A 72,089-nucleotide genomic window follows, 5' to 3' on the forward strand; every position below is an offset into this window, starting at 1 on the left:
GGGGGTGGGGGTGGTGTGAGACATGGGTGAGGGCCTGGTGGAGGCTGCCCCTGCACTGCTGGGGGTGGGGGTGGTGGGAGACATGGGTGGGGGCCTGGTGGTGGCTGCCCTTGCACTGCTGGGGGGTGGGGGTGGTGGGAGACATGGGTGGGGGCCTGGTGGAGGCTGCCCCTGCACTGCTGGGGGGTGGGGGTGGTGGGAGACATGGGTGGGGGCCTGGTGGAGGCTGCCCCTGGTGACTGGGGGGGTGGGGGTGGTGGGAGACATGGGTGGGGGCCTGGTGGAGGCTGCACCTGGTGACTGGGGGGGTGGGGGTGGTGGGAGACATGGGTGGGGGCCTGGTGGAGGCTGCCCCTGGTGGCTGGGGGCCGGGGGTGGTGTGAGACATGGGTGGGGGCCTGCTGGCAGGTGCCCCTGGTGACTGGGGGGGGGGTGGGGGTGGTGGGAGACATGGGTGGGGGCCTGGTGGAGGCTGCCCCTGCTGACTGGGGGGGTGGGGGTGGTGGGAGAGATGGGTGGGGGCCTGGTGGAGGCTGCCCCTGGTGACTGGCGGGGTGGGGGTGGTGGGAGACATGGGTGGGGGCATGGTGGAGGCTTCCCCTGGTGGCTGGGGGGTGGGGGTGGTGTGAGACATGGGTGGGGGCCTGGTGGAGGCTGCCCCTGCACTGCTGGGGGGTGGGGGTGGTGTGAGGCATGGGTGGGGGCCTGGTGGAGGCTGCCCCTGGTGGCTGGGGGGTGGGGGTGGTGGGGAACATGAGTTGGACATGGGTGGGGGCCTGGTAGAGGCTGCCCATGGTGGCTGGGGGGTGGAGGTGGTGGTGAACATGAGTTGGACATGGGTGGGGGCCTGCTGGCAGGTGCCCCACAGTGCTGGGGGGTGGGGGTGGTGGGGAACATGAGTTGGACATGGGTGGGGGCCTGGTGGAGGCTGCCCCTGGTGACTGGGGGGGTGGGGGTGGTGGGAGACATGGGTGGGGGCCTGGTGGAGGCTGCCCCTGGTGACTGGGGGGTGGGGGTGGTGGGAGATATGGGTGGGGGCCTGGTGGAGGCTGCCCCTGGTGGCTGGGGGGTGGGGGTGGTATGAGTCATGGGTGGGGGCCTGGTGGAGGCTGCCCCTGCACTGCTGGGGGGTGGGGGTGGTGGGAGACATGGGTGGGGGCCTGGTGGTGGCTGCCCCTGCACTGCTGGGGGGTGGAGTTGGTGTGAGACATGGGTGGGGGCCTGGTGGAGGCTGCCCCTGCACTGCTGGGGGGTGGGGGTGGTGGGAGACATGGGTGGGGGCCTGGTGGTGGCTGCCCCTGCACTGCTGGGGGGTGGGGGTGGTGGGAGACATGGGTGGGGGCCTGGTGGAGGCTGCCCCTGGTGGCTGGGGGGTGGGGGTGGTGGGGAACATGAGTTGGACATGGGTGGGGGCCTGCTGGCAGGTGCCCCACAGTGCTGGGGGGTGGGGGTGGTGGGGAACATGAGTTGGACATGGGTGGGGGCCTGCTGGCAGGTGCCCCTGGTGACTGGGGGTTGGGGGTGGTGGGAGACATGGGTGGGGGCCTGGTGGAGGCAACCCCTGGTGACTGGGGGGGTGGGGGTGGTGGGAGACATGGGTGAGGGCCTGGTGGAGGCTGCCCCTGGTGACTGGGGGGGTGGGGGTGGTGGGAGACATGGGTGGGGTCCTGATGGAGGCTGCCCCTGGTGGCTGGGGGGTGGGGGTGGAGTGAGACATGGGTGGGGGCCTGGTGGAGGCTGCCCCTGCACTGCTGGGGGGTGGGGGTGGTGTGAGACATGGGTGGGGGCCTGGTGGACGCTGCCCCTGCACTGCTGGGGGGTGGGGGTGGTGGGAGACATGGGTGGGGGCCTGGTGGTGGCTGCCCCTGCACTGCTGGGGGGGTGGGGGTGGTGGTAGACATGGGTGGGGGCCTGGTGGAGGCTGCCCCTGGTGGCTGGGGGGTGGGGGTGGTGGGGAACATGAGTTGGACATGGGTGGGGGCCTGCTGGCAGGTGCCCCACAGTGCTGGGGGGTGGGGGTGGTGGGGAACATGAGTTGGACATGGGTGGGGGCCTGCTGGCAGGTGCCCCTGGTGACTGGGGGGTGGGGGTGGTGGGAGACATGAGTGGGGGCCTGGTGGAGGCTGCCCCTGGTGGCTGGGGGATGGGGGTGGTGGTAGACATGGGTGGGGGCCTGGTGGAGGCTGCCCCTGCACTGCTGGGGGGTGGGGTTGGTGGGAGACATGGGTGGGGGCCTGGTGGAGGCTGCCCCTGGTGGCTGGGGGGTGGGGGTGGTGGGAGACATGGGTGGGGGCCTGGTGGTGGGTGCCCCTGCACTGCTGGGGGGTGGGGGTGGTGGGAGACATGGGTGGGGCCTGGTGGTGGGTGCCCCTGCACTGCTGGGGGGTGGGGGTGGTGGGAGACATGGGTGGGGGCCTGGTGGAGGCTGCCCCTGTTGACTGGGGGGTTGGGGGTGGTGGGAGACATGGGTGGGGGCCTGGTGGAGGCTGCCCCTGGTGACTGGGGGGGTGGGGGTGGTGGAAGACATGGGTGGGGGCCTGGTGGAGGCTGCCCCGTACTGCTGGGGGGTGGGGGTGGTGTGAGACATGGGTGGGGGCCTGGTGGAGGCTGCCCCTGCACTGCTGGGTAGTGGGGGTGGTGTGAGACATGGGTGGGGGCCTGGTGGAGGCTGCCCCTGCACTGCTGGGGGGTGGGGGTGGTGGGAGACATGGGTGGGGGCCTGGTGGTGGGTGCCCCTGCACTGCTGGGGGGTGGGGGTGGTGGGAGACATGGGTGGGGGCCTGGTGGAGGCTGCCCCTGTTGACTGGGGGGTTGGGGGTGGTGGGAGACATGGGTGGGGGCCTGGTGGAGGCTGCCCCTGGTGACTGGGGGGGTGGGGGTGGTGGAAGACATGGGTGGGGGCCTGGTGGAGGCTGCCCCGTACTGCTGGGGGGTGGGGGTGGTGTGAGACATGGGTGGGGGCCTGGTGGAGGCTTCCCCTGCACTGCTGGGTAGTGGGGGTGGTGTGAGACATGGGTGGGGGCCTGGTGGAGGCTGCCCCTGCACTGCTGGGGGGTGGGGGTGGTGGGAGACATGGGTGGGGGCCTGGTGGAGGCTGCCCCTGCACTGCTGGGGGTTGGGGGTGGTGGGAGACATGGGTGGGGGCCTGGTGGAGGCTGCCCCTGGTGACTGGGGGGGTGGGGGTGGTGGGAGACATGGGTGGGGGCCTGGTGGAGGGTGCCCCTGGTGGCTGGGGGTGCAGGGGGACATGCGTTGGTGGGCAGTAGTGCAAGTTGACATGTGAGTTGGCTGGTGGGCATGGCCATGGTGGATGGGGTGCCTGCATGACATGTGCTGGGTAGGCCCCTGTGGTGTGAGCCACCTGCAGGGGCCGTGGAGGGTGTAGAGGGAACACCTGGGAGGACCCACACGTGCAATTCACGTGTGCTGCTCCCCGCACACCCCTGTAATACACGTACCCTGATGATATCGCGTGTGGAACTTCCCGCGCACCCCTGGAATACACGTACCCTGCTGATGTTGCGTGGGATACTTCCCCCGCACCTCGAAATACACGTACCCTGATGAGATCGCGTGTGTGACTTCCCGCGCACCCCAGAAATACACGTACCCCGCTCAATCGCGTGTGTAACTTCCCGCGCACCCCCGAAATACACGTACCCCGCTCAATCGCGTGTGTAACTACCCGCGCACCCCCGAAATACACGTACCCCGCTCAATCGCATGTGTAACTTCCCGCGCACCCCCGAAATACACGTACCCCGCTCAATCGCGTGTGTAACTTCCCGCGCACCCCCGAAATACACGTACCTCTCTCAATCGCGTGTGTAACTTCCCGCGCACCTCCGAAATACACGTACCCCGCTCAATCGCGTATTTAACTTCCCGCGCACCCCCGATATACACGTACCCCGCTCAATCGCGTGTGTAACTCCCCGCGCACCCCCGAAATACACGTACCCCACTCAATCGCGTGTGTCACTTCCCGGGAGCCCCCGAAATACACGTACCCCGCTCGATTGCGTGTGTTGCTTCCCGTGCACCCCCGCAATACACGTGCCCCACTCGCACAGGCCCAATTGCTGTATGTTGCCACTTTTGTGATGCGCTGGGACTCTACCGCCTGCCTTCGTGTGGCGGACGTGTTTCAGCTTGTGCGTGTCTTTGGCTGTGCGTGGCTTTGCCCTATTCGATTCCATGAATACGTGTGGTTCGAGTGCGTGTGGGCGTTCCGTCTGCTTCCCTGCAGTACATCCCCAGTTACGCCCTTATTTTCGCGCGTTGTTCCCCATTCCGCGCGTTACGCCCCATGTCCCGCCCACTTTCTGGTGTATGCGCCGAGGTTGTGCGCTTTCACTGTGCGCGTCGCGCACGCCTTTCGGGATGTTGCAGTGACTTGTGCGCCATGCACGGGTTTGGCGCACATCCCGAGGTGAACACGCGCAGGGACTTCCATGAATCGCACGCTTGCAGATTTTCGGCGCACGTTTGTTCCTTGAATCGGCCCCTTAGTGTTGCAGTTAATAATATAGGGGAACTGTATATACGGATAGGGAGAGCAGTCTAGGAGTAACTGGTCACAGGTATTGGGCCGATGCATGTTGATCGCTCGTGGCCCTAGTAATGTTAGATGTGCTTGTTTGCAGATCTTCAGTTCTATAACTTTAGTGTTCTTGTGGGCAATGCTTTGCGCAATGTCTGCAGGGCTTTGGACAAGGTGGGAAATTGAGGCTCATTTGGTTAAAGCACTCGTGGCTCAGTTATGTGTCACAATGCCAGTTTATGTGAAGGTTTTACTGTGTTAGGTCGGGAGGTATGGGATGTATGCACAGATAAACTCATATTAGGGGTCCATCTGCAACAATTGTAGTTGAGCATAGCGCTGTTAATTCAGAATATATTTAGGTGGGTTGTTTCCTAAGCAGCATTGGTTGGGAAGTATATCCTTTCCACTTGGGCACAAAAGTGATCTTTGCTAGAAGTTGTTGAACATATTAGAGTTGCGGATCACTGAGTGACTAGAAATTCGTGCGGGGCCCTTCTTAGTGTACATATGGGTTCCGCTTTATCAGTGAATGACATTAGATTACATAGCAATGTAGTATGTTCCATCTGACTAGGATACACCAGTCTGTATTTGCTTGAAAGTTTTATAGATGGGGTCTCAGGTTTGGTATTAGAAGCATTGTGATGTCACATCCTATGCTGCGGAGAAGTTCTCATTATTTGTTGTTGATTATACTTGGTCCATCCAGACATGTCTTTGAGATGTTGGGCGGACAGGATAATGGGGTTATGTCCAGTCAAGTATGCCTCTTTCTAGGTTGCACCAATTTTTGTTCTGCAATCGCAGCTGACTTGGCCTTTGTGCTCAATATTGCTGATGCTCTATGTGGTTGTTTCCGAATTGTGGGCTCAGCCTATTTTGTCTATTATTGTACAATTACCGTGTATTGGGCCAGGTCTTACTTTCCCACGATTGAATGTAGGTCCACTCCTATACAGTGCAAATTTGCGACATCTTGTCAAAACCGAATGGGGTATTGTTTTCGCTCTTTGGCTGTGATGGCGAAGTATTTGCTATTTGATTCTCTATATTAGACTTTATTTGTGGGTCTTTGTTGCTCTTGCGATTGATTGGTTAGGGGTGTTGTACATATTTAGCCGTTTGCTTGTGACGGCAGGTGAAAATACTTTTGGTTTTATGCGCTTCATTTGTCATCAAGGATATATTCTTACAGGGTGGTGGGGGATTTAAGATCTTTTGCATTTTTACTCTCTGAGAGTTACCTTGGGATTTCTTTTTGAAAGTGCTGACTTGTTGCTGTCTCTTTACAGTGTGTTGTCTATTTGTGGCCTATATCTACCTTTTCTGGTTGCCTTTTGTCCTATTGGGACATGGGTTACTGCCTTTTTCTTTTACTCTTTCTTTTATTTTCACTTGCTTTGCTGCTTTTGCCAAACCAAGAAAAATATTTCAGAGTGTATAATAGATTTGCTAATATGAATACTAAAATTGTGGATCATCTCAACATCGTCTCGTGGAACGTTAATGGACTTAAGGCCGTCACAAAGAGGACTAAAGTGTTTTCCTATTTACGAGCAAATTCTTGTGATATTGCCCTCCTTCAAGAGACACACCTTACTGACCTTGAGCCTGAGAAAACTGAAGCGAGGTTGGGTTGGTGAAACCTTTTTTTCAACTTACACGTCCAGCAAAAGAGGAGTTTCTCTACTGATCAAAAATAAATCTGCCAATATCTATCCTCTCTTGCAAATTGGATGTAGAGGGGAGAGTCATCTGTGTCTTGCTCAAAGTCCAAGATTCAAAATTGCTTAGATGTAATGTGTATGCACCAAACCTGGATGAGCCAGTTTCCTTTCATGAGCTTGCGGCGCTGCTTCAAAGTTTTGATGTGGATTCAATTGTACTGGCTGGTGATTTCAACTTGGTGCTAGATCCTGCTCTGGATCGCTCAAATGGGGACTGCTCAAGAAACCCTAAAAAAAGCAAGAGATCCTTGGATGATCTGATAAAGGAGTTTAACCTGGCTGATATTTGGAGACTGGAGCACCCGTGTGAAAGGGACTATACGTTTCATTCTCAATGTCATGACACATACTCCCGCATTGACTTTATCTTAACCTCAGGATGGGTAACTTCCAGTTGTTGTGATTCTAAAATTGGGCTTATTGCACTGTCAGATCACGCTCCTGGGTCTCTGAACCTCTCTTTACAACACACTTTGTTGAAGTCACCACGATGGAGGATGAACTCTAACATTATTAAAAATGATCTTATCAGAGAAGAAATCAGGGATGAACTCGACAACTTTAACCGGATTAACAGGACTGATGATGTCAAAATCTCCTCAGTATGGGAGGCGCTGAACTGCTTTGCCCGTGGTCTTCTGATTGACAGGACTGGTAGGCAAGGAAAATAAGGGCAAAGGAAATCCAGAGACTCTCCAATGAGGCAAAAAGACTGGATAAATTGTTTGCGAGCAGCAGGAATGATGGTGTTAAGGATGAGCTGACGAGAGCCAAGTTTGAACTAAATAAGTTAATTTCAAGTCAAGTGGACAATGCCCTATTTAGACAAAAAATACATTATTTTGAAAATGGTGAAAAGGCTGGAAAATTATTGGCATACAGACTGAATGTAGCAGAGGGTGATCGTTTCATTTCAGCAGTTGCAAATCAAAACGGCGGAATGGAGACTAAACAGAGAGAAATAAACAATTTGTTTCGTGACTTTTATACAAAGCTTTATGAATCAGACCTGAGCTGTGGTGAGACTGGTATTGTTGATTTTATTAACTCCTATGACATATCCCAACTCTCAGACGATCAATCAACAAATCTTGAAGAGGAGTTTACGGTGGAAGATATAAAATTGGCTATTTCAAAACTATCAGGGGGTAAGTCACCGGGTATGGATGGCCTTCCAGGCGAGTTTTACAAAATCCTACCAGCATCTGCCATACAACTCTTGTGTGATGTCTACAAGGAGGCCTTTCATTCAGGTTTGATGCCTGAAATGATGCGGCATGCAATAATAACTGTTCTAAAGAAAAAAGACAAGTGTCCTACAAGGTGTGAAAACTACAGGCCGATCAGCCTGATTAATTGTGATTGTAAGATACTTGCGAAAATGCTGGCAATGTGACTGGAGCCAGTGATTACATCTCTAATTCACGAAAACCAAGTTGGATTTGTTACAGGTAGGGCTGTGGCTGATAATATGCGCCGTTTGCTGCTGTCTATTGAAAGTGGACATAGAGGGTAGCCACTGCTGCCATTCTTTGGACGCTGAGAAGGGTGGAGTGGGCCTTCTTGTTCTCTTGCCTGAAGAGGATGCACTTTGGTGATAGCTATCAGCAGTGGGTGCAGCTTCTGTCCAGGTGCCCTTCAGCTAGTGTGCTTACCAATGGTCTCATTTCTGATGCATTTCCACTCCACAGGGGCACGAGGCAGTGTTGTCCTCTCTCTCCACTGTTGTTTATCCTGTCTATGGAACCATTGGCGATCTGTCTGAGAGCGGATGTGAACCTTAAGCCAATAATTGGTAGCGACCGTGACAATTTGCTCTGGTTGTACACTGACGATCTATTGTTCGCACTCCAGGATCCAGTTACTGGCATACCACATTTGATGCATGACATTCAAGAATTCTCAGTTGTATCTGGCTACAAAATCAATTGGGGCAAGTCTGAAATTTTACCTCTCAATGATCTGTGTCTGCGTGGTGCTTGTGCACATTTCCAATTCAGTTGGTGTAGTGATCAAATCAAATATTTGGGCATCTGGATTGGTGCAGATGTGGTGAAATTGCCAGCGTTGAATTTTGGGCTGCTCATCCAAAAATTACAGTCTGACATAGGCAGGTGGGAGCTCTTACATCTGTCCATGTGGGGGAAAATTAATTGCATACAAATGAACCTGGCTCCTCGGGTGAACTATCTTCTTTCTGTGTTGCCTATTAAGGTTCCTAGTCATATTATCAGAGCTATAGACAAACTTATGCAAAAGTTTATTTGGAATGGGAAGCCACCAAGATTAGCTATATGGAAATTGCAGCTGGCATTGAAAAAAGGTGGGATGAATTTACCCAACTTCAGTGAATACCATCTTTCATTTTCGACCCGACATCTCTGTAAATTCCTTGTTCCGAATGACGAATGTTCACAGTGTGCAATGTGGGAATGTGGTGCTATATCGCAGTTGGAACCAAGAGCTCTGCTGACTTCAAAGAAAAATGTCTCGAAGGCAGCTAATCCTTTGACCGGTTTTCTACAAGACTGCTGGTGTGGCATATCAAGGCGCATGAGGGTAGACCCCTACCTGCATGTGGATGCATCCATTTGGCTGAATCCGGTCCTGAAATGTCAAGGGAAGGTTTTTTTCTGGCCAGAGTGGTTCCTGGTGGGTATAAAGTACCTCTGTGATCTAATTGATGGAGGGAATTGGATCCCGTATGCACAGCTGTGTCAAACTCACAATATGGCTGGTTGTTCACTTTCGGAGTACAGAAAATTGAAATGAATTGTCAATGCTTGCCTTGGTGGTAATGATTTGTTGGAACCGAATGTTGCCTGGTCTATGTTGCAGTTGTGTGGAAGTGCTGCTCACCCTGTTGCTACGATGTACAGATTTCTGAAGACATACAGGAAGGAAGATTTGAGGCTGCCAGTGCTCTGGGCAGAGCAGTTAGGAGAAGAAATTGATGATGCCTGTTGGCAGCGCTGCTGTGAGAATACACGATTCGTAAGTCTGGATTTGGGTCACAGAGCGTCGCAAACGAAACTGCTCTTTAGGTCCTACTGGACAAGGGAGGACTCATGGACAATTAACTCTGTTGGAAGTGCAAGGGTGCCAGAGGCTCCCTCAGTCATCTGATATGGTTTTGTCCTAAAATGAAGAACTTCTGGGAGTGCATCTGTGAGAGATTGGGTCTGGTTTTGAGTTGTACGATCCCCCTCTCTGCCACCTTGCTGATTCTAGGGGACGTGTCAATGATTGATGATCTCTCTTTTGGGGAGGCGACTTGGATACTCCAGTATGATAGCCAAGAGGATGATACTAAGATCATGGAAGTCAAACTGCTCCTTTAACATCGATGAATGGCTGGATGATCTTTTTACTGTTTCAACTTATGAGAAGGCAATTTACAAGAATGCAGATGATATTGAGAAATGCTGGAACATTTGGAACAGGTTCCTGGAGGTCTGTGGTTGAATTTCATTTTATGTACACGATGGGATGTGATGTCTCTGTAGCTAAGAAATGTGCTTTGTGTTCAATATTTCATTGATTTTGCATTGATGATTCCTTTGGCCAATCATTTGCTTTCTGGTTCTCTGTCCTTTCTTGGTTTCTGTCTTTCTTTATTTTACCCTTTTGTTTCCTTTCTTGTCGATTTCTTTCATTTGCAGAATTGGTTTTTATATGTGTTGTTGATTGTTTGCTTAGATAGTTTAATTTTTTGCTAATTTGTGTTGGCTGTATATTGTAATTTTGGAATAAAAATGTGAACTAGAAAAAAAAATGTCAAAAAGCAACTCACAGATACATTTCACTTTGCACAGCTTGCATAATCTTCTATGTGCAAGACAGAATATATGAAATCAGTACTTTTTAAGTAAACCTGTACAAGGAAACCTGGAAATCTATTTGAAATGTTTTCTCAGTTTTACTAAATATTAAAAGTCATCTGCATTACCGAATTGTGTACTATTATTGCTAACATATTTCTTGCTCATGCAATATCATACTAGTACGTAATAGATTAGTATGAAAAATATAGAGATCATTGCATATGCAAAGATACAAATGCATTATTACTGTCCAATCAAATCTTCATGATAAGCCCCTTGGTTCATTTAAAAAGAATGTGTAGTATGTACATCACAGAGGAGCAAATATGAATGGTTATCCATCACAAGTTATTTGGAAATACATCTTTTGAATTATTGTACATCCCCAGTTGGGCCACCTACACACACATTGATAAATCATTCCAATTTGATAACTTAAATTTCTTCAAAATATTCTTAAGACATTTACAAAGTGGATCTTTCAACAGAAAAAAAGCATATTCATTTTAGAAATACTCATTTATATATTTGCTGGATTTTTTCAATATATTTCCTTTTCCTACAGAAACATTATTTGTAAGTAACACTTCCTATCGTAATACATAATGTACATAACACCTATCAAAACAACTCACCACTACTCGGAAACATGAATACATATTGGAATATATACCTATTGTTTTGCTTTAGCCAGTATATAGGCTTCAAACACATGTATGGCAACTTATTTAGCGAAGATGGTCTACAAAGCACTGCAAAAGTATGTGTACTCACCTAATACTTGATATTGGAATGTCAAACATTAGCTACTACCCGGCATCTAAATATTCTGGAGCCCCCAGATTTCTTGGAAATGAGTCACCCTGCATCTTTTAAATGTAATATTTCCAAACTAACTAGTAAAGGAATGTTAGTAATAGTAATTAATGTTGGATAATATTGAATGAAGATTGATGTGTCTGGAAGTGTGGTTTAGATGGACTATGTTTAACCTGTTCATATAGTGCTTATTGGTTTATTACTTTTTTATACTGTCCAGATTTTACTTCTTGTGAAAGGTTCACATGTTGAGCCAATGCACACAAATACTTATGTGTACTCAATTAAGCCACATACATACTTTTAATGCTTCCCTTCCATATTTTAATACACTATTCTATGTTTTCAAAGTTAGCTATCACACTTTAGAATTGAGTGAATACAAAGAATACATAGTTACTTTCATTACTATACTCTTTTTGAAGTATACATTGTTTTGTTTTATATCTTATCTAGTAAAAAACAAAATTAAAACTCTGGTTCCATTAGTAATCAGAAAGGAGTCTTTCAATTCCCTGGGAATCTAGACGTGTATGAAACATAAAGGATGATTACATACAAACCAATCTATTTACTTTTGCAGCCCTGCGGTATAGTGTGCACTATTAATTAAAACACTCTCAATGAATATTATTCTAATGGTTCTAAACGTTTTTGGGTATCTGGATGCCTACTCTTGGACAAAGGTTAAAATATCTGCATTTATCATGTTCCCATCGGCTAATGTGTTTTCAGCATAATCATCAAATATTTTATGCACTCTATAATGTAATAGAAGCTTGAAGGTAAGAACCACAATCAGTACAAATAATGTCCTTGTGTGCATTTGTCAAAAGATCAGAAAGCTGAACAGTTCGTTGATATGGTGCTGGACAATAAAGAAATCCTTATGAAAGACTCTCTAGAAACAAGTTGATGGCTTCGAGCTGAGCAATCATTTTTCCATTCAACAGACAATTGTATTAAAGAATCCACAAGCACATTCTCTTTTTCTAGCACTTTCAGGATACTGAGAAGGAATTCATGTGCATCCTATTAGGTGTTTTTGGAAAAATATGTGCATTGAGATTCTACAGTGACAACATTATTAATGCTTGATACACACAATATATTTGACATGATTTGTCATCTGTTAACTTTTGTTCAAAGATGTTTACCAATAACTGCATCAAGCTTGTCATTTGAAATGGCAAACATAACCCTTGTTTCATTACTAAACGCATTTCAAGAATGTTTCTCAGCACTTTCCGCAGTTTTTGCTGCATCAACTTCCACTGGTTTAGTAGCAAGTAACAACAACTTTTATTTCTTCATTTCACTCAAAGTTTGTTTATTTTTCTAACCAAGACCTCTTGCAGATCTAGAAAACAAACCAAAATGAGAAGCATGCAGCATTCAAAGCCAATTGTATTATTGAACACATGTGATGTTCACTTCCATGTTTGAGTCATGAAAGTTTCGCCAATACAATCCTGCCATAATGTCACGTTTGGCATACCTTCTTTAATGCCAATGTGGCCTATATCAATTAGTGCAGCTTCTCAATTCAATTTTGAGCTGTGTACCCAGTGAAGGCAGAGCACAAAATTCATTTTGCTCAATTCACAAACATATCTTTAAACATAATAAACCATGGTCAAGTTCTACCTACCTGATGACCTACTGGCCACTTTCACTTGAGGATATTGCATAGGGTACTCCCCTTTCTACCATGTCATCTTAGACTTCTATTTATTTATTTATTCATTTATTTATTGTATTTGTTGATATCGCCCAAACCCGGAGGTATCACGGCGCTAAGAAGGCAGTATATAGTGAGTTACAGTATGGTAAGAACAGTAAGGTTACATACATAGTTAGACATGATCATGATCATACGTTGACAGTGGGCTATGCGAGTTACATGTATTCGTTAAATAGTGATGATGTTATCTTTATCAGAAGAGTGTATCACTGTCTACATTTCTGATGTTCTGAGGGAGGGTGTTCCAGAGTGCGGGAGTGATGGTGATAAAGCAGGAGCCCCCAGCTCTCTTCCTGGCACATCTGGACACAGCAAGGCAGATCGGGTGGCGTCTTTGGTGATGAGCCGCATAGACCACTGTAACTCCTTGTTCCTGGCTCAGCCAGCTGCTGCAGAATTTGCACTCACGTTGGCCAACAACACTCTTTACGGTGCCCATATTACTACAGTGCTATGTTCCCTTCACTGGCTTCCTGTCACCAGGCGAATAGAATTTAAGGCCCTCTGCTTAGTTCATCAGGCCTTCTATCGCCAAGGTGCAGATTATCTATGGGACAAAGTCTCACCATGGCCCTCATTACAAGTCAGGCGTTAAGGGTTTAACGGCGCCGTCGGATCCGTTAACCCTTAATGCCTAATTCACACTTTAACGCCTGCTTTTTGCAGGCGTTAAAGCCCAAGGCGCTAAGCGACCTTGGTGCTAATTATGGCACCGTAATTTACGGTGCCGTAATTAGCGCCTTCCCCATCCCCATTATGCCCTATGGGGCAAAAATGGGAATGGGGAAGGGGCAAATGGTGAATGGGGAATTACCGCCCCACTCACCTTGGAATGGGGCGGTAATTCCGCCATCCACCATGGCTGAATCCGGCATGGACCATGGTGCTAATAGCACCATGGTCCACCGCCTGACTTGTAATGAGGGCCCATGTCTCCCAACTCGAACTCTTTGCTCGGCAAATGCCTGCTTGAGCTCTATTCCTAGAGTTCGCCTATCAAGAGTTAGCAGCCACACCTTTTTGCTGGCGGCTGCCAACCTATGGAATATACTTCCTTTTTTCTTGAGAGGGAACCCAAACCATCTTCAATTCAGGCGTCTTTTAAAAACACTCCTCTTCTGAAGTATAGTGCACTGTGTAGTTGTGTCTGATGCGTTATCACCAAATTGCCTTTGGGCCTATGAGTGGTCTAAACAATATTTTAACATTATATAAAATGAGATGTAGTGGTGCCCAAGTGGAGATTAAGTTATCTGGTGGGCTGGTGTTTGGAAGCTGACGTTGACCTACAGTCTGTTGTCTATGTTTCTTGCTGGAGTCAGGGTTGCTATGAGTGTCAGCCGAGTAGAATACAAGAGCACCATCCCAGTGCGTAACTCTGCGCGGAACCCAAGTAGAGATTAAGGGGCCCATTGATGGAACAAACGTGCGCCAAAAATCTCAGCGCAAGCTGGCGCAAGGTGGCGCAAGTGTGAAAAAGCAAGCGCACGTGTGCGATTCAAGGAAGGGCCTGTGCGTGTTTTCCACTGGTTGAGCGCCAAATCCATGCGTGGCGCACACGGGCGCACACGTCATTGCAACAACCTGAACGCTGTGCATGACGCGCACAGGGAAAGCGCACAACGTCGGCGCACACACCAAAAAGGAGGCGGGACACGGGGTATTAACATGCGGAATGGGGAACAACATGTGAAAAGAAGGCGTAACTGGGGAAGTACTGCAGGGAAATACACAGAATGCCCACACACACGCTTAAAGACGTGCAAAGGCGTCAACACGTCCACCACAGGAAGGCAGGCGTAAGCGTCCCTGTGCACAGTATAAAGGTGCGCGCAAACAACAAACACGTATATACAGCTACGATGAATACCCCATTTCTCGCAGCATTGATCGTGGGACACCGCAGGAGGAGGAGAATAGCCAGGGCTAACATTTTTTCCCCCCGGACCAGCCTTTTTGGGATGCCTGACGGTCAGGTCTACGGCAGGTATAGGTTCCCACCTCATATCATCCTAGACCTGGTCAGGGAGTGGGAAGATGACCTTACATCTCCCACCCTCTGCTCCCGTTGGAGAAGGTGCTCAATGTCCTGCATTTTTTGGCCACTGGGTCTTTTCAGTGAACTACTGCCATAGTGGGGGGGGTCTCACAGGCCACGCCATCACGCTGCCTACACAGGTGTTGGCAATCATGACTGCACGCCCCTCTGTCCGCAGGCACATATACATGCCCAGAACACCCGCAGAAAGGCAGGCCATATTCCAGGACTTTTACAGGGTGGCACACTTCCCCAAAGTGCTCGATGCCATAGATTGCACCCATGTGGCCCTACGTCCACCTAGGGCCACTGAGCACATCTATCGAAACCGCAAGCACTGGCATTCCATCAACGTGCAGGTGGTATGCGATGCAAAGGGAATCATCACCTCTGTCTATGCAAACTACCCAGGCTCCACCCATGACAGTTTCATATACAGAATGTCCGCCCTGAGCCGGGCCCTGGAAGCTGGCCAGCATGGCGACACATGGCTCCTAGGTGAGTACAAATGCCCGTGCACATGCATGCCTGTCACACACAGACAAATACACAAACCCCAATAATCACAATCATTATCACCTCTCCAGGGGACAGTGTCTACCCTCTGAGCACCCACATGATGACACCAATCCGGAACCCCACCACACCACTCCAGGTAAGATACAATGCTGCCCATATTGCAACCAGGGGCATAGTGGAGTGCACATTTGGAGTGCTAAAGTCATGCTTCCGCTCCCTTGACCGCTCTGGTGAGCAGCTACTCTGTGCACCCCAAGTAGTGTGCAGGATAATTGTGGCAGCATGTGTCCTGCACAATGTTGCTACACGGCAGGGTGTACCAGTGTGCATGGTGGTGTCCCACATCCCCAAACACAGGCACAGGCGCTGCCCATGGGAGGGCATAGGGCACGTGGCGAGGCAGCCCGGACCCAGCTTGTGGCTACATTTTTCACCTAAACTCCCACCCCTGCGGAGTGCACAAAGGCCTGGCACATACCAGGTGACAATCGATGATGACAAAGACAGTCAATTGTCACAACCTTACCACCCTGAGAATGTTGCCATGGAAGTGCTACATTGTGTGCATCCCTAGCTACTAAAACATGAACAATCGTGTGTCACCAAAAGGAACACATGCAAGGTGTGCATCACACACCCCTGCAAAACAGGCCATCACAATCCCTGGTATGTCATCCAAACCCTCCTAAACCACATCACCCTTGTTTGACACACCATGACATGGCAAGCAATAGCAAAAGGCCAACACATTACCAAAAATCTACGAAGTGACATGTGATAAATGTAAATTGGCTTCACACAATGAACTTGTCATGGAATCTGATGACATGACTGACCAACAACCTCCCACACAAAACAAGTCATACCCAAATGCATTCCAACAGTTGTAGCATGAACATATCAATCAATGTCTGTTCACATGCACGTTGGCCAAGGCAAAATCCCTACTCCTGAATATGTGTGCTGTGTGTATCTCCTCCAACACACTGCTCAGCACACAGCATAGTGACCAGCCATTGTGTCAGAGACACACCTTGAGCATCACATGAAAAGGACAAAATAAATAAATAAATAAACAATTGACACATGTACAGGATCCACAAATGGTCATAGATCATGTGCTGCAGGGACACAGTGGTCCACAGAAGGCAAACTGTGTGCACATTTGGACATGGAAGGGTGGATGTACATGTGGTGGATCATAGTGCGAATGTGTGTGTCAGTAGGGGCATGCACTCAATACATGCATGTCCAATCAAGTGACCCTCAGTGTCCTGCACACATCACATGTGAACATTGCCCATGTATACACCCCAGCATGTTAGACCACACCAATCCCCTCACACCTGAAAGGTAAACACAACACAGGAACAGGCATTGACCAGCAGAACACATCATATACACAGGACACCACAATAACAATGTCAGGGTGCCCATCACACTGTAGGTCAAGACAACTGTCCAAAACCCAAACACCCTCCCTCATTCACATATCACTATGACCTACTGAACAACTGTGTCTGGGGTATGTAGCCTTCTTCCTTGAAGTCTACCTGGCCACAGGATCACCATACCCCTTTGTCTGCATCTTCCCCCTTGCGTGTAAATAATGTCCAGCACCCTTCTGGGAGTGCATCTGTGAGAGATTGGGTCTGGTTTTGAGTTGTACGATCCCCCTCTCTGCCACCTTGCTGATTCTAGGGGACGTGTCAATGATTGATGATATCTCTTTTGGGGAGGCGACTTGGATACTCCAGTATGATAGCCAAGAGGATGATACTAAGATCATGGAAGTCAAACTGCTCCTTTAACATCGATGAATGGCTGGATGATCTTTTTACTGTTTCAATTTATGAGAAGGCAATTTACAAGAATGCAGATGATATTGAGAAATTCTGGAACATTTGGAACAGGTACCTGGAGGTCTGTGGTTGAATTTCATTTTATGTACACGATGGGATGTGATGTCTCTGTAGCTAAGAAATGTGCTTTGTGTTCAATATTTCATTGATTTTGGATTGGTGATTCCTTTGGCCAATCATTTGCTTTCTGGTTCTCTGTCCTTTTTTGGTTTCTGTCTTTCTTTATTTTACCCTTTTGTTTCCTTTCTTGTCGATTTCTTTCATTTGCAGAATTGGTTTTTATATTTGTTGTTGATTGTTTGCTTAGATAGTGTATTTTTTTGCTAATTTGTGTTGGCTGTATATTGTAATTTTGGAATAAAAATGTGAACTAGAAAAAAAAAATGTCAAAAAGCAACTCACAGATACATTTCACTTTGCACAGCTTGCATAATCTTCTATGTGCAAGACAGAATATATGAAATCAGTACTTTTTAAGTAAACCTGTACAAAGAAACCTGGAAATCTATTTGAAATGTTTTCTCAGTTTTACTAAATATTAAAAGTCATCTGCATTACCGAATTGTGTACTATTATTGCTAACATATTTCTTGCTCATGCAATATCATACTAGTACGTAATAGATTAGTATGAAAAATATAGAGATCATTGCATATGCAAAGATACAAATGCATTATTACTGTCCAATCAAATCTTCATGATATGGTTTTAAAATGAATATCCAAGCCCCTTGGTTCATTTAAAAAGAATGTGTAGTATGTACATCACAGAGGATGTAGGAGGATATGAATGGTTATCCATCACAAGTTATTTGGAAATACATCTTTTGAATTATTGTACATCCCCAGTTGGGCCACCTACACACACATTGATAAATCATTCCAATTTGATAACTTAAATTTCTTCAAAATATTCTTAAGACATTTTTTTTTATTTTTTTTTTATTATTATTTTGGTATAGCTGAGAACATCAGCTTTTCAAAAATTATTGGCATATAAAAAGAATCATTACAATATAAAATTGTTAACACAGTATAGACATACATACAATATCAACAAGCCACAAGATCAACAAAAATCAACATAATGGAGAAGAATGACCAGAAGAAGCGGGGTTAAAATTAGACCTATGAATTAAAATTTGAGTTCAATGTGACAGTATACTTAGATCTATAGAGAATAGATGCCATATTAGTAACAGTAGTTGTAACAATACTAGTTCACATATATGGAGGTAAGTACCCACAAGAGGGCTATTTTAGATCAATATCTCATCGGGTAAAACTGCCTCTAAAAAGTGAGTTATGGCCTTCATTACTGAAAATCTAACATCCTTAAATAAGATACTCCATATCTCATTGTCATTCTTCTCCATGTACATAGATAGTAACTTACTAAAATGTCTATCACGAATGGCTATTAAATTTGGGCATGACACAATTATGTGTTGCAGAGTTTCCTTTACATTGTGTTTCTCACAGAAACGGCAAAAGTGGAGGTCTGCTGGGATAGATTTGCGTCTAACCAGGATTTCTCTCGTCAGCCATAAATTTAGTCTTGTCCGCAAAAATTTGTTGCGTATGTGTGCAGATGGACATTTCATAAGATAGCCTGCCGCTTGACCTCGACATTTAATACCAAAGAGGTTAGGATCGAAATCTCTATATTTTACGCAAAGATCGTAATTTATAATCCAATCCCAGTCAAGGAACTTTCTTTTTGCTTGTGCCGGATGATCAATAAGAAATTGTAAGGAAATATTTGCTCCAACTAAAGTGTCCAAAACAGTATTTCTCCATTTTAGTGAAAAACCAGATGTGGACCCAGATAGATGTCGAGCGACCGTACTCAGAATATTATTATTGGTCAAGCCGAGGAGGCTTTTGCGAAAGAAGGCACACATTCTCCATTTAGCTCTACTATGGAGAGAATTCAATCCCAATTCAAAACGTAGTATTGGAAGCGGTAAGCAATTTGGAAGCCGCAAGACCTTTTTCCAAAAGGTGGCCTCCAATCTGTTCCACATACTATCCCTGGCATACAGTCTGGATTCGGCACCATAAAGTAAAATGGGGACAACCTTTTGTTCATAATACATCAAGATGTGTTTTAACGTAAATTTCCCAAACTTATAAAGTAAAATTTTCGCTTGGGATGTCAGACTTAGCAGTTTCGAGTCTAACATATGTGGCAGTTTCCCATCACTAACCGTGTTTTGTATAAAGACACTGAGATATTTATACTCCAGAACAATGTCCATTGTTTGTTGTTGAAAAGACCAAAATCCCTTGTAGGATTTCCGTCTAGTGGTAGGACTGCAGACCATAATCTGGGATTTGGTTAGATTTACTATTAGATCATTTGCCTCTACATAGGTTGCCAATGCAGCTAAAAGATTTTGTAAACCTATCGGGGTCTGGGAAATCAGTACCAAATCGTCTGCGTAGAGCAGCCAAGGGATACGTTGGCCCCCTAACTCCGGAGCATCTACTGTAATTCCTCGAAATGATAAACCCAAATCTAAGATGAAAAGATTGAACAATGAGGCTGCTAGTGTGCAGCCTTGCTTTAAGCCAGTACAGGTAGGGAAAGAGGCAGACAGAAGTCCCTGCATTGAGAGTCGTACTCTCATGGTAGTATCTGTATGTAAATGGATAATTAAGGACAAAAGTGAGGATGGGCAGCCAAGATCTTTTAGTTTGGTAAAAAGGAGATTTCGGTTTATGGAATCAAAAGCAGAACTAAAATCAATAAACGCGAAATATAAAGTTTGATTTCTGGATGCGTATTGGGACTTTAACATATTAATGGTGATAATATTCGGGATCGTCCCCAGGCCACTTACAAAGCCAGATTGGTACGGATCCCTTTTAGAATTCCCCTTTATCCATTTGTTAAGATCTCGCAATATGAGACGAGTATAAATCTTGCCCGAGACATCGAGTAATGAAATAGGTCTATAACTAGACGGATTGGCACGGTCGCCCTTCTTATATATTGGGATAACAACAGATCGTCTCCATGATATCGGGATTTTTTGTGACGTGTTAATAGATTCAAACATGGTAAATAGTATATCTGACCATATGTTGGGAAATTGTTTAAGATGTGCATTTGATAGGCCATCAGGGCCAGGTGCTCGGGAATTACTTGCAAGATTGATATAATTCAAGATATCATCTTTATCAAAATGCAGATAAAACGGGTGATTAGACTTTAGTTCCGGAGCAAAGATATGAGGTCGCGGAGTTGCAAGTAGGTCCGAATAATAGCTTACCCACGCATCCTCTGTTACATCGTTTATTTGACGGGCAACCTGATGGCCTAATGTAGATTGGTTTATAATGTACCATGACTGAGCAGAGTTCTTGGCTGCCAAGGATGCTAACATATTACTCCCGTCTGTTTGGTAAAGTTTGGCTTTTATTCCCCTTACCCAATTTCTATAGCCAGTTTGTATACGTAGCAAAGCAGCCCCACGGAGATGTGATGGTAATTTTAATGCTTGCCTTTTTTCCGCACGTACCCTAGATTTTCTAAGTCTTATTTCATGGTTGGGGGTATGCAAATGCGAAGTTTGTTTATGGTTATAAGTGGTAGAGCTTGTTTGAAAGAGCAGCATAAGGTCTTCAAAAATCGTGTCTGCCGTCAGATGGTTTAAGTCATTATTATTTAGTTTGTCATGATATCGTGCCGAGAAGGCCTTCAGAGACTGCTCCGTCCACTTTAGTCGGTTTCTAGCAGGATTTATTTCATACGTTCCCTTAAGAAAGGCAGAGTGTGGTTTGGAGATAGGCATATTCGAGCTGAAGGTGGTACACAGGATATTATGATCACTCATCTCTGATTCTATTATTTGGAAGGATGTGACCATATTTGACATATACATGTTAACATACGTGAAGTCAATAATCCCATGACTACGTGCTCGATGCCACGTGACTCTAGGTGGTATGTCTTGTGAATATGCGCCGTTCAACATGTGGAGATTCCGTGATTTAGTAAATAATAGCCACTTGTCCAAGCGTTTTTGTTCAGAATTAAGAAAGGGGCCCAAACAATGTAGGTTCAAATCACCCGCTAAATAGATCATGTCTATGGCTCCATCCATCATAATTATATCAAAGGCCTTAGATATGGCTTCCATAAAGGAATCATCCGAAATGCCAAGAGGGTTCCAATAAACATTAATAATGGCACAAATGTGTCTTTCACATACAATTCTGGTCATTTGTATGAAGTTGTTTGGGCAGTACCATGGAAAGATTTTTAGGCCGGACGACTGTTTAACAGCCGTTAACAAGCCAGAGGTTGGGCGACCCATTTGGTGCTTTACAGCAGGTAATATACATACATCGTAATTGTTCCAAGACGGTGATGTAACCAACCATGTTTCTTGCAACAATATAACATCATACTTCAGCAGATGGGAAGAGTAATTATTCAGTAAATGCTGATTCCCTCTAGAGTTCCAACTAGCAAAGACTAGTTCTAATATGAGGAAAGATGAATGCTAAGGTTGCTTGCTCTGATTTTGACATCTACAAGATTTTCCGGAGCAAGCTTGATGATTGTTGGAAGGTTTGTTTTGGGGGGCATCTATACACCTAGGAGCTCTATCTGGAGCATCAGGGGTGAGAAACACCGTGAAACCAAGCTCATCAATTTGTGATTTCACGGTCCATATGGTGTTAAGAACCACCCTTGAGTTAATCCATAGGTTTACAACAGACTGATTAGAGGAGTCTGGAAATTCCACAAGATCTATATCTATGGAACTAATGTCATCAAGCTCTGGAATCTCGCGAAATATCGAGAGAACAGAAGTCCGATTTAAATTATACTGCTTAGCCGGCAATGGCTGACAGCTAAGAGTCAGACAATGAATTGCCGGTCGCTTTAAATGTTTGGTTGTTAGTTTTTGTTTAGCTGGTACCAATAGCTCATTAAGGTTTGTACAGGAACTAGTCTCTATTTTAGATTGTTGAGCTAATTGAGGGGCGAAAGAGGTTTCCAGGAACTTGGCGAAGGTGGATTGTAGAATTCGTTCTATATCACCAAGTGATTCTGTTTTAATGTTACCAGTTCCGCCCGGACATATAGGGACAAAATTACCAGCAGTGACTGTATCCACAAAGCCAGGAGGGCTGGGTTTTTTCAAAATTGGAGTTACCACTGGCAATGGTTCACTAGCCGAGATGAACGGCGCAAAAGTCACGTGTTTAGGGGTTATTTTGGAGGATAGGTATTCGTCAACTGCTCTTCGTATCTCTTTCCCCATATACTCATGGTCTGGTTTCTGTGCCACAGGAGTTTTACCCATGAGACTACTTGTAATTAAGTTAGATGCACTATCCTCTTCACCACTAATGTTGCCCATCTTTGGTTTAGTGAGTTCTGTATGTGACAACTGCTCAGCCACACTGATCAATTGGCTTAAAGGACTATGTGCCAAGGAAGAAGCAATGGGAGTTGGCTGTAGCTTAGCTTTCCTTACAAGTTGTTGTGAATATTTTCTTGTGATGGCTTTAGATGCCAAAACGCAAGAAGATGCTGGCGATGATAATTTGCTAATAAAGGCTTTGGTTTGTGAAGTGTGAGGTGCTACAGATTTAATATTTTTCGTTTTTTTTCCCTGTTTTAGCGCACAAGGCTTTTTAGGCAGTGGATTCTGGGGCTTCTGAAGATCGGGCACATTAGGTTTAGGGCCAAAAAGGGAATACAAAGGTCTCTTCTGCCAATCAGTTTTAGTCACGACTGCCTTTTCCATCGTGTCAACTATGGGTTCGGGTATAAATGGTATAGGTTGATAGACTTGATCCCTGGGTTCAGCCAGGTACGAGGTCTGTGAAAATACAGACCTCTTACCATTTGTGACATCGTCAGGCTGGCCCAGGCTCCCAAGTCTATTGAAAATTACAAATTGATTGTCAAGCAACAGATCAAGCTGGTTTGATTGTGTTTCTGCTTTTACAACTAGCACTTCAAACAATTTAGCAAGGGCTAAAATAGCATTATTCATAGATGTAAGTGCTATGCTAGTACTGACAGTCTGAGAATCAAGGCCGCCAGTAGTAGCAGGATTTTTTTCCGCCATTTTTCTGGGAGTCGGGGCTATAAAGGACAGATTTGCAACTGAGTTTGAGGCGCTAACATTTCTAAATAGCACAGGAGATTTTGACAAATTAGCCAATGAGACTTGAGATGACTCAATAGAAACAATAGTGTCCAAATTAATTACAGGTATGTCCTGAACAGCTGGGTTCAGTAGTGGATTATCAATTGATGGGTCATCAGAATGCAAAGCTGCGACACCAGTTAGCACATTTGTCAAAATGGCACTATCAGTTAGAGAAACATTTTCTTTCGCAAAAGTAACAGATTGGCCAGACATTGTACCGGTTTTTAGAGTCTCACCAAGTCTGGCATCTATCTCAATGGCTGGGTGCTCCTTTTGACAACTTAAACACTTTGCAGACATACCAGATTCTAGCTCCAACTCATGCTTAGTATTTTTTTGGCTCAGAGAGGTCGTTTTAGGCTGGTCTGAAGTGGTTTCTACAGCATTTTCAATAGGGCATAGGTTAATTTCAGTGCCACTAGGATTTCTACAAAAGGGACGAATATCCATTCCTAAGAGCATCTCAGATCGGCTCTTAATAGTGGCCATGGTGCAAGACCTCGGTGTAGAACAAAGTCGTGGTTTTTTTATAGGTATAGAGTGAGGAATCTGGGAGCTGCTTGAGCCATTGAACCTATGCAGCTCAGTAACTGGAGGCATACCGGTTGTTAGAGATTTCATGTTGCGTTTCATAGTCAACGGTAAAGAGGTACTTACTAGGTTGGGGCTCAATAAAGAATAGATAAACTACTAAATGAACCAATATGCCGCAACACAGGGGGTCTTAGAGGGACTTACTGGAGAGTATCCTCGCCACCATACGCTTAGCAGCCGCACAACAGCACAGTTAGCGGCCGCACAACAGCACAGTTAGCGGCCTTGTCCCCGCCGGGCTTATCGCCGCAAGGGTGGCTGCCTCTGCCTTTTCACGGCGAGGAAAAGTCACGTGATGAATCACGTGACCTGGAAAGCTCCGCCTCCTCCAGGAAGCGGAATGAGTCCAGCAAGAGCCCTAGAATGCTCGCAGTGCCGGAAAGATGACTGCAGGCACGTTCGCTTTGAAAGTTAAATTCTTTTCCGAGTAATACACTCGGCTCGGGCGGCTGCCTCTGCCTTTTCACGGCGAGGAAAAGTCACGTGATGAATCACGTTACCTGGAAAGCTCCGCCTCCTCCAGGAAGCGGAATGAGTCCAGCAAGAGCCCTAGAATGCTCGCAGTGCCGGAAAGATGACTGCAGGCACGTTCGCTTTGAAAGTTAAATCCTTTTCCGAGTAATACACTCGGCTCGGGCGGCTGCCTCTGCCTTTTCACGGCGAGGAAAAGTCACGTGACGAATCACGTGACCTGGAAAGCTCCGCCTCCTCCAGGAAGCGGAATGAGTCCAGCAAGAGCCCTAGAATGCTCGCAGTGCCGGAAAGATGACTGCAGGCACGTTCGCTTTGAAAGTTAAATCCTTTTCCGAGTAATACACTCGGCTCGGGCGGCTGCCTCTGCCTTTTCACGGCGAGGAAAAGTCACGTGATGAATCACGTGACCTGGAAAGCTCCGCCTCCTCCAGGAAGCGGAATGAGTCCAGCAAGAGCCCTAGAATGCTCGCAGTGCCGAAAAGATGACTGCAGGCACGTTCGCTTTGAAAGTTAAATCCTTTTCCGAGTAATACAAAGTGGATCTTTCAACAGAAAAAAAGCATATTCATTTTAGAAATACTCATTTATATATTTGCTGGATTTTTTCAATATATTTCCTTTTCCTACAGAAACATTATTTGTAAGTAACACTTCCTATCGTAATACATAATGTACATAACACCTATCAAAACAACTCACCACTACTCGGAAACATGAATACATATTGGAATATATACCTATTGTTTTGCTTTAGCCAGTATATAGGCTTCAAACACATGTATGGCAACTTATTTAGCGAAGATGGTCTACAAAGCACTGCAAAAGTATGTGTACTCACCTAATACTTGATATTGGAATGTCAAACATTAGCTACTACCCGGCATCTAAATATTCTGGAGCCCCCAGATTTCTTGGAAATGAGTCACCCTGCATCTTTTAAATGTAATATTTCCAAACTAACTAGTAAAGGAATGTTAGTAATAGTAATTAATGTTGGATAATATTGAATGAAGATTGATGTGTCTGGAAGTGTGGTTTAGATGGACTATGTTTAACCTGTTCATATAGTGCTTATTGGTTTATTACTTTTTTATACTGTCCAGATTTTACTTCTTGTGAAAGGTTCACATGTTGAGCCAATGCACACAAATACTTATGTGTACTCAATTAAGCCACATACATACTTTTAATGCTTCCCTTCCATATTTTAATACACTATTCTATGTTTTCAAAGTTAGCTATCACACTTTAGAATTGAGTGAATACAAAGAATACATAGTTACTTTCATTACTATACTCTTTTTGAAGTATACATTGTTTTGTTTTATATCTTATCTAGTAAAAAACAAAGGTAAAACTCTGGTTCCATTAGTAATCAGAAAGGAGTCTTTCAATTCCTTTGGAATCTGGACGTGTATGAAACATAAAGGATGATTACATACAAACCAATCTATTTACTTTTGCAGCCCAGCGGTATAGTGTCCACTATTAATTAAAACACTCTCAATGAATATTATTCTAATGGTTCTAAACGTTTTTGGGTATCTGGATGCCTACTCTTGGACAAAGGTTAAAATATCTGTATTTATCATGTTCCCATCGGCTAATGTGTTTTCAGCATAATCATCAAATATTTTATGCACTCTATAATGTAATAGAAGCTTGAAGGTAAGAACCACAATCAGTACAAATAATGTCCTTGTGTTCATTTTTCAAAAGATCAGAAAGCTGAACAGTTCGTTTATATGGTGCTGGACAATAAAGAAATCCTTATGAAAGACTCTCTAGAAACAAGTTGATGGCTTCAAGCGGAGCAATCATTTTTCCATTCAACAGACAATTGTATTAAAGAATCCACAAGCACATTCTCTTTTTCTAGCACTTTCAGGATACTGAGAAGGCATTCATGTGCATCCTATTAGTTGTTTTTGGAAAAATATGTGCATTGAGATTCTACAGTGACAACATTATTAATGCTTGATACACACAATATATTTGACATGATTTGTCATCTGTTAACTTTTGTTCAAAGATGTTTACCAATAACTGCATCAAGCTTGTCATTTGAAATGGCAAACATAACCCTTGTTTCATTACTAAACGCATTTCAAGAATGTTTCTGAGCACTTTCAGCAGTTTTTGCTGCATCAACTTCCACTGGTTTAGTAGCAAGTAACAACAACTTTTATTTCTTCATTTCACTCAAAGTTTGTTTATTTTTCTAACCAAGACCTCTTGCAGATCTAGAAAACAAACCAAAATGAGAAGCATGCAGCATTCAAAGCCAATTGTATTATTGAACACATGTGATGTTCACTTCCAGGTTTGAGTCATGAAAGTTTCGCCAATACAATCCTGCCATAATGTCACGTTTGGCATACCTTCTTTAATGCCAATGTGGCCTATATCAATTAGTGCAGCTTCTAAATTCAATTTTGAGCTGTGTACCCAGTGAAGGCAGAGCACAAAATTCATTTTGCTCAATTCACAAACATATCTTTAAACATAATAAACCATGGTCAAGTTCTACCTACCTGATGACCTACTGGCCACTTTCACTTGAGGATATTGCATAGGGTACTCCCCTTTCTACCATGTCATCTTAGACTTCTATTTATTTATTTATTCATTTATTTATTGTATTTGTTGATAGCGCCCAAACCCGGAGGTATCACGGCGCTAAGAAGGCAGTATATATTGAGTTACAGTATGGTAAGAACAGTAAGGTTACATACATAGTTAGACATGATCATGATCATACATTGACAGTGGGCTATGCGAGTTACATGTATTCGTTAAATAGTGATGATGTTATCTTTATCAGAAGAGTGTATGACTGTCTACATTTCTGATGTTCTGAGGGAGGGTGTTCCAGAGTGCGGGAGTGATGGTGGTAAAGTAGGAGCCCCCAGCTCTCTTCCTGGCACATCTGGACATAGCAAGACAGATCTGGTGGCCTCTCTGGTGATGAGCCGCATAGACCACTTTAACTCCTTGTTCCTGACTCAGCCAGCTGCTGCAGAATTTGCAGTCAGGTTGGCCAACAACACTCTTTACGGTGCCCATACTACTCCAGTGCTATGTTCCCTTCACTGGCTTCCTGTCACCAGGCGAATAGAATTTAAGGCCCTCTGCTTAGTTCATCAGGCCTTCTATCGCCAAGGTGCAGATTATCTATGGGACAAAGTCTCACAATGGCCCTCATTACAAGTCAGGCGTTAAGGGTTTAACGGCGCCGTCGGCGCCGTTAACCCTTAACGCCTGATTCACACTTTAACGCCTGCTTTTTGCAGGCGTTAAAGTCCAAGGCACTAAGCGACCTTGGTGCTAATTACGGCACCGTAATTTACGGTGCCGTAATTAGCGCCTTCCCCATCCCCATTATGCCCTATGGGGCAAAAATGGGAATGGGGAAGGGCAAATGGTGAATGGGGAACTACCGCCCCACTCACCTTGGAATGGGGCGGTAATTCCGCCATCCACCATGGCGGAATCCGGCATGGACCATGGTGCTAATAGCACCATGGTCCACCGCCTGACTTGTAATGAGGGCCCATGTCTCCCAACTCGAACTCTTTGCTCGGCAAATGCCTGCTTGAGCTCTATTCCTAGAGATCGCCTATCAAGAGTTGGCAGCCACCCCTTTTTGCTGGCGTCTGCCAACCTATGGAATATACTTCCTTTTGTCTTGAGAGGGAACCCAAACCATCTTCAATTCAGGCATCTTTTAAAAACACTCCTCTTTTGAAGTATAGTGCACTGTGTAGTTGTGTCTCATGCGTTATCACCAAATTGCCTTTGGGCCTATGAGCGGTCTAAACAATCTTTTAACATAATATAACATGAGATGTAGTGGAGCCCAAGTGGAGATTAAGTGATCTGGTGGGCTGGTGTTTGGAAGCTGACGTTGACCTACAGTCTGTTGTCAATGTTTCTTGCTGGAGTCAGGGTTGCTATGAGTGTCAGCCGAGTAGAATACAAGAGCACCATCCCAGTGCGTAACTCTGCGCGGAACCCAAGTAGAGATTAAGGGGCCGATTGATGGAACAAACGTGCGCCAAAAATCTCAGCGCAAGCTGGCGCAAGGTGGCGCAAGTGTGAAAAAGCAAGCGCACACGTGCGATTCAAGGAAGGGCCTGCGCGTGTTTTCCACTGGTTGAGCGCCAAATCCGTGCGTGGCGCACACGGGCGCACACGTCATTGCAACAACCTGAGCGCTGTGCATGACGTGCACAGGGAAAGCACACAACGTCGGCGCACACACCAAAAAGGAGGCGGGACACGGGGCATAACACGCGGAATGGGGAACAACACGTGAAAAAGAAGGCGTAACTGGGGAAGTACTGCATGGAAATACACAGAATGCCCACACGCACGCTAAAAGACGTGCACAGGCGTCAACACGTCCGCCACAGGAAGCAGGCGTAAGCGTCCCTGTGCACAGTATAAAAGTGCGTGCAAACAACAAACACGTATATACAGCTACGATGAATGCCCCATTTCTCGCAGCACTGATCGTGGGACACCGCAGGAGGAGGAGAATAGCCAGGGCCCACATTTTTTCCCCCCAGACCAGCCTTTTTGGGATGCCTGATGATCAGGTCTACGGCAGGTATAGGTTCCCACCTCATATCATCCTAGACCTGGTCAGGGAGTGGGAAGATGACCTTACATCTCCCACCCTCTACTCCCGTTGGAGAAGGTGCTCAATGTCCTGCATTTTTTGGCCACTGGGTCTTTTCAGCGAACTACTGCCATAGTGGGGGGGGGGTCTCACAGGCCACGCCATCACGCTGCCTACACAGGTGTTGGCAATCATGACTGCACGCCCCTCTGTCCACAGGCACATATACATGCCCAGAACACCCATAGAAAGGCAGGCCATATTCCAGGGCTTTTACAGGGTGGCACACTTCCCCAAAGTGCTCGATGCCATAGATTGCACCCATGTGGCTCTACGTCCACCTAGGGCCACTGAGCACATCTATCGAAACCGCAAGCACTGGCATTCCATCAACGTGCAGGTGGTATGCGATGCAAAGGGAATCATCACCTCTGTCTATGCAAACTACCCAGGCTCCACCCATGACAGTTTCATATACAGAATGACCGCCCTGAGCCGGGCCCTGGAAGCTGGCCATCATGGCGACACATGGCTCCTAGGTGAGTACAAATGCCCGTGCACATGCATGCATGTCACACACAGACAAATACACAAACCCCAATAATCACAACCATTATCACCTCTCCAGGGGACAGTGTCTACCCTCTGAGCACCCACATGATGACACCAATCCGGAACCCCACCACACCACTCCAGGTAAGATACAATGCTGCCCATATTGCAACCAGGGGCATAGTGGAGTGCACATTTGGAGTGCTAAAGTCACACTTCCGCTCCCTTGACCGCTCTGGTAAGCAGCTACTCTGTGCACCCCAAGTAGTATGCAGGATAATTGTGGCAGCATGTGTCCTGCACAATGTTGCTACACGGCAGGGTGTACCGGTGGACATGGTGGTGCCCCACATCCCCAACCACAGGCACAGGCGCTGCCCATGGGAGGGGATAGGGCACGTGGCGAGGCAGCCCGGACCCAGCTTGTGGCTACATTTTTCACCTAAACTCCCACCCCTGTGGAGTGCACACAGGCCTGGCACATACCAGGTGACAATCGATGGTGACAAAGACAGTCAATTGTCACAACCTTACCACCCTGAGAATGTTGTCATGGAAGTGCTACATTGTGTGCATCCCTAGCTACTAAAACATGAACAATCGTGTGTCACCAAAAGGAACACATGCAAGGTGTGCCTCACACACCCCTGCAAAACAGGCCATCACAATCCCTGGTATGTCATCCAAACCCTCCTAAACCACATCACCCTTGTTTGACACACCATGACATGGCAAGCAATAGCAAAAGGCCAACACATTACCAAAAATATACGAAGTGGCATGTGATAAATGTAAATTGGCTTCACACAATGAACTTGTCATGGAATCTGATAACATGACTGACCAACAACCTCCCACACAAAACAAGTCATACCCAAATGCATTCCAACAGTTGTAGCATGAACATATGAAGCAATGTCTGTTCACATGCACATTGGCCAAGGCAAAATCCCTACTCCTGAATACGTGTGCTGTGTGCATCTCCTCCAACACACTGCTCAGCACACAGCATAGTGACCAGCCATTGTGTCAGAGACACACCTTGAGCATCACATGAAAAGGACAAAATAAATAAATAAATAAACAATTGACACATGTACAGGATCCACAAATGGTCATAGATCATGTGCTGCATGGACACAGTGGTCCACAGAAGGCAAGCTGTGTGCACATTTGGACATGGAAGGGTGGATGTACATGTGGTGGATCATAGTGCGACTGTGTGTGTCAGTAGGGGCATGCACTCAATACATGCATGTCCAATCAAGTGACTATCAGTGTCCTCTACACATCACATGTGAACATTGCCCATGTGCACACCCCAGCATGTTAAACCACACCAATCCCCTCACACCTGAAAGGTAAACACAACACAGGAACAGGCATTGACCAGCAGAACACATCATATACATAGGAGACCACAATAACAATGTCAGGGTGCCCATCACACTGTAGGTCAAGACAACTGTCCAAAAACCAAACACCCTCCCTCATTCACATATCACTGTGACCTACTGAACAACTGTGTCTGGGGTATGTAGCCTTCTTCCTTGAAGTCTACCTGGCCACAGTATCACCATACCCCTTTGTCTGCATCTTCCACCTTGCGTGTAAATAATGTCCAGCATCCTCAGAGGCCACCTTGACTGTCAAAAATACCAAATCGAAGACAACTCAAAGGAGCCAAACACACAAGCCAGGCAAAAAGCCTGTAGGCAGCAAAAAACACTTGAAGAGTCTTCATTTGATGACTTGAAGTAGCAGTAAATTTCAAAGCACATGTACAAGCACAATGATGGAACAACCAAGTTAGCACACTTAAGCAATCCTACAACAGGATGCGTACCATGTTTGGTACATAATATACAATGATGTAGCACCAACTGATGTGTAGTGTCACAGCTCTGGTGTCCACGCGCAGGAGTGACACGAACCAACCACCCCCACCGTGGTCTGGGCACCTGCAAGGTCAAACTTACACAGGCCTCTGAGACCACAGTGGGGAAGAAGGGTCAGGGATATGTAGACTGGACAGGCATTGGTATTCTGGATAACCGGAAAGAGGGGCAGGAGAGGGGAGTTGGATTGTCAAGGGAAAGTAGGGAAAACACACAAATCTACTATTCACAATGACACATACTCAATCAGATAAACCATGTACATCATGTACATTGTACCAAATGACTAAAATGGAAGTCAAAGAGAGACTTATCTCTGGGGTGAGTGCTGGCCTCCTGCCTGCGCACTCTCAGGTCCGGTAAAAGGAGCAGTTCAATGCTGCAAAGATAGTAAGAGTTACTAATGTGTGTGTGTCCATAACACACACACACACACACCACCATACATGCCCCAAAGCAAGAAAATCCTCCACAAACAAACGCTCTTGTCTGCTGCTTCATACCCATACGTAAGACTCCCCTCGTGATGGTTCATACACTGTCAATGCAGTAAGTCAGGCGCACATGGGCGCGTGGCAAATGGAAGACCAATGTGTCAAGATTCACACATGATGCAATGGTCCCTGGGTAAGCAGCTACACGCATATAGCGAGGTACGACTTCAGTACAAGTAGTGTTCTGGCATCCCCCAAATAAAAGAGGCAGTGCATGTGTCAATTCGAACATGCAAACACTGTACACACTGCACACCAGTCTGTCCCTCGCTGGGTGTCCCTGTGCGCAGCTCTATTTTTTCAGGCTTTGAACGCTAATGGGCTTATACATCTGCTTCAATGGAGCATGGTGAACTGGAGGATATGTGCGACAGCCCCTGAATGTGCCCCTGATAACTTGGAAAGCAACTTGCCATGTGTCCACCAACTCATCTTAGGTGTACTGTGTGCTTCAACACCAATAACTGTCCAAGCTCACCGTCAGTGGCACTCCTTAGCATGTATCTGCAACAGGCCTGGTGGAAGGTTGGCTGTGGTGTGTGCCCCTTGTGCTGCTCACATTGCATGGAGTTCCTGGAAACACATCTGCTACTGTTGGATGTATGAGCACAAGCCCTGTGGCACTGCTAGCGCACACATACGCATATCTGCACCACCAAACGTGGCCAGCTGCCAGACATACACTGGCCCATGTCTGCCGGCAAAGGTGGTCTGGAGGCTCATTCTCCTGCAGAAAGGGCACAAAACACAAAATTAATGCGGGAAAGTCACCTGTGTGTGTCTCTTCGTGCTGGTTGTGACTGGACCATGTCAGAGACGTACATCAGATTCCATCCCACCATCTTTCGTGGGCAAAGGGTGGCGGACACTCTCTACAGCATGAAGTGCATCAAGCACATGTACAGTAAAGTAAATAAACATACAACACAATGTATCGCAATTAATGGACACCTGATTCCTGAAACGACCCATTTCTAATGCTGAAATGCCGTCGATAAGACCCCTACACTCCCCACTAGGGGTGTTAACACAAGTAGTACAGCAGCAGACAGGCCACAGATATGACAGTCCAAAGCGCTTTTGAAATAGACTGTAACACCGAACCATCCTTGCGCGCCCATGGATAAGGGAAGCAGGAGTGGCCTATGTGAGTCAGGACCCCAAGCTGCAAACACATACACGAGACAAGCTTGAAGGGCCCAGCTGGAACAGACAGTGGATGCTTTCAAAAGCCACAAAGCACCACACCGTCACATGAAAGCACAATAGACAAGCAATTTTAAACTATATTAACTAATTACACTAACTATAAAAAACCTACATTACCTAATTAAACTAACTATCAAATCGAATGTTAACTAACTAAACTAAAAAGAAAAATCAAAAATGGCCACATACGACCCTGGGGGGAGGCACCCAGGAGGGGGAAAGGTACAGGGTGCAGCTCAACACCCACATGCGATGACGTTGAGGAAATAAAAACCTCCATGGGCTCAACGCCTGCACAGCCCGACCTGTGTGGCAGATACCTCGTCGTCCGAGTCTGGCTCATCCTGAAAAGGAGGACATTGCACAGGAGCCTGACCATGCCTAGCTGCAGCTTGCCCCTCGTCGGCAGCAAGTCTGCCGGATGGGTGAGCCTGGTTCTGTGCGGCGATGACACGCAGGTCGCATGCAGAACCTCCCGTGATACGCGTGCTTCCTCTTGCAAGGTTACACGTGTAACACAGAGTTCTTCCTGCAAGATCTGGCTGGACAACTGATGCACCTCCCGGCAAGCACATAGCTCAGCCGAGATGGTACGCTCAAGCTGCTCAAACCTCTCCTCTGACCGCGCCCTCTGGGACATCAAGAGGACACCCAGAGTGTATCTGAGGGACTCATACTCAGCCCTCAGGGCCTCCATGTGTGCCTCTGCATGAGCAGCAATTGCTTGACGCAAAGACAACATTTCAGCCTGGCGTGCCCTGTCTAAGGCTGCCATGCCCAGCCTGAGCGAGCGGGCCGTGGACTGTGCCGCCCGCTGCTGGAGAAGCACCTGCCTAGCAGGGAGGAGCACGGATTGGGCCACACGCTCCATGCTCACAGTGATGTTTTCCATTGCTGCCCCCTGGCATTCTGAATTGGCAGTCATGTCTTGCTCCCACTCAGTATACCTCGGTGGCGCGCGGCCACCGCCACCGCCTTGCTGGGCTTGACACCTGTGGGACCCAAGGACCGGCTGTCCTCGTTGGGTTGGCACCGCCCGCAGCTGCATGACTACAGGCCCCTGTCGATGTGATGGCCCAAGCCCATCAGCGACTGGTGTGGAAGGTGACCCTGCATCCCGATCCACCAGGTCCCACCACTGTCTGACCCCTCAGTACAGGTGTTGTGGACAGAGGAGTGTCCACATCAGAATCACTCACCCCTGATGTATGGACCTGATGCACATCCAACTCGACATTGATGTCAGAGTGGTCATCTGGGCTGGACTCATTGCCAGCCAAAGACAAGATGGTCTGTAGCACATGTGGGTTCTCGTGGTCTACCACCCAATGACCTCCACTTGTGCCGGGTTGCTGTAGTGATAACAACCCTGTGCCTGGCATGATAACACCATCCTCCGGCTCCATTGCATCATCATCTGAAAAGTAGAGAGAGAAAAAAAGATCACTACACATGTTAGAAGCACACAACACATACATAGACATCACACAGACAACCAACACATGAAGCAGACATGTCACACACAAAAGAGAACCTGCCATGGATGCCAGGTCAACTTGACATTGCTTCTGTGATTAGGCATGTAGAAGGGTGTTATACCGCTCAGAAGTGGCCCGATGCAGTGCAGAACATTTATACGTTACTCACTATCTACATGTACAAGTACTTCATGATGTGTATCAGAAAACGTGAAGGCAGTGCAAGGTCAAGTTCAGGCATCACGTGCAATGTGCATGCAATGGGTTGCATGGCTGCAAGCAAACCACCCCTCCCCCTGAGTGGAAATGCAGGGATGCCTTGCATGGTATCAAAAGGATGACCAGAGACCTGTGTATTGGCAGACAGTGTTGACTAGCATCAATTGCATCATCTGAGTCAACTGACAACACAGCAGATGATGATGGGACAGTAAGCAGGACACATGATGAACCCTCAGCAGTACACCCATGTGTGCAGAAGACACTACACCAGTTGGACAGAGTCAGTGGGCCTGAAACAGGCTGAGGCCTGTGAACCACACAGACTGTCACACCCTAAACATGTGTGAGACGCAGGACTAAGCCACAGTGGGCATGGGAAGGCTGATGACATGCCATGAAATGTAGGTCACCCTGGACACGTACTACAATGACCATCCAGTCAAGGACACATAAGGGCATGCATGGAATGCACATGGAGCATGAATGGGCACTCATGTCCCTGCGGAGCATCTGACATCTGCACAGTCCAAGTGAGACACCCTGCATCAAGTACAAAGTATGTACCCCACTGCATGTGTCTGGCAGGTTGGCTGGTGGAAGTTAGCATGTATACAGGTCGCATGAACAGGCCATAACATTATGCAAAATGATGCAGATCAGTTCAAAGGTGATATTTGGGTGCAGGGGGGGTGGAGGGGCAAGGGAGCATGCCTACGTGGAGTACCTGCATGCAGGCAGAGGACACATGCACGTCAGTCATGCTATGACATAGTCCCAGTGCTGAGAGGAAGGACACCCGAGGCTGCATGCAGAAGGGCCAATGAGCTGGAACATGGACCGGAGGGGCATCCAGGTGACGAGCATGTGAGTAGGGTGCAAGTGTGGTGATGAGGACAGTCCCCGTCTGCTCCACATGTCCACCATCCTGCAGAGCAGCCATGCATCAGTGAAGCATTGCATTACTTGCACATCTGGACCATGTACACATGACATGCAGTGGCATTCATGCACAACACATCACACAAATAAAACACACATGGCCTCGACAAACACGCAGTAACACTCACTGGACTGGGCATCAAAGTCCGACATCTCTCCCACTCCTTCGACCGATTCAGGTGGTATTAACTCTGCAACGAGTGACTTGTGCGGAGTGAGGTCTTCCTCCTCAGGTGCCGGCCCACTTCCAGTCACCAGAGTCATGTTGTAATTTGAGGCACGCTTTGCCTTAGTGATGCATTTGAGGTCATTCCAACGCTTTTTGCACTCTTGCGCCATGCGCACCTCATGGCCGAATGCACTCACATGTTCTGCAACTTGCTTCCAGTGGGTATCACAATGGGCAGGCGTAGTTTGACAATTAGGCCCCACTAGCATGTCACGGTTGTGGTCCCGCACGTGGTCCACAAGGAAGTCTAGTTCCTGCACACAGAAAGGATTCTTCCTCGACGTGCAGGAGGTTGTGGCTGTGTGTGGGGTCCCAGCCTGTGCTGCAGGTGCAACCTTCCTCCTCTTGGATAGTGGCGTGGACCCTGGCTGGCAAATGCCGCCCCGATCAGTATGGCCAGTGGCACCGGTGGATTCATCCAAGGGAGTGGCAGGTGGAAGGACAACCGAAGGCCTGACTTGCGTCATTGGCTGCTGGGTGCCCTGGAATGGACCCTGCGCAGCAACATCCGCTGTGGCAGGGTCATTGACTGCATCTGTCCTGGTTGGTAGAATCACAACCGGGGTGTTGTTGGCTGCATCCGCCCCTGCACTTGCCAACACCCGGATGGTCAGGGCAGCAGATGACATTACTGCCCCAGGGACATGTGTCTCGGTCAGGGCAGCCCTGTGTGCACCTCCTGTGTTCCTCCTGACCTGTTGGAAATCTTCCATGGACTCTTCAAGTGCCAACGCAGCCTGCGCTGGCAGACCCTGAGCCTGGGTGGTGGTGTCCACCACTAGCCTTGGGCCCGTGGCAGTCGATGAAATGGACTGCCGGGTCACATGGGCGCCAGTGCCAGATGCAGAAGCTGCATCTCCCGGAACCACAGGGGGTGGTGGCATGACTGCACCAACACATGGCACAACATCGTGCCGAAGTGGCGCACCCCTGCCTCTTCCCCCTCTGCGGCCACCCTGGACACTCTGGAGTCCCCCTACACACTGGTCGCCCGGCCACATCCCTGACCATGCCCACCACGAGGAGTACGCCCAGCTGAGGCACCCCTCACCTTTGGTGGCCTCCCAACCAATGCACAGATGGAGTAGTGCCAGCACAGATGGAGAAGTGCCAATGGGAGGTGTACACGACAATTGTCCTGGGCAATTGGGGTGAAGGGGGTGGGATGCAAGATGTTAACAGCCCCCCTGCACCTGCAAGGCTGTATGTGACCAGAGGGCTACCAGCATCAGTGACAAGGAAGTTGGTATCCTGGTGGAGCAAGTTCTGGGGCATTATGATGCCCACTTCACACCATTGTGCGCTGACAAGGAAGGACGGGGGAGGATCTTGGAGGACGTAGTGGTTGCCATCAACGTGGAGGGGGTGGCAACCAGCAACATCAAGCACGTCCGGAAGCGCTCGGAGGACTTCAGATCCAGGACCCTCAACAAGGCCCGGCGCCTCTTGAAGGCAGAGGATGCAGAGGGGTGCCGGGTCAGCCTGACCAACATCCAGATGAGGGTGCTGGAACCCATAAGCCCAGCGCTCCAGGTCCAGATCCTTCGAAGGAAGACCTGTCTGGGGTTGAGCGATAAGTGGCCATGCATTGCTGTGTGAAACAGGGTATGTTGCATTGTGCTGGTAGTCAGCTACTTGCCTGTATGTGTTACATAGGCCATGTATGGATGTGTGTGTGCAGGGACATCATGGTAATGCATGTGAGACCAGTAATGCGTGAACCACATGGATGGTGCATGTGTTCCAATGCAACATGGGGAGCAGCATGCAGAATGCACACATGAATGCATTCCTGTCTCTGTTCTTGGACATGGATGGGGGTGAGAGATGGGTGCTGCTCTCATGTACATGTATGGTGTACATGTCTGTGTGTCTGAGAAGCGTGTGTATGACTTTGAAACACCATGGATGCATGACACATGTCTGTGATGATGTGTTGAATCACTTATGCAGTCTAGTCACCCTTGTATCCACTGTGTCTGTGGTGTACGAGCCCTGATGCATGACCCTCCGGTGATGTGTGTGCATGGGATCAGTATGAGCCATGATGCATGTGAGTTTAAAGCCAAACCTTTATGTCAATACAGGCCCTTGTACATGGATGCTGATGTTGATTGCATGCGCCTTGCCTGTTTCTGCATGTGTGTTGCCTGCATTGACGCATGTGTTGTGGAGGGACAGGATGGAAGTGACGTTTGACAGTGCCACTCATGTGTTATTGCTTCCTGTCTAGGGGACTACTGTACAGTACCCTGATGCTAGTGTTCTATGTCTCCCTCTATGCAGCATCGAGTGAAGAAGAGGGCGGAGATTGCGCTGTGGAGCAAAGCGGCGGGGATGCCTCCACCAGGCGGCGACGCAAGGCCCAGCCACCCTCTCAGGAATTGCCATCATCCGGGAGCGAGGGGACTGGTGCCCCGTCTGCCACTATGGCTGTAGCGGAAGGTCCGGGTGAGCCACCATAGGGGCTTGCAAAGGCGGAAGACGGTGCAGAGACATCCAGGTTGGTGGTCTCCACAGAGGAGGAGGAGGCCGATAGTGAGCCGCACATGGGGCCTGGTGGGGGTAGTACCGTTGGTGCAAGTGGTGCAGTCCAGGGCCAGGGGCAGGAGGCATCACAGGTCACCACAGAGGGGCCTGTGCATGTCGCTGTCCCGGACCCTGTGACCTCACCACCATGCACCAGCAGGGATGCCCCGTCCCAGGCTATCCGCAGGTAGGGGAGAGGCCCACGTCATCTGGCAATCCACTACCTGTGGACGAGGAGTCCCATGACCGTATGGGGTCCGTCCTGATTGGTGTTGCGTTGCGCACGCATGTCATTCGTGATGACGTGAGTGCTTCCTGGGGCGACCACGCACGCCATCACGAAGAGCTGCATGGCAACGTGGCACAGTTGGGAGGGGCCATGGTCGGAGGGTTCCTACATGTGTCAAGTACTCTGGCGGCCATTTCCTCCTCTGTGGAGACTACGCGCCAGTCGTTCTCCCTGCCGTCTTCCGGCCCAGATTCCACCAGGGCCCCCTGTGGACCTGGCCCGACCAACACAGCCAGCTTGGTGGAGATCCCATCCCTGCCACAGTCGGGAGTCAGAGGTCCAGCAGGAGTGAACACCCCACCAACTGGAGACCAGCAGATGGAGGATGAGCAGGCAACATCGGACAGGGCACATGGACAGCAGCAACAGGCTCAAGATGGTTACGATGATGGCTCGTGGCCATCAATATCAGAGGGGCAGGCATCGGCTAGAGGGCAGGAGGACCCTGGAATGGGAGTGTCTTCCGTGTGGCAGCAGTTGGGCCAGCGGATAGATGAGGAGCGGCGGCGGGCGGAAGAGGCGCGGCTCACCATGGTCAGGGCGGAGTTCTCCATGCTCTGGGCATTGAGGTTGGCTGAGTGCCTCGAGGCAACTAGCAGGGAGTTGAAACAGGCCATGACTGCATCCCTGCGAGACCTCGGGCCAGGGCAGAGGCCCGCCTCTGGGACATTGACATGGAGTTCAACGGTGCCCTGGTCCGGGACATCACAGAGTGAGCCGTAGGACTTGCCCGCCGCCATTGTATATAGTTAGTTATTGTTATGTTTCCTTTCTGTTTTTATTTATTTTGGGGCGCTTGGACAATGCCCCACGTTTTTGTATATAGTTCTTCATTAGGTAGGTTTTTTTTTATAGGTTTCATTTCAATGATTGGGCACATGGACCCTGGATTTCTACTTTGTAAATAGTTTGACAATGGATTTGGCTTCTTATTATTATTTTTCCATGGGTCAATGGTTTTTTATTGTTTTTGCACTTTGGATTTGTTTTGCCGGACTGACACTTTGGACATGTGCTTTTGGATTGCTTTGGATTTTGCTATCATGCATTTTTGGTTTATATTTTGGACATGCAGCTTTTCATTATTTATTTCCATTGTTGTGAGTTTCATTTCATTCCCTTGCATTTGTGTTTAATACATTTTTATTTCCTACTTTAATGTGTGATATTCTCTCTTTGGTTTCATGCATGTCACAATGTGTGTTTTCTCAATCACATGCACCCATTGTGTGTGTGAGACGGAAATATGTTGATGTGCATACTTGCCATTTGGGATATATCATGTGATGTGGATTTCATTGTTGGGTGGATGTTATACCTGGTTGTTTGTTTGGACTGGGGTGGCATGGGGTGTGGTTTGGGTGGCCATTAGGCCTATGATTGTGGATCGTCACGAGGTGTTGGGGTTGGGGATGGTACTCTTGTTCAGAAAGGAATTGCCATAGCATTTCGGTGCTGGACTGCCCTTGTGGGCGGGACAAAGACTGATATGCAAATGGATATTTCCCATCTGTGAAGGTACAGTGAGCAAAAAGCAATGGCTGCGAACTCTCAATGTGGTTAATAACCACTGAACAGGTTATCATGCCTTGTTCTTTCGAGAGAGGGGCGCCTGCTACCTTTTTTGTATTTTTGAAAGGAACTTGGGGTTGGTCGCCCTAGGTTACCTGGGGGCAACCAGACGTGGACTCCCTGCTCACTGTGCTTAGAGAGGCTCAGCTTCACCTCACTGATGATGCCCAACAAGGCTGAAACACGTGTATGGGGTTGCTGATGGTACTCTTGTTCAGAAAGGAATTGCCATAGCATTTCGGTGCTGGACTGCCCTTGTGGGCGGGACAAAGACTGATATGCAAATGGATATTTCCCATCTGTGAAGGTACAGTGAGCAAAAAGCAATGGCTGCGAACTCTCAATGTGGTTAATAACCACTGAACAGGTTATCATGCCTTGTTCTTTCGAGAGAGGGGCGCCTGCTACCTTTTTTGTATTTTTGAAAGGAACTTGGGGTTGGTCGCCCTAGGTTACCTGGGGGCAACCAGACGTGGACTCCCTGCTCACTGTGCTTAGAGAGGCTCAGCTTCACCTCACTGATGATGCCCAACAAGGCTGAAACACGTGTATGGGGTTGCTGATGGTACTCTTGTTCAGAAAGGAATTGCCATAGCATTTCGGTGCTGGACTGCCCCTGTGGGCGGGACAAAGACTGATATGCAAATGGATATTTCCCATCTGTGAAGGTACAGTGAGCAAAAAGCAATGGCTGCGAACTCTCAATGTGGTTAATAACCACTGAACAGGTTATCATGCCTTGTTCTTTCGAGAGAGGGGCGCCTGCTACCTTTTTTGTATTTTTGAAAGGAACTTGGGGTTGGTCGCCCTAGGTTACCTGGGGGCAACCAGACGTGGACTCCCTGCTCACTGTGCTTAGAGAGGCTCAGCTTCACCTCACTGATGATGCCCAACAAGGCTGAAACACGTGTATGGGGTTGCTGATGGTACTCTTGTTCAGAAAGGAATTGCCATAGCATTTCGGTGCTGGACTGCCCTTGTGGGCGGGACAAAGACTGATATGCAAATGGATATTTCCCATCTGTGAAGGTACAGTGAGCAAAAACAATGGCTGCGAACTCTCAATGTGGTTAATAACCACTGAACAGGTTATCATGCCTTGTTCTTTCGAGAGAGGGGCGCCTGCTACCTTTTTTGTATTTTGGGAATGAGTCGGGGCCGGCAGGCAGGTGCCTGTCGCTGCTGGGTGGGTGGGGGTGCAGGGGGACATGAGTCGGGGCCTGCTGGCAGGTGCCTGTCACTGCTGGGTGGGTGGGGGTGCAGGGGGACATGAGTCGGGGCCTGCTGGCAGGTGCCTGTCACTTCAGGGTGAGTGAGTGGGTGCGGGGACATGAGTCGGGGCCTGCTGGTAGGTGCCTGTCACTGCTGGGTGGGTGAGTGGGTGAGGGGACATGAGTCGGGGCCTGCTGGCAGGTGTCTGTCACTGCTGGGTGGGTGGGGGTGGAGGGGAACATGAGTCGGGGCCTGCTGGCAGGTGCCTGTCACTGCTGGGTGGGTGGGGGTGCAGTGGGATATGTGTCGGTGCTCACTTGTGCATGGCGACATGTGGGGTGGCTGGGGGGCATGGCCAGGGTGGATGGGCTGCCTGCGGGGCATGGCCAGGGGGGCACGGTAGTCCCCTGTGTTGTGGGCTGCCTGCAGGGCCTGGGGAGGGGTGAGAGGGCACACCTGGGAGGACACACACTGCCAATTCGCGTTGGGGCACACCAGGAGTACACATACCCCTCCCGTGGCAGAGAAACCACGTGTAAACCTCCCCACGCACCCCCCAAATACACGCACCTCGCTCTCACAAGGCCTATCTCATGTGAAACTCCCTGCGCACCCCAGTAATACACGTACCCCGCTCGGACAAGGCCTATCACATGTGAAACTCCCCGCGCACCCCAGTAATACATATACCCCGCTCGGCCAAGACCTATCGCGTGTGATTCTCCCCACCCCCACCCCAGTAATACACGTACCCCGCTCGGCCAAGGCCTAACGCGTGTGATTCTCCCCGCCCACCCCAGTAATACACGTACCCCGCTCGGCCAAGGCCTATCGCGTGTGAAACTCCCCATGCACCCCAGTAATACACATACCCTACTCGGCCCTGGCCTATCACGTGTGATTCTCCCCACGCACCGCAGTAATACACGTACCCCGCTCGGCCAAGGCCTATCGCGTGTGAAACTCCCAGCGCACCCCTCGGAATACACGTACCCCGCTCCCCAAGGGCTATCGCGTGTGATTCTCCCCTGCGCACCCAGAGAATATGCGCAGGCAGCCCATCCACCCTCCCCATACCCCGCAGGCAGCCCTTCACCCCTGGGCTTGCCCCGCAGGCAGCCCATCCACCCTCCCCATACCCCGCAGGCAGCCCTTCACCGCTGGGCATGCCTAGCAGGCAGCCCATCCACCCTGGGCATGCCCCGCAGGCAGCACATCCACCCTCACCATACCCCGCAGGCAGCCCTTCACCCCTGGGCATGCCCCGCAGGCAGCCCATTCACCCTGGGCATGCCCCACAGGCAGCACATCCACCCTCCCCATACCCCGCGGGCAGCCCTTCACCCCTGGGCCTTCCACGCAGGCAGCCCATCCACACTGGGCATGCCCCACAGGCAGCCCACTCCACAGGGGGGACTTTTCCCACATTTTACACACGATTTCACTGGCGCAAGCGGGGTACGTGTATTGTGGGATGTGCACGGGTAGTTTTACACGCTATTGGCCTAGCGCGAGCGGGGTACATGTGTTCTGGGCATGCGCGGGGAGTTTTACACGCTATTGGCCTAGAGCGAGCAGGGGGAGTTTTACACGCTATTGGCCTAGCACGAGCGGGGTACGTGTGTTCTGGGGCATGCGCGGGTAGTTTTACACGCTATTGGCCTAGCGCGAGCGGGGTACGTGTGTTCTGGGGTGTGCGCAAGTAGTTTTACATGCTTTTGGCCTAGCACGAGCGGGGTATGTGTGTTCTGGGGCATGTGCGGGGAGTTTTACACGCTATTGGCCTAGCGCGAGCGGGGTATGTGTGTTCTGGGGCGTGTGCAGGGACTTTTACACACTATTGGCCTAGCGCGAGCGGGGTACGTGTGTTCTGGGGCATGCGCGGGTAGTTTTACGCGCTATTGGCATCGCGCGAGCGGGGTACGTGTATTCTGGGGCGTGCGCAAGTAGTTTTACATGCTTTTGGCCTAGCACGAGCGGGGTATGTGTGTTCTGGGGCGTGTGCGGGGAGTTTTACATGCTGTTGGCCTGACGTGAGCGGGGTACGTGTGTTCTGGGGCGTGCACGGGGAGTATTACGTGTGTTTTCGTGGTTGGGGGCTGTGTGCTGGTTCACTGGCCTTTGCACCATGTACTGGATTTGTGCGCTGTTCATGGCGCACGGGGCAGGGTCAGGGGCATAACTGCGCTGCTGCGGGGTCGCTGTGCCACTCTGCACCACGGCTGGTTATGGATGTTGAAATCCATGAATACGCTGTGCGCTGAAATGGGTTTTGGTGCACGCGGCTGGCGCAGACTGCCGCACGCGCACACTGTGCACCTGCCACGTGTGCCACTTGTGCGCCGAATTCTATGAATTACCACTAAGTGGTCTGTCATGGTCCATTGGGGCTGCGGGCCAGGAGGATCCTCGGTACATTGCCATGTGCAGCTTTCCTTTCCTTCCTCTCTGAGGTAAGAAATAATCCTATATTGTTGGGTATTTCCTTCTGGAAAATACCCCAACACAATGCCTCGTAAAGCTCCCAGCTAGGAACGGCATTACAACTTAAGGAAACCTAAGCCATATAGGAAAGCTAATGAGTACAAAAGGTCAACAGCTCATGGTCTGGGCCAACATCAAATGTATGATGTAGATAGAGCATGGTAACATTACAAATTCACCCAATGCACAGAATGCTCTGCTGGCGAATGGAACTATTACTGCTTACTTTGCTAAATAAACTAATATTACCCAGCCTGTGCCTCAGGAAGGATTGGATCCATCTATGAACAATGATATTGGCATACCTGCAGATCATCTGGCTAATCAAGCGGACGCATGCGCCTCATTAGAGGACAGTAACATTAATTCACGATTGGAATTGAGCTGCTCCCTCTGCAAAGCAGTTCACACTGCCCTGTCAGTGCTGAGCAAAAATGGTTGTACGGCACATTCTTTACCAGAGGTCGTTACAAACAATTCCAGTTTAAGGGAAGGCATTTCTCAACGTTGGCCTTCTGCTATGTCCAATCTTTGCCCCCCCCCAGCCACCCTCTCTCAACTATCTCCAAAACCAGTACATTGAATATGGCGAGGCTAATCATACAGCTAGCAGTTCGAATAACCGGTGCTTTGAAACAACATTTCTTGAAGTATAAGCGCCTTACAAATAAACAATGAAATAAAATAAAAACTCCACAAGAACCGAGGTGACTGCAAGTAATGATGTGCTACACTTTGCAATTAAAATCGTGCTGAAATTATGTGGGCATATACGTGAGGAGGCCCTTAAATACGGAAGTATAATTAACCTTTTGCATGATGCCCTGAAACAAAATAACACTGCTGCTCCTGCACTTCCTCACGTTGCAGTGAGACCTGAAAAAGCTGTAAATTGTGATAATATATTATTGAGTCTCAGGAAGGAGAAAATATGCCACTTTCACCAGTGGCACCACTAATGTCCCCCTTAAATTACCCTACTCGCAAACAGTGACGTATGAAAACAAGCCAATTACAGATAGCCTCAGGGCTCTCTCGCCCAGTGTCATCTGGCAGTAATGAGTATGCTGACTCGCCTTTAAATTCTACTATAGTGCCTCCTACATCTGCGCGTTGGAGGCCGAAAACAGCAGATAAAAAGCATGTGCGGTGAAAAAACACCACCTACAAACAGAAGGAACACTGTAAACAGGCCTCAAAGCATGCTTTCATTAGAAACAAATTCACATTTACTAAAGGGCTTAGTAGCAGTAGAGGCTGGCAGCACATTGCAAATTACACGTTCCCAGAATCATATGGTGAGAAATGAATAGCTCTTGATACCTTTTAGGTTAGTGAGCTAAGCTCATTGGTGCCGCGGAAATCCAGTGGGCACACACGCATTTTATAATTTGGAAAATTAATTTATGAAACTGGTCTACTGGTGGTTTCAAAGTGTCCCATAGTGGTTTCAAATTGCCAGATGGCACATGTGAGTCTGAGAAAAGTTTTGAAGAGTTCTTGAGAGGCAACATTAAAATGGTAATTTGTCAGTGGTTTAAGACTCCTCCAGTGTCTTGATCAACTATGTTCTCATGAGCAACGAATGGAGATGACCAGCATCAGATGATTAAATATCCGCTGGTCATCTCAAATGTCTAAATGTTTTGGCAAAATTGATGTGGGAATTGTGGGTTGGACTGTGACGTCACAGAGGTGGTCGAGGGTGGTGTGGTGAGGTTTGCAGGACCCAATCACTGTGGGTGATGTATACCTTTCCATAAGGGAAAGACGTAGCTCTACCAATCAGCTCCACATGGAGGATCAGCTCAATGTTGCAATTTTCTTTGATGCTAATTAGTTTGTGTGATTATAAAAAATACATTGCTTTTTACCATCTACTGCAGTGTTGATTCAAACTCATTATAACTTGCGTTTTTATTAAGGTTATGAACTTGATGGGGCACCTTAACTCTTAGACGATAAACAATGTTGGGATTTTTTGCGCCTGCACCTAAATCTGCAATTAATGAGGAGGTGTGCTTTGATAACATCAAAGGCTGGAACTGGATCATTCCCGAAATTGAGTCTTCTCGCGATTGACTTTGCAATGTGATTTCATGGAATACGAGAGGGCATTGTTAGGCAGAATCCTGTGCAGGGCCCTTAGGGACCACTACACACAATTAAGACTACAAGTGGTAATACAAGTTCACCTTTGGTACAGCCTGTACTACACTGTTAAAGTGGTAGCAGTAGCAGAGCAGCCAGACTTATCTCAAGAGTAAATGAGCAGTAGTAGAGATTACACAAATGACCACAATTACTTTGACTCAAGCAAACACTGACTCAATGTTTCAGGTAAAAAAATATAAGTACATTCATTTTTAAACCATCTGTAATAAAACACAACACTTCTATAATTCAAAACCACACGTAAAATACACCGCACACAACCAATTCCACTTGCTTCAGTAAATTCAAGGTGAGTACATTAGGATTTGACAGACCGGTGTTGCGATACTAACGGGTACCTGTGGATAGAAATGCTCACGAAGTTAAAACACACTTTGTACTTAAGAATTTCAAGCAAGGGAAAAGTGAATAAAAATCGTAGGCAATACTTTTTCAAGGCAAGGAGACTCGAGGACTTATTCAAAGATACAGATTAAAGTCAATAGGCCTGCGCCAGTGTCAATGGAGCAGATGCTCAGTTGCCGAGGATCACACGTTGAACAGTTTGAGATTCGAGATGCCAAGAGTTCGTAAAGATTGTCAAATGGAAGGAAAAGTTATAAGAAGGAGGGAAGAAAGAACAAATCTATGTGGAGGAAAAGGGGTCACCCTGATTCCGGCTGGTCAGGCGGAGAGAATGACCAAGTGTGCACAGCACCTTATTCTGTTGGAGAAAAGCTTGTGCCACGGCAGTTGTTCCTGGTAGTTCCTGCAGACTCACGGTTCCTGCGGATTCAGTCATGGGGATAAGAAGGAGGATGTCTGGAGTGATCTGCACTACCCAGGGATGAGGCCAGCAGCAGCGAAAAGGACAACGATGAATAAAAGGTGCGCTCCTATAAATCAGGAGAGGGCTCTTCTGATGGCTATCCGGACCACTACAGGACAGCAGTGATTTCGACCCAGGAGAGGATTCTCTGACTGAAGAAAAGACAAGCTGGTTGGTCCCATCAGGCTCAATGGAAGAAGACTCCGGACTGGATCTTCTCTTAGTCGTCGAAGGGGTAGATGGCTCAGGACTGCAGCAGGGCTTCACCAGGACTTGGGGTTGCAGCAGCCGTCTTCTTCTCCACTTCTCTTCGGTTCCTTGTAGTTCCAGAGGTGACTCTGCCTTCTAGCTCAAGAGTCCTGCCTTTTATGCCACAATCCCCCATTCACACAGCCTGGCTGTCAATCACTCAGCAGGGGGGTTGTCCAGCCCGGACAACCACCTCAGGCAATCAATACAAAGTGTGACTTGGGTCTCCAAGGAGACACCGTGCAGGGGGTGACTACACCCCACCCTCACATTCAGCCCACCTAGACACCCAGACGCCAAAGGAGGGCTTCTGGTCAGAAGCTCGCCAAAGGTCGTCAAACAAAGGAGGCAAACCTGGTTTGCCGTGCAAAGAAAGACCCAAGAAGGATGTTAACAAAAAGAAATGGTGATTAAACCCATCCGGAGCTGAAATAAAAAGTATTTGGGCTAGCGGGTTTAAAGTTTGAGGCTACTAAAATAGTCTAAAACAATACCACGTTATGTCATATAATCGCAGTAGGAAAATTAGGGTAGATACCACTGCCACCAGCCAAGTCTTAATGTTAAGGGAGCGAAACAATGCTCCAAAAGATATAGATAAAAAGGGCTAAGAATGAGCCCTTTCCAATACTCCGTATAAAATGGGGTGTACTGGATCTGTGGTTAAATTACTATGTAAAGTTAATGGCAACTTTACCCTTTTCTGGGGGACAGTAGTCAGCCCTAGAAATGGAGTCGGTGGGAAGTCAAAACGACAACCCTGTGTCACTGCACTGAAGGTGCTGTGTAACACACACACGAGTGGGGCTACTGAAGTGGTGTACTCCAGAGTCCACAATCACAAAAACAGATGAAATACACATGACAAAACACAGGTAAGAGTGGGGGAAAAGCTCACACTCTTACTAAGTGGAGAAAATAAACTCCAGAAATCCAGCAAAGCTGCTGAGGGACTCACTAGGTAAGGGAAGTTAGCCATAGAACGAGAATTCTCTGTAACAGGCATTTACACTTTATCAATAGTAATGGCTCTGCAGATTTATTATGTGAATCCAGCATTTTCTTATTACAAGAAATGTGAGTAACTACCCCTTATTATTTGGGTGACTTTGCCATGTACCCACAAGCGGCTGAAAAGGGCCCTGTTTGTCGTCCTTTTAAGGGTTTGTTAATTGGTGTTAAACAGGAGTTATGCTCTTCTTTAGTAATACCTGTGGATATGAGTGGGAATATACTCAACGTGGAAGTTACATTTAGATTGAAAGATCGATGTAGACGTATGCTTGTGGTGAATGTATTTTAATGACAGATATGGGGAATCCTATTTAAGCATGAATTTCCAATATATTTTATCTAAGAGCATTTTGACCCTTAAAGACTCCAACTCTAAGGGCCATTGTTGGCTTTCTTTTTTATACAAATGGGAACTGAAATTCCGGGTAATCCCACTTGGAAACTTATGTCCAAAAGTGCTATATTAGACTATGTTTTTGGGAATGGTATGCTGTTGTAGTCAGTACGTAATCTAGATATAACTTTTAATAAGTTTAGTGATCATGCTATATTGAGGTTTCAGCTAACATGGATAGATGGTAAAATTAGTGAAAAAGGCGTGGGTGCATTGGAGATTAATCACAAAGGGAGCGTATATGTTGAACCCCGGGGAACATCTGCAAAGCATTTAAGGCACTTGAGGTTTTACTTGTTGATACCTCAGATCGCTTCATTGTGCTTTCGGCTAAACGAATCAAAAAATTGATACATGGCATTACTCATAAAGTAGGATTAATTAAGGGCAAGGTCCTCATTGTTATTGATAAAAAGAGAACTCACCCATTTGCCCTAGAGATGCAAGCTGCTAAACATTAATTATGATGTGAATTACAGATGGATTAGATTGCGTATTGGCTCCAAACATGAAATTATTAGGAAACTCAAGAACAATTACCATAACTGGTTTAAAAGGCATAGATATGCGGCTTAACTACAAAATTACAGCTACTTATCAATGGAGTGCAAAGTCGTAAACCTGAAAACACTGTGATGAATACTATCATTGGCAAGGAATACTAGTTGTATTAAAAAAATAATGAATCTTATTGCTAAGCTAAAAAGGCAAAAATGTATTGAGTCCAAAATGCTCATGTTGGAAAGTAGGAAGATCTTTGGGAACAAGTTTGAACATTTTTGGCCCTTGAGATTTAACTAGTAAAAATTCTGTGAAATAATAGGTACAGCTAAGAATTCTAGGCCCCCCCGGTTCTAATGAACTAGCTATGGCAGTCTTCAAAGCAGATACTGATAGATGGAATAATTTACTGTATACTTAGTTCACAAAGGTTATAGGTTGTTCTCACTATTGGATACTACCCGTGAAGTGTTCACCACTCATGTTTTAAAACACCATCAGGAATGGGCTGCGGAACAAAATATCTTGCACCCTTTACAGGTATGCTTCTGGTCTGGTTCTAGTTTCGTCTACAATATTAGCCTGCTTGATTATTTGATGGCCCGAGTCTGTAACAAACTGGGGTTGGCACTAAATATTACTTGTGGATTTTAGTGCTGCATACTATATGGTAAATTCGGAAATCTTGTGGGACAAACTAAGAAGATTAGGTTTTCCCTGCCTTGGCTGCTACAGATCATTATAGCAACGCACTCCAATAATATGCCAAAAATGTGCCTAGGGAATGATCGAACATTATCTGGATCTATTAGGATTAATCAGGGTGTGAAACAAGCATGTATACTGGCACCCCTGCTTTTCAATAAATACTTGGCTTACCTTATAGGACGTCTTGAATCACATTCTTAATGTCCCCCCAAAGTTGTGTCAACCTTGTTGTCAGCAATGCTTTGTATGGATGATCTGTCCTATTTGACCATACTTTTGCTGGTATTAAGGTGTTATTAAATGAATTGGAGAAATATGCCAGGGATAATGACCTAGTAGTAAACTTGAGTAAGACCAAAGCCATGTTAGTAGCCCTCAGGAATGTTAATAAGCCTGTACTCAATACTGAACTTGGGATGATTAACTACGTTGACTCATACAAATTACGTGGGCCTAAAAATGACAAATTGTGATGGATATGAAATTCTTGTTAACATTAAAACCGGGAAAGCAAGGCAAATAACATTCATGGTTCGAAATTTGCTACTGATTATGCAGGGTTCTCCATGGAAGGGATATTATCATTTTGTAAACAGTGGTTTTCTCCTGTGATACTATATGGCTTGGAAGGGTTGGCAATGAGATATCTCAATCGGTTAAACAGAGTCAAGGGTTTCTTCTTGTGTAGCATCTTAGGTCTCCCACAATCTACCCCATGCACTACCTCTGCCTTGAGTTAGGGATCCTTTCTTTAAAATCTCTGGTGCTGAGGAGGAGAGAAGGGTTGCACTTGAAATCAAACTCTCCCTCTAGATGTAACCTGTTGTCATTTTTAGCCAATTCCCATAGTAAGGAGGTCTCAAAGAAGGACTATCATTTTTGGTGTTTACACAATGACCTGTTTGAGACTTTGAAATGGAAACCTGATTTTAACCGTGGCACAAATCTAGTAGGATTGCTCATTGGGACTAGGCCTAAATTTAGCTAATCTCCATAGCTATACGGCCGTGACCTCAGTAGTGAACCACTTCTTGAGACCTCAACCATATCTTTTTCAATGCTCGGACCCTGAAATGCATAGGGTACATCTCTTGATACACACACATCAATTACCTGTGCCAGCCACATGTGGTGCTTGATGGAAATTGACTGAAGAGGCTAGGTGTTGTAGGATTTGTAATCTTCCTAATAAGAAGGAAACTTTAAAGCACATTTTTACAGAGTGCCCTAAATTGGGCTCTCTGTACATGACAAACTTGGGTCATTTGGTTCATAATTATGCTGCTATGTCAAATTTAGATGTTTGTTTCTATTGTCTTAACACTGACTCAGTGCCCACTCTCATTGCTCTATATATTAAGGAAAATTATTCCCTTGAAAAGTGTGAATAAGCGATGACAGAATTGTAATGAATTGAATGTATTGTTGTTTAATGTATAGAAAATATTGTATTTACAGTTTCTATATAGGTACTGTGTTATTATTAGAATTTTAAATGTCAATTATTTATTCATCCATATTTGAATGAATTGAAATGTATTTGTTGTGATTTTGTCTTTTGTTTTATATGTATAGTTCATTTGAATTAAAACACATAAATAAATAAATAAATAGAAAATAAAGCAATATACAATTAATTAAAATACAATTTCATAGGAGGAGAGTCAATAGGCGTACTTTGTGGAAAAGTGATAAAAACAAGGGTTTTTCTAATGGCTCAATTGCCCAGCCCTTAAAAAAATTAGCCCAAAAAATACCAGATCAGCTGGTTTAGATATACGTTCTAGTAATATAATTAAACAGACCTGAGCTTTCTTATTTAATGTTGAGGGGATTTTGTGTACAAATAACAGATAAACAGAATTTAATTCCATAATATTTTCATTCTGGAAGCACTTCTTGACAAAATTAACTTTATCACACTCTCCAACAGAAATCAAACAAACACTAGGAGTGCTTTTCTGTTATTGGTCCAGCATAACTTGAGGGCCAGTGCAACCTTCATGCTATATTTTTGAAATAAGTCTACCTTCTAGAGTTTTTTTTATCACCATCATCAAGTATTCAACTGCAAACACTGTTAAACATTTTTGCATATTCATAATCTGTAGATTGCCTCAAATTCAAAGTAATTTATTTGTAGTGCAAGTAATTTCAAAGCCTAACATTTTGTATACTGCCAATAGCTTTCTCAGTACCATTTAAATGAATAATCTGGAAGTGTGGCTGTCCTTTCACTGGAGTTAACAGTGGGAGAGCACCAAAACCAAGAGTATGTTTCTACAAACATTATGGTATAATTAAGGCTTCCGTTTTTCCGTTTTTACTGATTTTTAGACATAAATACAGATGGAAATTAATCTGCTTTCCGTCTGTATTTATTTATAAAATGGAAAACAATAGAAAAACAGGTATTTATGTCTGTTTCTCTACGATCACTCATATATCGCAGGCCAATCACATTGCAGATTGGCAGCATGGAGAGTGTAAAAGTTGTATAAAAATAGCATTGACATTTTTCAAATTGCTGCCAGCATATGTCTTAAGGCAGCAGCAGCCACAGGAGCAACCATTTGTTGTTATGGAAAAAATTGAGCTAGCAATTCTTTCCTATATGGCTGCATGTGTGCGTTAATAAATGCAGAAAAATACTGGCTCTGAATAATCTTTTTATATGACAAAAATACATGGGGATAAATAAAGAAAAAAAGGCTAACAAATAAATATTGATATACACAGACATAAATGGCAGAAAATAAATGCCATAAAACCAGAAGCCTTAGGTATAATCAATCTTTAGAATATCTTGCATTCTCAAATGAGCAAAAGTTAATATACGATTAGACAACATGCTAACTTTAGCCACTATAACAATCTTCACCTTTTGGAGCAGATGCCTAATTTCTTGGGCTGCCTCAGCTGAATGTTACTAAATTCTAATTTTTTATTATTCTTCAGTGGTAGCATCACAAGCAATGCAAAGTAACACCTCATTTGTGAGTCCTGTCAAACCTGTGGAGGCAGTCACAACATAAGCGACGGTGCAGCCAGTTTCTTTGTGGACTGAGTATCCTAAAGCTTGAATGGGAAAGGTTTTTCTTGCTCCAGTCCGTACACTAACCTGCCGCAAGAAAGGACAATATTGCACACAAGAGCTTTGACCATGTTTTATTTCCTCATATATTTCCATCTGCTCTGTGTTTACATTGCACAGCAGTGTATCTAACTCAATATCTAGGCCCTTTGCTTGCCTCATATCATTTCCATCATCCAAGATGAAAAACTAAACATGAATTTGCATTAGGAAATCCCCAAGAACATTCAAACTACTTTTTTGAGACATTTGTCGGGGTGATTCTCCCGGGGGCCGGCAGAGCCGTTCGTGGACCTCCGGGGGTGGGGAGGCCCCAACTCATCCCGCGTCCCAAAAGGAGTATGAGATACACCCAAGAGCAAGGTAACAACTGCTGTTTATTAGAGTAACGGCAGGGATACGCTCAGACTGCATGCATCCGGAGAGGCTCTCGTCGTTAGTGGTGCTCGCAGGCCCTTTTTACAGCACTTGAATGACCTGGGAAGAATCGTCACAAAACCTAACGCCACTTCGGGTTGGTCCCCCGAGTGGTAGGGTTAGTATAGGTGCCTATGGAAGGAAATATTAGTGGATAAGGACGGGTCAGGTGGTACACTTGGGCTGTCGTTAACAGTTGCTACACCTAAATTGTTACAAGGGGACACTTGGTGATTGGCTAAGGGTAATGGCGTCAGTGATGAGCCCCTTTTATTCAGATTGGTTCTCCCGTGAGCCCCCGAGCCTGGGAACAACGCTGTTCCCAGCTCGCGGTGTACCTGGCGTTGGCAACAATGTGCAACTATGTGTTTGTGGTGGACAATGGACAGGTCTGCTTAAGGGCTGATGCTCATGTCTTTCCCATCGCTGTCGGTGTCCAACTTGCCGCTTCATTGTTGCAGATTGTGTCCCAGACATTGCACCCTGGCGACTTTTCTGTCTGACGAGCTTGTCAGTTCGGCTTGGTCACGTGTGGGGGGACCGTAGCTGATTTGTGTTTTTCGGCTCTGAGGATTTGGCACCGGCAGGTGTAACCTTGGCGCTGGGAGCGCGGAATGTGGGTTGCAACATCTCGGCCTTGGCTGTGAGCTCTCATTGGGGGCTCGTTCTGCATGGTCAGCACTTGCATTTTGTCTTGGGAGGGTTTTTGTCTGTGAGGCTCCTGCCTGGGGACTCTTGCTTGTGGCCTACTTGGGCCTAGTTTCTGGGTGGCGGTACATAACCCATAGTATGGGGGCCGCGGGGCGACAGAGTGTCACAAGCAGCATTACGTATACATGGTGTCGTCTTCATAGGGATAGGTAGCGGGAAAGCAACAGCAAGCATATACATGAGCTCTTCAGGCGTCTTGCGTTTCTGCGGTGCTGTAGAAGGCATATGTGAAAAATAACAACGATGCATGTCCATGGGTATGTCAGTCCGCTATGTCATAGCACTGAGTATGTTCTTCGTGTGGGTTGGTGTGTGAGCGACCAGTGTGCATGGTGGCACAAGTGTTCTTGTCTATTGGCTATGTCCTCATGGCATCTCTAACAATGATGATTTTCGTGGTTGGTATCTAATTGAGCATGCCCACTAGTACGCCCTGGCAGCCGTCGGCTTGACCAGGGCGTACTAGTGGGCATGCTCCTCGTACGTGTATGCCTTTGAAACAGGATACTTTGTCATCTGGTAAGGAAGAGGTTTGGTCGTACCTCTCTCGCGGGGGGTGCTTAGGCCGTGATCCCCTAGGCCATGGTCTGGATGAGACTGGGGGGGAGGGTATTTTCCCATTCTCCCACTTCACACTTGACTCCCCTCAGGGGCATTACTTGCTATTTCTGATGCCACCAGTTCTTCCTGATGGATTTCACCTTCTAACATGTCTAAATACTGATCAAACATTCAGTAATCATTATTTACTATACTTCTCTCAAACTCACAAAAGTGTCACAACGTGCAAGAAAAAAGAAGAACAATTCACTTTCTCTGCAGTTTGGCAAGACAGTGAATTGTGATTCATGTGAAAGGTTCATTTCTCACAGCAAGACAACCATTACAATTAAAATATCCAGATTTCATGTCACATTCCACATTGTGGTTTGTGTGGTGCTATGCTACTTTATACAAGCAACTTTTCTTAAGTAACTAGAACTCTTTATCTACTATGCCGCAATCAAATTACTTTTCGGGATGTCGGTACTTTTCGGCAAATAACAAAATAATGGACCTTGGCACATGGAATCAGAACCTTTCTTTATATTGACAATTTATTTCTATACAGTTTTGCATTATTTGTTTATATACCATGTTTTTAATACATAAACATATCTAATATTTACAACATCTACATGCATACACCACCATTCATTCCATCATACATTCATACTCTCTCTTAATGTACATATCTTACACAACAAGGATTATACATAAAACCCAAAATTTATTACCTCACATCAATTCTTTCAAAGTGATCAAAGCGAGGGAAAGCGATCACAACCTTCTTGAAACTACTTGGTGCACAAACCCACCGACTAACCACACCATGATCGCAGACATTGAAGTCACCACGCAAGGAACAAGACTCAGGATAACTGAAAAGGCAATAACTACCATAACAGCCCTATACAAAGACTGCAGTAATCAATCTCAGGACAGATGTGGACTACACGACATTATTGACCACCTTCAGAGTCCCACAAAGAAAAAGGAAGTCATCAACATCAGATCAAAAACATACTTATGACAAACTAGTCACCGAAAAAAAGAGAGAGCTGAGAAAAACAAAAAGACAAGCTCGGAAACTTGACTTCCCACAGTCCTCCATCATTATCAAAGCTGCCGTCAAAAACTACAAATCCTGGCTAAGGGGCTACCGCCATCAGCTCTACCAACAATATGCGGAAGACATCCTCAAGGCTATTACTGGCAACCACGCCAGAGACTTCTGGTCCTTGCTCCACTCAACAGCGCCAGGTGCTCGGCCATGTCAACTGAACGGTATTGGCCAATCGGCTTGGGAAGCTCACTTTCGAACCCTTTTCAAGAGCCTTACAACCATAACTCCCTTGACGGACAACAACGACACCTCTTGGATCTGCTTGGACAATATCGAAGACATTGTAGCTTTAATCAAAAAGTTAAAACCTTCACGGCTCCTGGACCTGACGGCATTACGAACCTCGACTTGAAATCCCATCCCGAAGTCTGGGCACCTCTCTTGAGCCAAATCTTCAAACGCTGTTCCACCACAAAATCCATCCCACCATCGTGGACATGTGCAAATGTAGTGCCTATCTACAAAAAAGGAAACAGGTCTGACCCAGTCAATTACCGCCCTATAGCCCTTCTCGACCCAATAGGCAGAATGTTTGGGTCCTTACTCCTAAAACACTTCACTGCTTGGGCCAACGAAGCTTCGTGCCAAGATAAGCTACAAACTGGCTTCAAAAAGAACCTGGGGACAAACGCCAACATCTTGATATTGAGTGCTCTCAAAAGCAAAATCTTGGAAGGGTGTCCGCGTCTATTTATTATCTTCGTCGACCTAACACAGGCGTTCAATAAAGTAGATCGCGACAGATTGTGGAAGAAACTCGCCCTATGGAAATGTCCCCCAGACATACTCGACCCAATCAGAGCACTCTACTCCAACACTTCCATGAGGGTACGCCTTAACCAGCAAGGAGCACTAACAGAAGAAATAACAACGGCCAGAGGTGTTAAACAGGGCTGTCCTCTGGCCCCGGCCTTGTTTTGGTCCTACCTAGGCGATTTTCAAGAATCTGAAAAAACAGTTCGAGCTTTTCCCCCTAAACTTGGAGGAGAACAGATCAGTCGTCTACTTTATGCTGACGACCTAATCCTTTTGGACAACACCCCAATAGGCTTACAACACCAACTCACAAACCTACAGCAATACATGATGGCAAACAATTTGGAAATTAACAAATCAAAAACAAAAATGATGGTTATCGAGAAATTTGCAAAAAAGAAAGCCACATTATCTCTAAAACTAGGCTCGACCACCATCGAGAAAGTCTCAAGCTTCAAATATCTTGGAGTCACCTTAGACAGCTCACACAGAGAAAAAGCAATGCAAGAGGCCTTACACGCTAAAACTACCAAACTGGCCACACAAGGGAAAGCCATTGACATCAAATTCAAAAGATTCTCTATCATACCTGTACAAGACTTCTATAAAAAAGAAAGTCATACCATCCTTGACATATGGCGTTGATGCAATGCCGAACCTTCCATCAGAATTGTGGCCTAAACTAGAAGCAACTTTCTGGAGATCAGTTCTTGGTCTCCCAAAAACAACTCCGATAACATTAATTAGACGTGAACTAACTCTCTCTTCGTTAAAATCAACTACGGATTGTAACAGTGTCTTGCTGTATCTGAAGTGCATACAGAAAGATGCCCCATATGCTTATCAGTTGATAGGCGAAGAAATTCGACTTGGTAGCTGTCAAATGCTCACTCGATGGGAAATCAAAGTCTTGTCCATCTTGGACTCAGTCGCCTGCAACATAGAAGAACTAATCACCAATCCAGTCAGAGTTACCAAAAAAATCAAAGAACTGGACTGGATTGACACCAACAAACTTGCTACCAAGTACAAACTTACTAGCCACCTTCCTCCCTTCTCCAAGAAACTAGACTCTATTCAACCGTACTTGAAATTATTTCCAAACAGATCAGCACGAAATTACTTTTTAAAAATCAGATTGAATCTTCTGGAAACCAATGAAATTCTGGTGATCAGACAATTATCTCCGACCAGCTGCTGCCGTTTCTGCAATTCTGCCGCGGCCAAGGAAACTATACGCCACCTACTTTTGAACTGTCCTGCGACGACAGATATTCGCCGCACATACCTGAAGGACATCTTCACAAATTTTCCCCTACGAGACGAAGAATCGTGCTGGAACAAACTGCTGGACGCTGATAAATCGGCATGGCAGTTAGCCACAATAAACATCATGAAACACATCCTTAACGTGCTCCTCCCGACGCAGATCTAGTGCAATGTTCCACTGATACCTTTGGATCAATTCTTTTTTCTTTTTTTAGAACTTTGTTCGTCCTTCAGGACACGCAGGACAGTGCGAGATGTTCTACTAACACTTTGAAATTTTGTTAAAAAATCTATAATGATTATATACAAAAAAAAAATACAAAAAAAAATACTCAAACATTTACATAAATCAATAACATCTATCTCCATTCTCAGTGAGTATTGATGCAAAATCAAATAGCAAAATGCTTATTCAATTTAGTTCGACATATGCCAAACAATTTAAGCAACCTTATTTAGGAAAAGCACAGTTAGATTTGCAACCAATCCGAAGTGTCAAAAGGTGGGAGATGGTGTCTGACGTCAATCTACAAACAAACAAATATACATCTAGTTATGGATCTCTTACTTCTAATGACACAGAACACTTGTGTGTATACCCAATTTAGTATGTATACTGGCTGTCACTCACCCCTAAACTACAATGATGAAGCCTCGTGTCAGTGGAGGAAAAAATCCTGCAGCTCTATATTATCACTCAGAACAGTGACTGCAACAAAAGGGGACAAGGCACAAAATGAGCCTCCCTACTCATGATCCTCCTCTATGATGGCACAGGTTCTGATATGATATGAGTTCATCATTACCCAGTTGATTGACAATACAATCTTACCTGGTCCACAGTTTGAATGCTCATGCACTAATGCATGGTCCAAGGATCCATGCTGGCTTCCTTATAGTCCCAAGTCTGCAAAGGAAAGCCCCCAGCACATATCTGTGACAAAACACAGATATCTGTTGTAAATACCAATCACCTTCTAATGTCGTGATGTTGAATGTAGTGACTATTCTGTTTAACTCACCTGATTCCATGTGGCTTGGTGGTGAGATACAATCTGACAATCTTGAAATTTAGCAGGATCTCCAATTTCATGTTATTATGCGTGCAGCGCCACTTTTTTCTAAAGAGATAACAGAGAAGCACAATCCCAATAAGGCAGCGGACCCACTCTGTCTTCTTTACACTCATTGATCATGATCAACTCGCAGAGCTCCATAGTGTACGCTGGCCCATTATCCACTCTTCAGGGTCGCGCATGTTTCAAGGTTTTGTAGAATGCACCCCAGATTGATTGACAGAAAACAACTACTACGATGGAATCCACAAGTGTTACATATCGTATGCTTCCTGATTTCTGGGCATCTGTATGCGGAAATAGAAACCCTGCGCCTTTTTATTGGGCCAAGACAAAAATCAACAAGGAGCTCTGCTCACCGGTGCTTAACTGTGCCGTTCTTACAGATGCATCCACGGACACACACATGACCCATACATTTTTACAAACAGGGTCATATTCCACTAGAAGGTATTTGGATGTTCCTCCTTTCACGGGCAAACGCCCAAAAATGTACTGACCGGCACTCAAAAATCCGACCATGCGGCCAAACACGTAACTCGTGCTTCTTTCCAAAACCCGGACTGCTCCGCTAAACTGTATTAAAATATCTCTTCTTCACACGCGGTATGTGCCTGTTGGGAAAGTGACACTACACTTGTTATAACGGGGCTCATGTAGCTTACCGGTCACTTTCACAAAGTTGTTGCTCTGCTCAGAGTCCAGCTGGGTCCTCGGAGTGTACGAAAGACTTCCGTATGGGTGGGCGTGGCTCACCTTCTCCCCGTATTATAGGGAACATGATAGAATGATAAAACCAAGTCCTCAAGGGATCCTGGGAGTTGCAGTTCCTACATCTGAATCCTTATATCTCTTTCTTTACATTTCATTATTCTCAAGTTTTCAATGCCCGCACAGATATATAGTCAATTAATTGTGCATTGGAGAATCCTTATAAAGAAAAATGGTATTTCTACACACCATGTTAGGACCGGACTAACTATCTATTTGGGTGGACAATGTGTGTGGATCTGTACCAGCCCCTGCATATGAGGCTTTTTTTTTCATCTGCTTCTCACTGGGAGTGAGGTCCTGTTTCCACCCTCCTGGCCATCTGTTGTTCTCCTGCACATGTGGAGTTTGTGCCTGGCTGCTGACCACTCCATTAGGTAGGTGCATTTTCTGTGCATTACTGCACCTCCTGGGGAATCATTGAACCTGAAAAATCAAAATTTGAAAAAAAAGAAGAAAAAGAAAAATAGAGGAAATTTGCATAATATTGTTGGAAAGGACTGTTTTATTTGGCATTTTCACTGTGCAGCCGTTTTTTGAGCATTTTAATACCTGGAGCTGCGTTATTTTGAAAGCACTAGTTTTTTCCTACTATTGCTGCTTATTTGACTGATTTTGGCCCTTCCAAGATGGTCACCGTGGTTTTCTTTGTTGTGTAGGCAGGCTGTGCTGAATCACCTCTCCCTGTGCTGCACTCCCATTGGTTGCTGAGTGGTTTCTTCCATCCAATCAGGGACCGGCAGACTTCAGCCGGCCCTCTCAGCAAGGCCCACTGGCTGGAACTGGTTTCTTTCATCTGCTTCTCACTGGGAGTGAGGTCCTGTTTCCACCCTCCTGGCCATCTGTTGTTCTCCTGCACATGTGGAGTTTGTGCCTGGCTGCTGACCATTCCATTAGGTAGGTGCACTTTCTGTGCATTACTGCACCTCCTGGGTTGAACCTGAAAAATCAAAATTTGAAAAAAAGAAGAAAAAGAAAAATAGAGGAAATTTGTATAATATTGTTGGAAAGAACTGTTTTATTTGGCATTTTCATTGTGCAGCCATTTTTGAGCTTTTAATACATGGAGCTGCGTTGCTATTTTGAAAGCACTTGTTTTTTCCTACTATTGCTGCTTATTTGACTGTTTTTGGCCCTTCCAAGATGGCCACCGTGGTTTTCTTTGTTGTGTAGGCAGGCTGTGCTGAATCACCTCTCCCTGTGCTGCACTCCCATTGGTTGCTGAGTGTTTTCTTCCATCCAATCAGGGACCATCAGGCTTTAGCCGGCCCTCTCAGCGAAGGCCCACTTCTAAGGCCCCTGTCTGCTTCCGGTACGCTAATTGGGGTCCTCCCGCACCTTAACCACAATGGTGCTGCCACCTCACTCCTCTTAGAAATCCGGACTGCCTTGACTTTGCCACCTCCAGAACTATGGGTTAGTTCCCTCCTTATGGACTCACTTCTACTGCCTTTGACTATCACTGTTCTTTCTGCTTGTTGCTCCCATGTTGTCATTCTGCTGTGCAGTGCTTCCTAAAACCCTTTGCTAACATCCGATTCCAAGATTGAAAAAGTCAAATCTTGCTGTTTTTGCTTTGTGCTAAAAAGTCAAATCTTGCTGTTTTTGCTTTGCTCTTAAAAGTCAAATCTTGCTGTTTTTGCTTTGTGCTAAAAAGTCAAATCTTGCTGTTTTTGCTTTGTGCTAAAAAGTCAAATCTTGCTGCCCATTGCGAAATTCTCTGTATTTTGCTTGTATACTGTTTCTTCTCTGTAACTTGCCAGCCCAGTGACCTCACCACTCTCTTTTGTCTCACACCTACCTGCCTTAGCCCCCCCAGTATCTCCATCCTCTCCTTACTTCCACCCCAATGGCGCTTCCTGTTTCTCCTATCTTCTCCAACGACTATCCTTCCCTTATCACTAAGTCTGGTAGGAAGAAGTTCAAAAAGGATATCTTGGCCTCTAATCCTGGTCTTCCTATCGCTGACACCTACTCCAATGCTTCCGTCAGACAGACCCTTACCAACATCCTCTTTGTCGTTCCTTCGCCAGATCTATGGAGTCCTCATTTGGTCTCTGTGCTCTGCCCTATCTCCTCCTCTCCCATTAATGGTGGCACTCGCTGGGAAGTTCTCATGGCTTCTTTCGACTCCTCTAAAGTCATCATTAATGTCTACCTAAATGGCACTGTCATGGTCCAAGGCCCTCAGGCCAATCTCCTCCTCTTTGATAGGTGCTTCCCTTGCATCATCAATTTCCTCTCATCTCCTGCTGTCCCCTCCTCTCCCCCCTTGCCTACCTTGCCATCTCTCTCCTCCTCCTCCTCTGCCCCTCCTAGGGCTCTTTCTCCTCCGCAGAGCGTACCTCTGATCTGTACCCCTACCCGGAAGGTCTTTAAGGCTGGCCACCTTCTTCTTATTGCCACTCTCAACTCTCGCTCTGCCGTCGAACACTCCTCTGACATCTGTCTCCTCCTTGAAGAACTAGACCTTGATGTCCTTGGTCTTACTGAGACATGGTTCATGGCCAGCTCTGTTATCAGCTTTGACACTCTCCTCCCTGATGCCTACAAGATCCTTTCAGCACCCAGATCCTCCCAGTCCGGTGGGGGGGTAGCCCTGCTCTTTCCTGAGTGGATTCCTGCCTCTATCATTCCCACTCAGACCTACTTCTCTTTTGAATGCCTTGTCTGTAGGCGTTCTCTCTCACCTACCCATTCTCTTACTGTGGTTAGCATCTACCGGCCTCCTGGTCAAATCACCTAATTTCTCTCTGAGTGGGCAGACCTCTCCTCCTTCCTCCTGGCCTCTACCACTCAACTACTCCTCCTCGGTGACCTAAATATACATTTAGACTCTCCTTGATCCTCCTCTGTACTCTTCCGTGACCTCTGCGACTCCCTCTCCCTGTCCATCCTCCCCTCTGGCCCGACTAAATCTGCAGGGCACACACTCGATGTCTTGATCTCCTATGACTTCCCCCTCTCCATCCCTCTGACCACTCCTCTCTCCTGGAGCGATCACTCCCTCCTCTTATCTCATCCCTCCATCTCTTCCCCCCAAGCCATGCCTACCCCGACTCTGCTACCTACCTTCTCGGACATCCGGCCCATGAAGCGTGTGTCAGTTGAGGCTTTTGCTACCACCCCCCCTCCACCTTTGGCTGTCTCTCATCCTGATACAGCCCTGTCTCTGCTCTACTCTTCAATTTCTGATACGCTTGATGCTCATGCCCCTGTCATGAGGATCCATTTGAAATCCAAAGCCAAGTGCAATTCCTGGTATATCTCTGACCTAGCTACACTTAAACGGAAGTGTAGGGCAGCTGAGAGGAATGGAAGACTTCCTGTTCATCCTCTGACAAACTGGCCTGTCGCCTGCTACAAAGGCAATACCGACTCTCTGTCCTCACCAAGAAGAGAGTCCATATTCAAGCCTGTGTCTCTGCGGCATCTAACAACTCGTCCAAACTCTTTAAAATCTGCAAGGAGGTGGCCAACCTTGCTGCAGTCTCTACCCCTCCTGTTGCCTCCCAGGCTCTTTGCAATGCCCTTGCCTCTCACTTCATTTAAAAAACCCAGGACATCCTGTCCACCCTCTCCAACCACACTCCTCCTCTTCCCTCTACATCTGTGTTTGCTGATCCTCCTTTAGCCACCCTCCCACCATCCTTCTCATCCTTTCCTCTTTTCACCCCTGACGAGGTTGCTAGACAAGTCCGATCTATGAAAGCCTCTTCAAAACAGGTTCATCCCTGTTCGTCTAAAACCATCAAGGACCACATTGACACCCTTGCTCCGGCCCTTGCAGATTTCTGCAACCACTCCTTTGCCTCTGGATCCTTCCCCTCCCCCCTGAAGCACTCCTTTGTGCATCCTCTTCTCAAGAAACTCACAGCTGATCCTTCTTGGTCAGCTAACTATCGCCCAATTTCCATTACTCCCTTTCTTGGCAAACTCCTGGAAAGGTTGGCCATCTCTCAGCTTAACCTTCATTCCAATTCTGTTGGCTGTCTCCATGACCACCAGTCTGGCTTCAGAGCTCTCCTAAACATCTGTGAAGATCTGCTCACCAACCTTGACTCTAACATTCCCTCTGTCCTCATTCTCCTCGATCTCTCTTCTGCCTTCGACACGGTCAACCATACCATCCTGCTCAACCGTCTCCGTGAAAACCTGGGTATCACTGATCAGGCTCTTGCTTGGCTGACCTCTTTCCTCTCAGATCGACCCTCCCAGGTCCAACTTGGGTCCTTCCTTTCATCTATCTTCCTCTCTACCTGTGGTGTTCCCCAGGGGTCTAACCTCTCGCCCTGGCTTTTCAAGCAATACCTGGCAACTCTCGCCCACTGCTTTGCCATTTTCTGGTCAAATTTCCAGTGCTACACTGATGACACTCAACTCATTTTCAGGCTGCCCTCTGCCACCTCCTCTCCCTCTCTAATCTCTGATTGCCTAACTGCCATTCAAGATTGGTGTGCCGCCAATGACCTTTGTCTGAATGCCAGCAAGACGGAGATCCTCCTCATCAGCACACCTTCAACATCCTTTCCCCTCACTCTCTGGCCGGCCTCCCTTGGCCCTCCTCCTACCCCCACCTGGGAGGCTAAAACCTCGGGGTCATCTTTGACTCCACCCTTTCCTTCTCCGCCCACATCTCTGAGGGCTCTAAAAAGTCAAATTTCCGACTGCACCTCCTCAGAGGTACTCTGCCTTTCCTCTCCTTCCCCCAGAACTCATGGTATCTAAAGCTCTGGTTCTCTCTAGCTTGGACTACTGTAACAGCCTCTATCTTAATCTACCTGCCCCTACTCTCTGCCCTCTGCAACTAATCCAGAACAGGACTGCGAGACTTGTCCTTGGCCTCAAGCCCTGGGATCGTATCTCTCCAGCTCTGAAATCTCTCCACTGGCTCCCAGTGGATGCAAGGATAAAATTCAAAGCCCTCTGCATTGTCCACAAAGCTTTCTGGGGCCTTGGTCCAAAATACCTTCAGCTATCACTCCGCAAATACCTCCCCTCTCGAGCTCTTCACTCCTCTACCTCCAACTCTCTCAGGGTCAGTCGTTTTTCTAAGAAACGAGCTGGGGGTAGATCTCTGTCTTCGGCTGGGGCCTCCCTCTAGAACAGCCTCCCTGCCACTTTAAAACTTGAGCAGAACCATCTCCGGTTCCGGAAGCACCTAAAGACCTTCCTCTTTTCTTCTGCCTTCGCTCCCCCTCTCCCCTGCTGATCTGTTCTCTCTTGGCACCGTGCACCTGGCCACCCTCTGTCTTTTGGGCCCAGGTACCTGCTCATCCTGCCACCCTCCCGCACTGCCTCCGGGCCACCCCTTGCACTGGGGTCTTTATCTGTACCAATACAGCCCCCCTTTTTCTTCCTGCACTTATCAGATCTACCCTGTCTGCTGCCTTAAACCTAGCACTTGCAAATTGCTGGCTGCATTACCACTGTTTGTTGCCTTTATTATTTATTTATTGTTATTTATCTGTTTCTCCTCTGCTTCACATTTTCCACCTCTCCCCCCTTCCATGCACTTTCCCCTCCCCCCTCTCCCATGCACTTGCCCGTTCTCAATGTCACTGGGCCTAGTAAGATCGCTGTTTTGTTCTCCCCTGTTCCCCTCCCGTGCCTTGTCGCCCTCTGAAACACTTGTGTACGAGCGCGATAGAAATAAAATATCAATCAATCAATAAAAAAAAACAGAGTATTACCAGGAAAAGACTGAAAAAGGTTCAGAAATCCACATCATCTCTAAATGTAGACTCCAAACTCAATAAAATGGAAACATATTTAAAAATCTTTTGAAAGAAAAATGTTTTGAAGGAAAGATATTTTGAAAAAAAGTAATAGTATATACATCATTCAGGGATTGCATGCCTTGCCTTGTCGCGCTCTGAAACACTTGTGTACGAGCGTGATAGAAATAAAATATCAATCAATCAATCAAAAAAAAACAGTATTACCAGGAAAAGACTGAAAAAGGTTCAGAAATCCACCGCATCTCTAAATGCAGACTCCAAACTCAATAAAATGGAAACATATTTAAAAATCTTTTGAAAGAAAAATGTTTTGAAGGAAAGATATTTTGAAAAAAACAAATAGTATATACATCATTCAGGGATCACATGGATGGTCACATACACCACCCTGTGACCAACTTATTCCATTCTATCGAGATATTTAAATCATTTCTTACTGTATCCAAAGAATGGATCCATCTTTGGTCCCATTGATTTAATATGGTAGACATGTCCCCCCCTATCATGGGGGTCCTACACATCTGGAGGACAAACCACTTAATATCCTTATCCGTGCGGCCCATTTTAACAAAGTGATCTTCTAGGGGATTGTCTTGCACCTTGTTCCTTATACATGAACAATGTTCCGAGATCCTTTGGCACACTTCTCTCATGGTATTTCCCACATAGGTTAGATTACAAGGACACTGGATGATGTATATGGCATTTTTACACAGGCAGCTGGCATGACCTTTTAGAATCCATGTCTTATTATTCCCATATTCATATTATTTCTTGTGGACGTAAATTTGCATGCCACACAGTGACCGCATTTATGGTGTCCTGTAATGGGTGTGAGGCCCTATTTGTTTCTCACTGATTGATTATCGTCGGTCTCTCTGTAGGTGTGCACAAGTTTTTGTCTCAAGTTCATGTCACGTTTAAATGCAAACATGGGCGTATTGGCCTAACTGCCAGGATGTTTCACAAGGTGCCAGTTCTTGTTCACAATTTTTTTATCGAGTTGCTTATAGGAGAGAAAATGGATACACAGATCAATCTGTCGTTTTTTTGTTTGACTTTAGAGGAAAGACAAATCTCTCGTTTAATGCACGTTTGTAGTGTTGTTTCAGCAACTTCTGAGGGTATCCCCTCTCGATCAATCTGCCCTTAAGTTTCACTGAAAGTTTCTTAAATTCAGTTTTCCCTGTGCAGTTCCTTCTGATGAGAAGGAATTGGCCGTAAGGTAGTTTGAGTTTAAGACCGGCAGGGTCAAAGCTCGAAAAATGTAAGAGTGAGTTCTTATCTGTTGTTTTTCTCTATAGGGTGGTCTCCAAATGGTCTTCTTTCTTCAGGATCAGTAGATCCAGGAAACTCACACTGATCCTGTTCCATTCCATAGTGAATCTTATGTTCGAATCACAGGTGTTAATCCACAGAAAGAAAGCTGACAGAGAATCCACCTGGCCTCTCCTAACAAAGAACACATTGTCTATAAAACGTTTCCAAACTACCACATTGTTTCCAAAGGATTGATGTTTAAGAGAATTTTGGGGTCCAAGGAAATTCTCCATATACAGATTTGTCACATCCACAATTGTCTTTGTTTCCAACTCTGGAGCAAGCCACAGAAAGCTGACCATGAGAAAAGCATGAATCCCGTAAATCGGTTCCAGCTACTTTGAGTTGGAGTGCTGAGATTGCGCAGCAACAATATTGGTGTCCCAATCTACAGCCAAAGCAGCAATGACCTCAACATAAATGTTGTACGTGTAGGGCTGAAGCATGTGAGCTTGAAGTGCCATACCTGTACTTGTGCGGCTGAAGCATGTAAGCTTTGTAGTGTTGAAGTGCAATAAATTCATCAACTTCTTTGGGAAATAAAGTTTAAGTAATGATCATGAGAGATTTGCCAAAATGTGACTGACAACGTCATTGCGGACACTAATGAAGATAAATGCACCGTTTTCTGTCACCTGCATCACTACAAAAGCACTGTATTGTGTCACCCACATGACTTCAAAGGTGAGTGCCGCTAATCTCAGCGAGAATGCTAATAGTGTGGAAAATTTTGCAACAAATGAAGTGCTGACGTTTTCATGACCTGCTAAACTTCAGGAACAATGAACATAGAACTGCGGCAGAACTACAGCAGAAAGAGCTATATGCCAGGGGTAAGCATTGCAGACCGCTTAAAAAAAAAAACTGGAAAACAGTATATTTTATACTTTTTACATTGTCTACACCATGGAACATACCCACATGCCAAATTTCTGGTTTGTAGCATGTTGGTAAGTATGCCACACATTTCGAAAGACACATACACATACATGTATATTTTATACTTTTTACATTGCCTACAACATGAAACTTACCAACATGCCAGATAACTGGTTTGTAGCATGTTGGGAAGTATGCTGAATATTTTGAACAGGCACACACACATATCCTAGCATTGCAGACTCCAACAATTTGAAAAATGTATGTTTTATACTTTTTCCATTGTCTAAAACATGGCGCCTACCCACAAGTACAATTTCAGGTTTGTAGCATGTTGGGAGTATGCCGAACATTTTGAACAGACACACACACATATACACACATTTCCTTTTTTTATATATAGAGTTAACAACTGTTATAGAACATTCACCAGTGCATCAAGGAAATTTATTTAAATAACAGCAAATGCACACGATTGGCAACTAAACCCTCAAGCCTATGGACAAGCCTAAGCTCGGAAGGGAACAACATCCCACATCAATTACACAATGCACCTCCTGGCCTAATAACATCCTTCTTTCCACTATCACAGGTTGAAGTTTGAGGCTCAAATTAACAATATTGAGCATGAACCTCCTGACCTGCCGGTCTCTACCGATATATAAATAGAAGAAGCAAGCTTAAACCTGGGCGATATTGACAATAGCACCCTCCTGGATCTCTGTTATTCAGTCCAGGATAGCCTGCTGGGTCACAGAGAATTGAAACCATCTTGTACTATAAATCTAGAGGAACCACCAACATTGCCTAAAGACTCAACACAAAGTGACAGAGATCCTGCTATCTGGCTATCAAACTCACCTAACATGTGCCCAGATTTGGATGTCCCTGCCCCTTTTCTACCTTCTCTGCTCAAGTCGATCAGCTTAGCTAGATTCAATCATGCTTGTCAACCCTTCAGTTTGCTATGAAGATCTTTCTCAAACCATGTGGGCAAATAAGTGATAATCAGATGGGGCAAATTTGGAGAGTTCTGCAAGAGCTAGCCCCTCCTCCCTACCTAGGCTCGTACCCCTTCTCCTTTGCTACCCACAAAAACACTGCTGATCCATATACTAATACTTGACAAAAGAAAAGAAGCGGGAGCCTGCATGGTGGTAAATATTCAGCTACGGGAGGAGAGATTGTCATTATCTCAGGGGTAGCTGACTGTGGGGAGGTCACTGCGCACTTGCCAATCCATTTGACACGCTGAGAGAAAGGACTGGCCAAGAAGGCAAATATAAAACAACTCTCTGCACCTAAAAAGACTGGCTCTGTCCCTTTGGACCTGTCCACACAGGGGAAGAAATCCAAAAGAGCGCGGAATAAATGCACCTGTCAGAAAAGAAGATCGCTAAAAAAAACAGGCACATTAACTAGTTGGATATTGCCCAGCGACAAGTCAATTGACAGCAATGGCTCATATGATGACTCAGTGGTTGAAGTGGATATTTCTACTGAGAAAAGGTATGGCGAATAGAGGTGGAACACCTGCTCAATCACTGAAGGAACAGAGTGAAGCTTAGACCCATGCTCACCTGCCAAGCCGGTCGTTGTAATGGTACAGACAGGGGGAAAGATTGACTTGGAACCGTCTGCCTTCACCATAAAAAGAACTTGCCAACGAAGAGAGACAAGTGGGTCAATCGATCTGAGCTTCTTGCTATGTTACATTGAATACCTTCTCTGAGAGTATTAGTCTCAGAAGACTTCACTTTTGTTGAGCCACTCAAATGCCCTATCACAAATGTCTCTCGAAATCACTGTAGGGTCTCTGATTCGATATTGCTGATCTGAAATCATATAAAGCAACTGTTCAAAGTTGGTATTGAATTGGACATAAACCTTGAGACCCCTGACCCTAAACAACCAATTCCATTGATTAAAACCAACCATTTTCAATAACTTCTTATATAAGCAGAAGCCTGATGGTCGGATGGAAGGAGATGCGAATATTGGTGAGATACAGAGAGTTTTGAGATGGTTGGCTGCAATAATTCCAGCAATAAAAACTAAGGACAAATTTAAGGATTTCTATCTCTTCCTGGAATACCAGGAGGCTTGCCTATTTGATGGGGACTGGGGTCTTACTGAAAAGCATAACAGACAACCACATTTTCATGCTACAGGAGACTTAGCTGCGGGAGCCCTATTTTGTTGATGGCTTTGAAATTAGCCAGGCACTTGCAAAAATAGGGAGTCATGGGCACCTGTATGGCAGCCTCCTGATTGGGGTTAGACATCCTTTAAAATTGCATAGAATTATCCCAAACAACTGAATGGATTACACTCTAGTGTCATATAATGCAGTCACATTTGGGGCCTCTGAATCATCTGTGCTGATTGTCTCTATGAGTACAGGGGGATTACAGACAGAAGACATCCAGAAAACCTTAGCAAATGTAATTTCCAGATGGTCATGGGACAACAGGGATGGTGCCATCCTTGTTGGGGGGGGGACTTTAATGCATGATGTAGATGCCCCCACAGCATTAATCCCCGTGGTATGTAGCCAGTCTTTCCAGTATGGTTGTCCCTAAGCATAATGTGCAGGGCGACAAATGGTTGAATTTCATGACTGACTGGAATCTGTTTATGCTGAATGGACGCTTAAAGCGGGACATCCTGGTTTGACTACATGGTGGGTGGGCAGTAAGCAGACTACACTCAATGATTTCTTTGCCAATCCTGCCTTTATAGAGTACACTCTTCAAATGAGGATACAGCATAACGAGAGAGGTGACCATGCCATCCTAACTTTAGAGGTTGAAATGAACGCATCTGTAGACATTCAACTACCGTCTGAGCAGCTGCAGATCAATCATGCTGGCAATCGTGTGAGCTGGTCAGAGAGAAACAAAAGGCTTGCCAACAATCTCTTCTGTTCTGGCAAATATATGGCCCTGGTGATCCTACAAACATGACGGATGATGAAATCGAGGGATGGTTCTCAGCCACTATATTAGTAGCCGTAAAGGATAGAGCATCATGTGCAATACTCCAGTCTGGCAAATGCTTTTGCTATGATACACAACTTAGAGATTGGAAAAAGGGAAATGAGACATGAAATTGTTCAGGTAAAGAGTAAGATCCCTGCCTCAAGCGCTATTGCGCAAATCAAAATAATTAAAAATTGCTACCAATATTGGGTGTAATGTGGCACTATTCTGTAAAACAGGAAAGATGGCGAAAAATGGCTGGAGTGCTGTGCTCGGGAGATACTAGGATGATATGGCAGGCATTGGGAGCAGCCAAGGGTAGCCTGGGGAAAAAGTAATTAACCCCTTGAGTGAAGCTCAATGGATTGATCATGTTAAGATGCCCCTATTCAGACACAAATACGTAGAGACAGGATGCTGACGTGAGGTTCACTTTACGATCCATCAGGAATCTATCTCACTTAAAGTCAAAAAGCTTAAATCATCCAAATATCCAGGCCCTGATGGGTTGGCTGCTGTAGTGTTACAAAATGCCTCTGAGCATTGGGCTTCCATGGTGGAAACCTTGTTTAGGAAGGTGAAGTTGGAAGGCAGGATTCCGGTCTCAAGGCTGTCGGAAATACTAATTCCAGTGTATAAGAATGGCGACCGGATGTCTTTGTGCTAGATGGACCAGGTAAGCTGCTTGCCTCCTATATACTGGATCACCTCCAGGCATGGTTGGATTCCAACAAAATCTTGGATCGCTTCCAGACGGGCTTCCGCCTGGGCTCTTCTACCATCTACAATATGAGGGCCATGGATCTGCTAATTGAGATCACAAGGACTAGGGGTGGACCCGACCTGTAGGTGCTTTTTGTGGACTTTACGTCTGCTTTCAACCTGGTCCCCAGGGAGAGGCGTTGGGCAAAACTTGCAGCTAAGGGCTGTCCTGCAGTATTGTTACATTTTGTAAAATTGCTCCATACTGATAATGCTGTGCAGGTCAGGATGGACAACTGGGGGACATTGTCACAGCCTATGGCCAACTCCCGAGGGGACACCCAGGGGTGTAGCTTTGCCCCTTTTCTGTTCAATATGTACCTAGCAGACTTACTGGAATATCTAGAGAAGCTGGATACTTGCCCCCTAGGATCGGCTCAGAGCATGTCAAATATTTGGCTTATGCTGACGATTTGGTCCTTATGGATGTGACCTTCTCTGGCATGAGAAAACTTGCAGAAGGGTTATGGAGCTATGATATGGAAAATCTGAAGGTTATTAATAGACAAAAGACTCAGGTAATGTTATTCAACCAACAAAGAGTGGCTCACCCAGTGCTGATGACTGAGGGGACCAGTATTGACTATACTGAAAGCTACAGGTATTTGGGCGTAGAGTTGGAGAGCAAAAGTAACTATCCCACATGTGCAGCCACTAGCGAAAGTAAAGCAATGCAATTAACTGCAATCAGGACTGCTTTCAGTATGAATTCTGCAGGGTACAGCTTGAAATGTATTC

This window comes from Ambystoma mexicanum, chromosome 6q (genome assembly GCF_040938575.1).
Source record: "Ambystoma mexicanum isolate Mex_15411 chromosome 6q, UKY_AmexF1_1, whole genome shotgun sequence".
NCBI classification, from domain to species: domain Eukaryota; kingdom Metazoa; phylum Chordata; class Amphibia; order Caudata; family Ambystomatidae; genus Ambystoma; species Ambystoma mexicanum.